Below are 72,089 nucleotides of genomic sequence, written 5' to 3'. Positions count from 1 at the left end.
AGCCTCTTTCTGTGAATCTTTTGCTGCTCATATTGATCTCCCTAAGGAGAAGTGGTTTAAATATCATCCTCCCATAGAAGTAAAAGTAGCTGCACCTAGTAAAGTTGAATAAAAGACTATCACTTATAATGATCCTATTGTTCCTACTTCTTATGTTGAGAAACCACCTTTCCCAGTTAGGATAAAGGATCATGCTAAAGCTTCAACTGTGGTTCGTAAAAGCAATATTAGAACTTATACACCTCCTGAGCAAATCAAAGTTGAACCTAATATTGCTATTGTTAAAGATCTCTTGTCTGATAATATTGATGGGCATGTTATTTATTTCTGTGAGGAAACTGCTAGAATTGCCAAACCTTGTGCTAAAGATAAACATAGACCTGTGATAGGCATTCCTGTTATTTCTGTTAAAATAGGAGATCATTGTTATCATGGCTTATGTGATATGGGTGCTAGTGCTAGTGCAATACCTTTTGACTTATACAAAGAAATTATGCATGATATTGCACCTGCTGAGATAGAAGATATTGATGTCACAATTAAACTTGCCAATAGAGATACTATTTCACCAATGGGAATTGTTAGAGATGTTGAAGTCTTGTGCGGGAAAACTAAATATCCTGCTGATTTCCTTATTCTTGGTTCCCCACAAGATAGCTTTTGTCCCATTATATTTGGTAGACCCTTCTTGAACACCGTTAATGCTAGGATAGACTGCGAAAAGGATGTTGTTACTATTGGTCTAGGTGATATGTCTCATGAGTTTAATTTCTCTAAATTTCGTAGACAACACCGTGAAGAGGAATTACCTAATAAGGATGAAATTATTGGTCTTGCTTCTATTGTCGTGCCTCCTAGTGATCCTTTAGAACAATATTTGCTAGACCATAAAAATGATATGTTTATGAATGAAAGAAGGGAAATAGATGAAGTATTCTTTAAACAGGAACCCATCCTGAAACACAGTTTGCCTGTTGAAATCCTAGGGGATCCTCCTCCACCCAAGGGTGATCCTGTGTTTGAGCTTAAACCGTTGCCTCATACTCTTAAATATGCTTATCTTGATGAAAAGAAGATATATCCTGTTATTATTAGTGCTAACCTTTCAGAGCATGAAGAAGAGAGATTATTGAAAACTCTGAAGAAGCACCGTGCTGCTATTGGATATACTCTTGATGATCTTAAGGGCATTAGTCCCACTCTATGTCAACATAAAATAAATTTGGAAGAAGATGCCAAACCAGTTCGTGATCATCAACGACGGCTGAATCCTAAGATGAAGGAAGTGGTAAGAAAAGAAATACTAAAGCTCCTCGAGGCAGGTATAATTTATCCCGTTGCTGATAGTCAGTGGGTAAGTCCTGTCCATTGTGTCCCTAAGAAGGGAGGTATTACTGTCGTTCCTAATGATAAAGATGAGTTGATTCCGCAAAGAATTATTACAGGTTATAGGATGGTAATTGATTTCCGCAAATTAAATCAGGCTACTAAAAAAGATCATTACCGCTTACCTTTTATCGATCAAATGCTAGAAAGATTATCCAAACATACACAGTTTTGCTTTCTAGATGGTTATTCTGGTTTCTCTCAAATACGTGTGTTAGCCAATGATCAATCAAAGACTACTTTTACTTGCCCTTTTGGTACTTTTGCTTATAGACGTATGCCTTTTGGTTTATGTAATGCACCTGCTACCTTTCAAAGATGCATATTGGCTATATTCTCTGACTTTTGTGAAAAGATTTGTGAGGTTTTCATGGATGATTTCTCCGTTTATGGATCCTCTTTTGATGATTGCTTGAGCAACCTTGATCGAGTTTTGCAGAGATGTGAAGAAACTAATCTTGTCTTGAATTGGGAAAAGTGCCACTTTATGGTTAATGAAGGTATTGTCTTGGGGCATAAAGTTTCTGAAAGAGGTATTGAGGTTGATAAAGCCAAGGTTGATGCTATTGAAAAGATGCCATGTCCCAAGGACATCAAAGGTATAAGAAGTTTTCTTGGTCATGCCGGTTTTTATAGGAGGTTCATTAAGGACTTCTCAAAAATTTCTCGGCCTCTGACTAATTTATTACAAAAGAATATACCATTTGTTTTTGATGATGATGTGTAGAAGCATTTGAAATACTTAAGAAAGCATTGATCTCTGCACCTATTGTTCAGCCACCTGATTGGAATTTACCCTTTGAAATTATGTGTGATGCCAATGATTATGTTGTAGGTGCTGTTTTAGGGCAAAGAGTTGATAAGAAATTAAATGTTATTCAATATGCTAGTAAAACTCTAGACAATGCTCAGAGAAATTATGCTACTATTGAAAAAGAATTCTTAGCAGTTGTAGTTGCTTGTGATAAGCTCAGACCTTATATTGTCGATTCTAAAGTAACTATTCACACGGATCATGCTGCTATTAAATATCTCATGGAAAAGAAAGATGCTAAACCTATACTTATTAGATGGGTTCTCTTGCTACAAGAATTTGATTTGCATATTGTTGATAGAAAAGGAGGTGAGAACCCCGTTGAAGACAACTTGTCTAGGTTGGAAAATGTTCTTGATGACCCACTACCTATTGATGATAGCTTTCCGGATGAACAATTAAGTGTCATAAATGCTTCTCATACTGCTCCATGGTATGCTGATTATGCTAATTACATTGTTGCTAAATTTATACCACCTAGTTTCACATACCAGCAAAAGAAAAAGTTTTTCTATGATTTGAGACATTACTTTTGGGATGACCCACATCTTTATAAAGAAGGAGTAGATGGTGTTATTAGATGTTGTGTACCTGAGCATGAACAGGAACATATCCTACGCAAGTGTCACTCCAAAGCTTATGGAGGACACCACGCTGGAGATAGAACTGCACATAAGGTATTGCAATCCGGTTTTTATTGGCCTACTCTCTTCAAGGATGCCCGTAAGTTTGTCTTATCTTGTGATGAATGTCAAAGAATTGGTAACATTAGTAGACGTCAAGAAATGCTTATGAATTATTCACTTGTTATTGAACCATTTGATGTTTGGGGCTTTGACTATATGGGACCTTTTCCTGCCTCTAATGGATACACACATATTTTAGTTGTTGTTGATTACGTTACTAAGTGGGTAGAAGCTATTCCAACTAGTAGTGTTGATCATAACACCTCTATTAAGATGCTTAAAGAAGTTATTTTTCCGAGGTTTGGAGTCCCTAGATATTTAATGACTGATGGTGGTTCACATTTTATTCATGGTGCTTTTCGTAAAATGCTTGCAAAGTATGATGTTAATCATAGAATTGCATCCCCTTATCACCTGCAGTCTAGTGGTCAAGTAGAATTGAGTAATAGAGAACTCAAATTAATTTTGCAAAAGACTGTTAATAGATCTAGAAAGAATTGGTCCAAGAAACTTGATGATGCGTTATGGGCCTATAGAACTGCATATAAAAAACCTATGGGTATGTCTCCGTATAAAATGGTTTATGGAAAAGCATGTCACTTACCTCTCGAACTAGAACATAAGGCTTAATGGGCTATTAAAGAGCTCAATTATGATTTCAAACTTGCCGGTGAGAAGAGGTTATTTGACATTAGCCCACTTGATGAATGGAGAACCCAAGCCTATGAAAATGCCAAGTTGTTTAAAGAAAAAGTTAAAAGATGGCATGACAAAAGAATACAAAAGTGTGAGTTTAATGTAGGTGATTATGTATTGCTATACAACTCTCGTTTAAGATTTTTTGCAGGAAAACTTCTCTCTAAATGGGAAGGCCCTTACGTTATCGAGGAGGTCTATCGTTCCGGTGCCATAAAATCAACAACTTCGAAGGCACAAATCCTAAGGTGGTGAACGGTCAAAGAATCAAACATTATATCTCAGGTAATCCCATAAATGTTCAAACCAATGTTATTGAAACTGTAACCCCGGAGGAATACATAAGGGACACTTTCTGGAACATTTCAGACTCCGAAAAGGAATAGGTATGTGGTACGGTAAGTAAACCGACTCCAAAACAATTTTTATGGCAATATTTCTCCGTTTTGGAATATTTAGAAAAATAGAAAAATAAGAAGCAGTCCGGGAAGGACACGAGGGCTCCACGAGGGTGGAGGGTGCGCCCCCTACCTCGTGGGCACCTCGTGTGCTCTCCGGACTCCGTTTTCTTGCACGATACGTATTTTGGTCGGTAAAAATTCATTATATAATTTCCCGAAGGTTTTAACCACCGTATCACGCAATTGTCCTCTGTTCTTGTTTCGAGCTGTTTTCTGTCAGGGTTGTCAAGGCCAGGCATCATGTCGTCCCCCTCCTCCAACAATGGTGACAACGATGCTTGGCTAATGAAGATAGAGCTGAAGAGGGAAGAACCCATGGAGATCAACAAGGATGAAGGGATCAAGAAGGCCACGGAGGACCAAGCTCCTGAAGACAACCTTCAACTTGATCACAATCTTCTTACCCCAACTGAGAACGAAGCTTTCAAGATGATTGAGTTAGCTCGTATATAAAGCAAGTATCTCACACGTGAAAATATTTTGTTGAAGGAGCATATCGTTGCACTCAAGGGCATTATCCGCAAGTTGGAGGACCTCTTACGCTCGATGTGCGACTATCCATCGTCACCTCCACCTTCGTCACCAGCAAAGGAGACATAATCACATGTGTATGGGCACTCCCCTTGGCAACTGCCAAGCTTGGGGGAGATGCCCCGGTATCGTATCACCATCACACTCCTATCTTTACCGTTTTTCTTAGTTTGATCCTATTAGTAGTATCTTGATCTAGTAGAATAAAGTTTTGGCATGATCTAGTTTTGAGTTTTGCTTTATGATCCCTCTATGTAATCGAGTCCGTGAGCTATATAATAAAGATTAGTGTTGAGTCAAGGGCTTGATTATTTTGCCATGATCTTGAGTGAATAAAAGAAAAGAGAAAAAGAATAAAAAAAGGAAACAAAGAGATCATATTGATCTTATTGAGAGTAATGACTTCACATAGAAAGATTATGATGATTAAAAATTGTTGAGAGTTGGCAAACATAGCTTTGGTCATCGTTGCAATTAATAGGAAGTAATAAAGAAAGAGAGGTTTCACATATAAATATACTATCTTGGACATCTTTTATGATTGGGAGCACTCATTAAAATATGACATGCTAAAGAGTTGATGTTGGACAAGGAAGACAATGTAATGGGTTGTTTTTCTTATATCTGAGATAAAGTATATTGTCATGGATCATCCAACATGTTGAGCTTGCCTTTCCCCCTCATGCTAGCCAAATTCTTTGCACCAAGTAGAGATACGACTTGTGCTTCCAAATACCCTTAAACCAGTTTTGCCATGAGAGTCCACCATACCTACCTATGGATTGAGTAAGATCCTTCAAGTAAGTTGTCATCGGTGCAAGCAATAAAAATTGCTCTCTAAATATGTATGATTGATTGGTGTGGAGGAAATAAGCTTTATATGATCTTGTGATGTGGAAGAAATAAAAGTGACGGACTGCATAATAAAGGTTCATATCATAAGTGGCAATATAAAGTGACGTTCTTTCGCATTAAGATTTTGTGCATCCAACCCTGAAAGCGCATGACAACCTCTGCTTCCCTCTGCGAAGGGCCTATCTTTTTTTATTATCTTCTACCTTATGCAAGAGTCATGGTGATCCTCACCTTTCCTTTTTATATTTTATCATTTGGCAAGCACAGTGTTTGGAAAGATCCTGATATATATATCTAATTGGACGTAAGTTAGCATGAACTATTATTGTTGACATTACCCTTGAGGTAAAAGGTTGGGAGGCGAAACTATAAGCCCCTATCTTTCTCTGTGTCCGATTAAAACTCCGTAACCACAAGTATTGCGTGAGTGTTAGCAATTATGAAAGACTAAATGATAGTTGAGTATGTGGACTTGCTAGAAAGCTCTGACATAGACTCTTTCTGATGTTATGATAAATTGCAATTGCTTCAATGACTGAGATTATAGTTTGTTAGTTCTCAATAAAGTTTCTGATTCATACTTTGCATTGTGAATAGATTATTACTTGAGCATAAGAAATCATATGACAATATCCATATAAGTTGTTGTTATGAAAATAATCATGATGCCCTCATGTCCGTATTTTATTTTTTCGACACCTTTACCTCTAAACATGTGGACATATTTATCGTTATCGGCTTTCGCTTGAGGACAAGCGAGGTCTAAGCTTGGGGGAGTTGATACGTCCATTTTGCATCATGCTTTTATATCGATATTTATTGCATTATGGGCTGTTATTTCACATTATGTCACAATACTTATGCCTATTCTCTCTTATTTTACAAGGTTTGCATAAGGAGGGAGAATGGAATTCTGGGCTGGAAAAGGAGCAAATATTAGACACCTATTCTGCACAACTCCAAAAGTCCTGAAACTCCACGAAAGTTATTTTTGGAAATAATAAAAAATATTGAGCAGAAGAAATACGTCAGGGGGGCCACCTGTTGGGAATCGTAGCATAATTTAAAATTTTCCTACATTCACCAAGATGCATCTATGGAGTCTACTAGCAATGAGGGGAAAGGAGTGCATCTACATACCCTTGTAGATCGCGAGCAGAAGCGTTCCAATGAACGTGGATGACGGAGTCGTACTCGCCGTGATCCAAATCACCGATGACCGAGTGCCGAACGGACGGCACCTCCGCGTTCAACACACGTACGGTGCAGCGACGTCTCCTCCTTCTTGATCCAGCAAGGGGGAAGGAGAGGTTGATGGAGATCCAGCAGCACAACGGCGTGGTGGTGGATGTAGCAGGTCTCCGGCAGGGCTTCGCCAAGCTTCTGCGAGAGAGAGAGAGAGAGAGAGAGGTGTTGCAGGGGAGGAGGGAGGCGCCCAAGGCTGTGTGTTGCTGCCCTCCCTCCCCCCCACTATTTATAGGACCCCTGGGGGGGCGCCAGCCCTTGGGAGATCAAATCTCCAAGGGGGGCGGCGGCCAAGTGGGGGGAAGAGGGTGCCTTTCCCCCCAAGGCAAGGGGGAAGCTCCCCCCTAGGGTTCCCAACCCTAGGCGCATGGGGGGAGGCCCAAGGGGGGCGCCCCAGCCCACTAAGGGCTGGTTCCCTTCCACTTTCAGCCCACGGGGCCCTTCGGGACAGGTGGCCCCACCCGGTGGACCCCCAGGACCCTTCCGGTGGTCCCGGTACAATACCGGTAACCCCCGAAACTTTCCCGGTGGCCGAAACTTGACTTCCTATATATAATTCTTCACCTCCGGACCATTCCGGAACCTCTCGTGACGTCCGGGATCTCATCCGGGACTCCGAACAACTTTCGGGTTTCCGCATACATATATCTCTACAACCCTAGCGTCACCGGACCTTAAGTGTGTAGACCCTACGGGTTCGGGAGACATGCAGACATGACCGAGACGCCTCTCTGGTCAATAACCAACAGCGGGATCTGGATACCCATGTTGGCTCCCACATGCTCCACGATGATCTCATCGGATGAACCACGGTCTCGAGGATTCAATCAATCCGTATGCAATTCCCTTTGTCAAACGGTATGTTACTTGCCCGAGATTCGATCGTCGATATCCCAATACCTTGTTCAATCTCGTTACCGGCAAGTCTCTTTACTCGTACCGCAATGCATGATCCCGTGACTAACGCCTTAGTCACATTGAGCTCATTATGATGATGCATTACCGAGTGGGCCCAGAGATACCTCTCCGTCACACGGAGTGACAAATCCCAGTCTCGATCCGTGCCAACCCAACAGACACTTTCGGAGATACCCGTAGTGCACCTTTATAGTCACCCAGTTACGTTGTGACGTTTGGCACGCCCAAAGAACTCCTACGGTATCCGGAAGTTGCACGATCTCATGGTCTAAGGAAAAGATACTTGACATTGGAAAAGCTCTAGCAAACGAAACTACACGATCTTTTATGCTATGCTTAGGATTGGGTCTTGTCCATCACATCATTCTCCTAATGATGTGATCCCGTTATCAATGACATCCAATGTCCATAGTCAGGAAACCATGACTATCTATTGATCAACGAGCTAGTCAACTAGAGGCTTACTAGGGACAGGTTGTGGTCTATGTATTCACACATGTATTACGATTTCCGGACAATACAATTATAGCATGAATAATAGACAATTACCATGAACAAAGAAATATAATAATAATCATTTATTATTGCCTCTAGGGCATATTTCCAACAGTCTCCCACTTGCACTAGAGTCAATAATCTAGTTCACATCACCATGTGATTAACACTCACTGGTCACATCACCATGTGACCAACATCTAAAGAGTTTACTAGAGTCAACAATCTAGTTCACATCACTATGTGATTATCACTCAATGTGTTCTGGTTTGGTCATGTTATGCTTGTGAGAGAGGTTATTAGTCAACGGGTCTGAACCTTTCAGAACCGTGTGCTTTACGAATATCTATGTCATCTTTGTGGATGCTACCACGCGCTATTTGGAGCCATTTCAAATAACTGCTCTACTATACGAATCCGGTTTACTACTCAGAGTCATCCGGATTAGTGTCAAAGTTCGCATCGACGTAACCCTTTACGACGAACTCCTTTCCACCTCCATAATCGAGAAAATTCCTTAATCCACTAGGTACTAAGGATAAGTTCGACCGCTGTCATGAGATCCTTTCCCGGATCACCATTGTACCCTCTTGACCAACTCATGGCAAGGCACACTACATGTGCGGTACACAGCATAGCATACTATAGAGCCTATGTCTAAAGCATAGGGGACGACCTTCGTCCTTTCTCTATCTTCTGCTGTGGTCAGGTCTTGAGTCTCACTCAATACTCACACCTTGTAACACAGCCAAGAACTCCTTCTTTGCTGATCTATTTTGAACTCTTTCAAAATCATGTCAAGGTGTGCTATCTTTTGAAAGTATCATCGGGCGTCTTGATCTATCTCTATGGATCTTGATGCCCAATATGTAAGTAGCTTTATCCAGGTCTTCCTTTGAAAAACTCCTTTCAAACAACCCTTTATGCTTTCCAGAAATTTTACATCATTTCGGATCAACAATATGTCATTCACATATACTTATCAGAAATGTTGTAGCGCTCCCACTCACTTTATTGTAAATACAAGTTTCTAACAAACTTTGTATAAACCCAAAAACTTTGATCACCCCATCAAAGCGTATATTCTGACTCCGAGATGCTTGCTCTAATCCATGGAAGGATCGCTGGAGCTAGCATACCTTTTAGCATCCTTAGGATCGACAAAACCTTTCTGATTGTATCACATACAACCTTTCCTCACGAAAAACTGGTAAGGAAACTTGTTTTGACATCCATCTGCCAGATTTCATAAATGTAGCTAATGCTAACATGATTCCGACGGACCTAAGCATCGCTACGGATGAGAAAAAACTCATTGTAGTCAACTCCTTGAACTTGTGAAAATACTCTTTGCCACAAGTCGAGCTTCATAGACGGTAACATTACCGTCCATGTCCGTCTTCTTCTTAAAGATCCATTTATCTCCATGGCTTGCCGATCATCGGGCAAGTTCACCAAAGTCCATGCTTTGTTCTGATACATGGATTCTATCTCGGATTTCATGGCCTTGAGCCATTCGTCGGAATATGGGCCCACCATCGCTTCTCCATAGCTCGTAGGTTCATAGTTGTCTAGCAACATGACTTCTAAGGCAGGATCACGCATTACTCTGAAGTAGTGCGCATCCTCGTCGTCCTACGAGGTTTGGTAGTGACTTGATCCGAAGTTTCATGATCACCATCATAAGCTTCCACTTCAATTGGTGTAGGTGCCACAGGAACAACTTCCTGTGCCCTGCTACATACTAGTTGAAGCGACGGTTCAATAACCTTATCAAGTCTCCACCATCCTCCCACTCAATTCTTTCGAGAGAAACTTTTCCTCGAGAAAGGACTCGTTTCTAGAAGCAATTACTTTTGCTTCCAGATCTGAAATAGGAGGTATACCCAACTGTTTTTGGGTATTCTATGAAGATGCATTTATCCGCTTTGGGTTCGAGCTTATCAGCCTGAAACTTTTTCACATAAGCATCGCAGCCCCAAACTTTTAAGAAACGACAACTTAGGTTTCTATAAACGGTGTCGTCTCAACGGAATTGCGTGGTGCCCCTTTTAAAGTGAATGCGGTTGTCTCTAATGCCTAACCCATAAATGATAGTGGTAATTTGATAAGAAACATCATGGTATGCACCATATCCAATAGGGTGCAGTTATGATGTTCGGACACACCATCACACTATGGTGTTCTAGGCGGTATTAATTGTGAAACACTTTCCACAATGTCTCAATTGTGTGCCAAACTCGTATCTCAGATACTCATCTCTATGATCATATCACAGACATTTTATCCTCTTGTCACGACGATCTTCAACTTCACTCTGAAATTACTTGAACCTTTCAATAATTCAGACTAGTGTTTCATCAAGTAAATACACTCAGCATCTACTCAAATCATCTGTGAAGTAAGAACATAACGATGTCCACTGCATGCCTCAGCACTCATTGGACTGCGTACATCAAAATGTATTACTTCCAATAAGTTGCTCTCTTGTTCCATCTCACTGAAAACGAGGACTTTCAGTCATTTTGCCCATGTGGTATGATTTGCATGTCTCAAGTGATTCATAATCAAGTGAGTCCAAACGATCCATCTGTATGGAGTTTCTTCATGCATATATACCAATAGACATGGTTCGCATGTCTCAATCTTTTCAAAAATGAGTGAGTCCAAAGATCCACCTACATGGAGCTTCTTCATGCGTTCTATACCAATATGACTCAAGTGGCAGTGCCACAAGTATGTGGTACTATCATTACTATCTTATATCTTTTGGCATGAACATGTGTATCACTACGATCGAGATTCATTTTAGGTGCAAGACCATTGAAGCTATTATTCAAATAAACAGAGTAACCATTATTCTCCTTAAATGAATAACCGTTTTGCGGTAAACATAATCCAATCATGTTCAACGCAAACACCAAATCTCGATGGTAGAGGGAGCATGCGATGCTTGATCACATCAACCTTGGAAACACTTCCAACACATATCGTCATCTCACCTTTAGCTAGTCTCCGTTTATCCCGCAGCTTTTATTTCGAGTTACTAACACTTAGCAACCGAACCGGTATCTAATACCCTGGTGCTGCTAGGAGTACTAGTAAAGTACACATTCATATAACGTATATCCAATATACTTCTGTCGACCTTGCCTGCCTTCTCATCTACCAAATATCTAGGGTAGTACTGCTTCAGTGACCGTTCCTCTCATTACAGAAGCACTTAGTCTCGGGTTTGGGTTCAACCTTGGGATTCTTCACTAGAGCAGCAAACGACTTGCTGTTTCATGAAGTATCCCTTTTGCCCTTGCCCTTCTTAAACTAGTGGTTTTACTAACCATCAACAATTGATGCTCCTTCTTGATTTCTACTCTCGCGGTGTCAAACATCGCGAATAGCTCAAGGATCATCATAACTATCCTTGATATGTTATAGTTCATCACGAAGCTCTACTAGCTTGGTGGCAGTGACTATGGAGAACTATCACTATCTCATCTGGGAGATTAACTCCCACTCGATTCAAGCGATTGTGGCACTCAGACAATCTGAGCACACGCTCAACGATTGAGCTTTTCTCCCTTAGTTTGCAGGCTTAAGAAACTTGTCAGAGGTCTCATACCTCTTGACGTGGGCACTAGTCTGAAATCCCAATTTCAGACTTCGGAACATCTTCACATGTTCTGCGACGTTTCAAAAACGTCTTTGGTGCCACAATTCTAAACCGCACTGAACTATCACGTAGTCATCAAAACGTGTATGTCAGATGTTTCGTAACATCTACAGACGACGCTGAGGTTCAGCACACCGAGCGGTGCATTAAGGACATAAGCCTTCTGTGCAGCAATGAGGACAATCCTCAGTTTACGGACCCAGTCCGCATAATTGCTACTACCAACTTTCAACTAAATTTTCTCTAGGAACATATCTTAACTAGTAGAACTAAAGCGCAAGCTATGACATAATTTGCAAATACCTTTTTGACTATGTTCATGATAATGAAGTTCATCTGATTATGAACTCCCACTCAGATAGACATCCCTCTAGTCATCTAAGTGAAACATGATCCGAGTTTAACTAGGCCGTGTCTGATCATCACGTGAGACGGACTAGTCAAGATCGGTGAACATCTCCATGTTGATCGTATCTTCTATACGACTCATGCTCGACCTTTCGGTCCTCCGTGTTCTGAGGCCATGTCTGTACATGCTAGGATCTTCAAGTCAACCTAAGTGTATTGCGTGTGTTCCGAGGCCATGTCTGTACATGCTAGGCTCGTCAACACCCGTTGTATTTGAACATTAGAATCTATCACACACGATCATCACGTGGTGCTTCGAAACAACGAACCTTCGCAACGGTGCACAGTTAGGGTGAACACTTTCTTGAAATTATTATAAGGGATCATCTTACTTACTACCGTCGTTCTAAGCAAATAAGATGCAAAAACATGATAAACATCACATGCAATCAAATAGTGACATGATATGGCCAATATCATCATGCTCCTTTGATCTCCATCTTTGGGGCACCATGATCATCTTCGTCACCGGCATGACACCATGATCTCCATCATCATGATCTCCATCATTGTGTCTTCATGAAGTCGTCACGCCAACGATTACTTCTACTTCTATGGCTAACGCGTTTAGCAACAAAGTAAAGTAATTTACATGGCGTTATTCAATGACACGCAGGTCATGCAAAATAATAAAGACAACTCCTATGGCTCCTGCCGGTTGTCATACTCATCGACATGCAAGTCGTGATTCCTATTACAAGAATATGATCAATCTCATACATCACATATATCATTCATCACATCTTCTGGCCATATCACATCACATAGCACATGCTGCAAAAACAAGTTAGACGTCCTCTAATTGTTGTTGCAAGTTTTTACGTGGTTTGTAGGTTTCTAGCAAGAACGTTTTCTTACCTACGTATGACCACAACGTGATTTGCCAATTTCTATTTACCCTTCATAAGGACCCTTTTCATCGAATCCGTTCCGACTAAAGTAGGAGAGACAGACACCCGCTAGCCACCTTATGCATCTAGTGCATGTCAGTCGGTGGAACCTGTCTCACGTAAGCGTACGTGTAAGGTCGGTCCGGCCCGCTTCATCCTAAAATGCCGCCAAAACAAGAAACGACTAGTAGCGGCAAGAAGAATTGGCAAACTCAACGCCCACAACTGCTTTGTGTTCTACTCGTGCATAGTAACTACGCATAGACCTGGCTCTGATACCACTATTGGGAATCGTAGCATAATTTAAAATTTTCCTACGTTCACCAAGATGCATCTATGGAGTCTACTAGCAACGAGGGGAAAGGAGTGCATCTACATACCCTTGTAGATCGCGAGCAGAAGCGTTCCAATGAACGTGGATGACGGAGTCGTACTCGCCGTGATCCAAATCACCGATGACCGAGTGCCGAACGGACGGCACCTCCGCGTTCAACACACGTACGGTGCAGCGACGTCTCCTCCTTCTTGATCTAGCAAGGGGGAAGGAGAGGTTGATGGAGATCCAGCAGCACGACGGCGTGGTGGTGGATGTAGCAGGTCTCCGGCAGGGCTTCGCCAAGCTTCTGCGAGAGAGAGAGAGGTGTTGCAGGGGAGGAGGGAGGCGCCCAAGGCTGTGTGTTGCTGCCCTCCCTCCCCCCCACTATTTATAGGACCCCTGGGGGGGGTGCCAGCCCTTAGGAGATCAGATCTCCAAGGGGGGCGGCGGCCAAGTGGGGGGAAGGGGGTGCCTTGCCCCCCAAGGCAAGGGGGAAGCTCCCCCTAGGGTTCCCAACCCTAGGCGCATGGGGGGAGGCCCAAGGGGGGCGCCCCAGCCCACTAAGGGCTGGTTCCCTTCCACTTTCAGCCCACGGGGCCCTCCGGGACAGGTGGCCCCACCCGGTGGACCCCCAGGACCCTTCCGGTGGTCCCGGTACAATACCGGTAACCCCCAAAACTTTCCCGGTGGCCAAAACTTGACTTCCTATATATAATTCTTCACCTCCGGACCATTCCGGAACCTCTCGTGACGTCCGGGATCTCATCCGGGACTCCGAACAACTTTCGGGTTTCCGCATACATATATCTCTACAACCCTAGCGTCACCGAACCTTAAGTGTGTAGACCCTACGGGTTCGGGAGACATGCAGACATGACCGAGACGCCTCTCCGGTCAATAACCAACAGCGGGATCTGGATACCCATGTTGGCTCCCACATGCTCCACGATGATCTCATCGGATGAACCACGGTGTCGAGGATTCAATCAATCCGTATGCAATTCCCTTTGTCAAACGGTATGTTATTTGCCCGAGATTCGATCGTCGGTATCCCAATACCTTGTTCAATCTCGTTACCGGCAAGTCTCTTTACTCGTACCGCAATGCACGATCCCGTGACTAACGGCTTAGTCACATTGAGCTCATTATGATGATGCATTACCGAGTGGGCCCAGAGATACCTCTCCGTCACACGGAGTGACAAATCCCAGTCTCGATCCGTGCCAACCCAACAGACACTTTCGGAGATACCCGTAGTGCACCTTTATAGTCACCCAGTTACGTTGTGACGTTTGGCACACCCAAAGCACTCCTACGGTATCCGGAAGTTGCACGATCTCATGGTCTAAGGAAAAGATACTTGACATTGGAAAAGCTCTAGAAAACGAAACTACACGATCTTTTATGCTATGCTTAGGATTGGGTCTTGTCCATCACATCATTCTCCTAATGATGTGATCCCGTTATCAATGACATCCAATGTCCATAGTCAGGAAACCATGACTATCTGTTGATCAACGAGCTAGTCAACTAGAGGCTTACTAGGGACAGGTTGTGGTCTATGTATTCACACATGTATTACGATTTCCGGACAATACAATTATAGCATGAATAATAGACAATTACTATGAACAAAGAAATATAATAATAACCATTTATTATTGCCTCTAGGGCATATTTCCAACACCACCACCTGTCCACGAGGGTGGGGGCGCGCCCTACCCCCCTGGGCGCACCCTCCTGCCTCGTGGGCCCCCTGTTGGCCCTCCGGTGCCCATCTTCTGCTATATGAAGTCTTTCGTCCGAAGAAAAATCATAAGCAAGCTTTCGGGACGAGACTCCGCCGCCACGAGGCGGAACCTTGGCGGAACCAATCTAGGGCTCCAGCAAAGCTGTTCTGCCGGGGACACTTCCTTCCGGGAGGGGGAAATCATCGCCATCGTCATCACCAACGCTCCTCTCATCGGGAGAGGGCAATCTTCATCAACATCTTCACCAGCACCATCTCCTCTCAAACCCTAGTTCATCTCTTGTATCCAATTCTTGTCTCCAAGTCTGGGAATGGTGCCTATGGGTTGCTAGTAGTGTTGATTACTCCTTGTAGTTGATGCTAGTTGGTTTATTTGGTGGAAGATCATATGTTCAGATCCTATATGCATATTAATACCCCTCTGATTATGAACATGAATATGCTTTGTGAGTAGTTACGTTTGTTCTTGAGGACATGGGAGAAGTCTTGCTATTAGTACTCATGTGAATTTGGTATTCGTTCGATATTTTGATGAGATGTATGTTGTCTATCCTCTAGTGGTGTTATGTGAACGTCGACTACATGACACTTCACCATTATTTGGGCCTAGAGGAAGGCATTGGGAAGTAATAAGTAGATGATGGGTTGCTAGAGTGACAGAAGCTTAAACCCTAGTTTATGCGTTGCTTCGTAAGGGGCTGATTTGGATCCATATGTTTCATGCTATGGTTAGGTTTACCTTAATACTTTTGTTGTAGTTGCGGATGCTTGCAATAGAGGTTAATCATAAGTGGGATGCTTGTTCAAGTAAGAACAGCACCCAAGCACCGGTCCACCCACATATCAAATTATCAAAGTACCGAACGCGAATCATATGAACGTGATGAAAACTAGCTTGACGATAATTCCCATGTGTCCTCGGGAGCGCTTTTCTCTATATAAGAGTTTGTCCAGGCTTGTCCTTTGCTACAAAAAGGATTGGGCCACCTTGCTGCACTTCATTTACTTTCGTTACTTGTTGCTCGTTACAAATTATCCTATCACAAAACTATCTGTTACTTACTATTTCAGTGCCTGCAGAGAATACCTTGCTGAAAACCGCTTATCATTTCCTTCTGCTCCTCGTTGGGTTCGACACTCTTACTTATCGAAAGGACTACGATAGATTCCCTATACTTGTGGGTCATCAGCGGCGCACACCGGCGGGGACGGCCGGGACAAGGATAGGCCGAGGCGCAGCTGCTGGCCGGGAATCTTCGACGGGGAAGCACCAGCGAGGAGGAGGTGCTCGGGCGGCGGCTTGGGGTCGAGCTCCTCTCGATATGGATTGAGGAGGGAGCGGGAGGCGTGGCTGCGGGCCGCCAGGGATGGCTGGTTGTGGTGGAGGAGGAAAGCGAGGAGAAGGGAGGGTGCTGGTTGGTTGGGGTCGCGAGGAGACGAGGATGAGCGCTCCTGCTCGGGGCCTTGGGCAGCTTCACGATCCACGGAGATCGAGGAGGAGAAGAGGTAGGCTTCGGGCGCCTGGGCAAGAAGCAGAGGAGGAGCTCGGTATCGAGGCTGCTGCAATTTGGGCAGCGCACAGAACGAGGGAGGTGGTCGGAGATCTGGTTGGTGGAATGGATCGGGAGGGGATCGAGGGGAGGAGGTGGTTGGCCCGATGGATTTTTGGATCGGGAGCGATCCCAAGGAAGAGAGTGGCGGCAGGCGATGGGACAAGGGGGCTAGATTTTAGGGTTAGACTAGATTAGGTTAGGGGCTGCTCTATCCAGAAACAAGAAACCGCAGTAGCACCGGGCTCTCTCAGAGTTTAGCACTTCTCGGCCGTCCGATCGTTTGCTTGATGTTGTTTGGACCGTCAGATCTCGCTCCGGATGGATATCGACCATGGGATCGAGCTCGAGCTCCTGTCGCAATGGATAGTTACTCCCGCGATGAAAGATCTCGTGCCACCGCGTGTAAAATCGGTGCCCTCCCAAGGGCATTTTAGTCATTCACTATTGGGTATAAAATCTCACCATCTCCGGTAGAACCCTAGCCGCCTCCTTGATCGGGTTCTTCTCTCCCCTTCCTAGCCGCTCGCCCCGCTGTCTCGCCCGCCCCACCTTTTCCGCTCGCCGTGGCCGTGGCTGATGACCGCGGCCCCGCCGTCCCGCCCCCCCCCCCCCCCGCCGCGGCGGCCATGGACGAGCTCGAGCTCGATGGGGGAGCAACAGGTCTTTCTCTCCCCTTCCTAGGACCCCCCCCCCCCCCCCCCGCCGCCTCGCTCGCCCCGCCGCCTCGCCCGCCCCGCCCCGCCCGTCCCGCTCGGCGTGGTCGTGGCCGATGACCGCAGCCCCGCCATCCCGCCCCGCCCGCCGCGGTGGCCATGGACGAGCTCGAGCTCGACGGGGGAGCAACGGGGAGAGGAACATGAGGCTATGGGGGAGGAAGAAGATGGCCCCCTCGTTCCCAAGGTTGGTCTTCACGTCAACTGTGATGGATTCACTGTGCAACGCCGGTGTTCCTTGTTCTTGCCGTCGTTGCGCTAGATCTGATGGTGCATTCAGCAATTTGTTGGTAGGCATTTATTTTGCCCCGTTCTTGGTCATTTCCTGCAGCTTAACCGTGATTTTGTCTCTGATTTTGTTGCGGATTGATCCATCGTTTGCAGGTGCTCGTTCTTCTCGTCAGTTCCTTGCTTGATCTGTGCCAGCCTGCTGCGTCTTCATCCAGGGATATACAGGTCGACTGCTTTTCCTCTCCTTCTTTGTGCTTCTCTTCTTTCCAGACCTAGGGTTACATTTGTGAAGTACTGTATATTCCTTGTCTTTTCTATATGAGTACGCTGCTAGATTCGGTCTATTATGTGCAGGCTGGCCAATGAGAGGCAAAGGGTATTATTCCCTCGTTGTATTTATGTGGTGTCCTATCTTCCTTAGTTGTTTTTCCCTGGATTATAGGTGTGTGCTTCTTGTTCCTTGTCTGGATCGTGTTAGGCCCTAGGATTTTTTTGTTCATTTGCACATGATTCTGGGTGCTTTTGTTCTTTTCTTTGTTTTGTTTACTATTTATTTTTGGTTTTATACCAATAGCCTGCTGATTTGTCGGTTGGCCCTGCTCGTCCTCTGTTGTGATATTGAGGCATGTAGGCTTCAATTTAATGTTGCCCATTTGAGTTATGTTGCTTAGTTTAGGTTTGTTTACTATGTTAATTAGATTTCTAATTTAGTGATTATACCTCCTTTGGTTTTTTATGGAATTTGGATATACGTGCCTTTGCTACCTATTCAGTCAACGATCTGCTCAGTTTTAGTTTCTTTTGGCTTGTGCTTTATATAGCTTTCTGGTCTCTCCTTCCGGCCTACCATACTGTTTTATAATTTGTCTCCATTCACAAACCTAGGCTTAGTCAGTGTTATACCGTATTAGGTTATGTGTTCTGCCCAGCAGCGTATTTATTTGTGCTTCTTCGTTTGTCCAGAGAGTCTGATTAGAGAAAGGTCAGTTCACCTCTGTAGCTTTTGTTGTTTAATTAGTCAGCATGTGCAAGTTCATATAGCAGTACACATGTGTGAATAGAAACTCTTCATGCAAGGTGGCAGTAAAAGGCCTTTCGATTTTACCTTCGGCACTACAAGCAGCCAATTGATAGGCCCATTGCTTGCATGATGATAAATTTTGACCACAAGAATGTCCTAACAAATCTTATCTTTGATTGCAGCTAAAAGAGAGCTGACTAGGCCCGCCTGGGAAAGCAGGTAAGCACATTCATGTCTGGTGTGTCAGATCTGCTAAATTGAACTCTTGCACTTCAAGATAGATTTCCATATATTATTACTTTTGACTGACAACAAGTTCATAAATTGTTGCTCTGTAGTGATAATACTCTTAGATTATTTCAGCCTTATTGATTTGAATGCTGAAATATCTTTCTGACCCTATACAAAAAATATTGTTTTGTGTAAATAATGCATCGCATATTTTTTACCGTTGGCAGATAAATTATTTATGTATAGCTACTACCAGATTATCAGAATAATAAATCTATCACTCGCTCCAATTATTTGTAATTCTGGATTAGGCTTTTCTTATCTAAACTACTTGATGTGACAAAATATCTTAAACAAGCTCTGTGATTTGTATGCTCTCTTATATTATCAAAGAAAATAAAATGATTGCACTTATATTATATGTTTGATAGTTCCTTTATACCCCGAAAGAAAAAAGAGCCGGCTAACAAAACTCTGCGAATGTTGAATAATGCAATGTATAATAATTTTGGGGACCTTTTTCTTTCTTTGTTGCTCAGCTAGCTTGTTGTTCTTACCTGCTCTTCTGATTAACCATATGATTATGTCATGTCACTTACATATTGTGCTTTTCTTTCTTTAGATTGAATATGGAGAGAATTATCCAGAAAGATGAGACGAGTCGAGCTAGAGCCGCTCTCAGCAATTTGAGTGATCTAGCCGTCCATTTCGCTTCCTCACTGGTTGGACGGCGTTCAGGCGCAACCTTGGTGCCCACTGAGTACTGTCTCGGCTACAACCTCCCTCTGTGAGCTCCATCTTCCCCTGCTCTGCTTCAACTACTATATGGGACATGGCCAGGGCTATGATGACCAGATATGGCTGATATAGGCATGCTCTCGAGCAATCGAGGCACTTGTGGGTATTAATTTGGATCCTCCCTCGTTTCTTTGAGTTGTTTTGATCACGTTCTTATTTTAGTGGCTCTGTCCTTGGATGGTCATTTCTGATGAGTGATAACCAGGGCAGTTTTGTCGGATGTGGGGTTCCGGCAAAACCCTTAAGGTTCAAACTCTGGGGTGCGCGCGGAGTTCTTTCCCTCCTACCGATCCACGCCCTAGCTCGCTAAGATCTCGCGGACGAACTCGGCGAACTCGCAACACAGAAAGACACGAGATTTATACTGGTTCGGGCCACCGTTGTGGTGTAATACCCTACTCCAGTGTGTGGTAGTGGATTGCCTCTTGGGCTGATGAAGAACAGTACAAGGGGAAGAACAGCCTCCTGAGGTTGAGGTGTTCTTGTGCTCTGCGGACTTGTGTGGGTGAGATGCTTCTGAATGAGTTCAACCTGCCTCTACTGTGGTTCAACCTGCCTCTACTTATATAGGCCCTGGTCCTCTCCCCAAATATTGAGCGGGAAGGGAGCCAACAACGGCGGGCAAATTTGAAAGGGGACAGCTAGTACAAGCTATCCTGACAAAAGTGGTCTTCGCCTGCAAAAGGCTCTCGTGATGACGCCGTCTTGGGCTCCATGGTGACCTCCGTCTTGCCGTCCTGCCAGCCTTGGTCTCGTTGCACTGATATGGTAATCTTTGCCTGATGCCTCGGTACTTCGCCCCTGCGCTTGCCCCCTTGGCACCAAAGAGGAAACAAGGACGCTGCGCGCGCTGGCGCCCGCCTGGTGTCGATCGTCATGGCTCATGTCACGAGAGCCTCGCGAGGTTCGCCCCGCCTTGATATCTCCGCTCCTCGTCAGGCAGCCTGGTGAGGCCGCTCCTGAGGAGGTCCTGCATTGATGAAGGTGGGCCGTACAGGCCTGCTAGCAAAGCCATGCCGTGGGCCGCAGGCAGGCAAGTCTGGGGACCCCCGTTCCCAGAACGCGGACAGTAGCCCCCGGGCCCAAGGTGCGCTCAGGCTTGGCTTCGAGGCGAAGCCAAAGGTCAAGTATGGAGCGCCGCGGGCCCCAAAAGCCTGCGGCCTTGGTTGACACATGGCGGTTGATTAGACGTGGGCGTCTCCACTTCCCCATGCTGCCTCGGCAACTGCCCGACTTGACAAGTGCCTGCGACATGCAAGGAAAACCATCATTACCTGTGATCGTGGGAGGCGCCGGTTGGCCTTCTTTCGCTATAAATGGGAAGGGGGCGGAGGCCCCGTCGCCCATCTCTCCCTTGCTCGCTTGCTTCTTCCTCCTTGCTCCTCTGCTTGCAACAATGGCGCCCATCCGAAGGTTCTCCGCTGAAGAGAAAGGAAAGGCCCCCCGCGATGATCCGGGGCCGCTCCCACCGAAGAAGAGGTCGGTCCATCGTCGCGACGAAGCGGCGATGCAGGTGGTGACGAGGCCTTGGTGCGAGCGGCCTCCTCCAGGGTACCCGCTTCCCTTGTACGCCCGAGCCGAGGGCTCAGGAGGGCGGAGCGACGAGCGGCGCCGCCCGCGCCACGCCCGTGGCCGCCGCGCAACGGCGATGCGTGCCGTTGCTCCTGGAATCCACGCCGCGGACTCCTCGCGCGAGTTGGTGCTATGGGCGCCGATGCCCCCAAGCTCCTGGATACGCTTCCCGCGATTCTTCTCCGACGCGATGCCGCCGAGGGGGCCTCTCAAGCTCTGGTTGCAGCATGCCGACTACAACGCTCCGGCGACCGGAGCGGAGATCAAAGCGGTCCCCACCGGCAAGATCTTCATGACCCGCGGCTGGGGCGAGGTTGCGCGGGTCTGCCGTGCGGAAGGCGCCCTCGCGATCCACTTTGAGTACGACGGCGCCTCCACGCTCTTCTTCAAGGTCTTCGACGCGGAGGGCCGCCGCCTGGAGTGTTGCCCTGGAGGGGAGCGACAGGCTGACGCGCGCTCCGCTCGTGGCTACTCCAGTAGCAGCAGCCCCTCGGAGTCTAGCGATTCTCCTGAGCTTTACGAGACTCCGGAGACGAGCGACGACATCTACGTGCCCCCGAGCTCTCGCCGGGCTCGGAGCAGAGCTGCGGTGCCCAGCCGCCGCCGCTGATCTGGATGGGGTCGGCGCCGGCCTCCCGTGGCCCACTATTGATGATGGCGTCCGCCACGGGAGGGTGTAGATAGGATTCCTCTTAGTTCTTGCTTTTGTTCCCTGCGAAGAATCAGGAAGTACCCCGTGGGGGTGTAAAGGGTCTGTAATGTCTTTTGCGTATGTATTCCCCGTTATGAAAATTTGCGAACGCATGTCCTGTTCAGGCTCGGTCTCCCCTTTCCAACCTCGCAATAACTTGTTGCTCTACGCTGACAGGTCCCGGTCCCCAGGCAGGCTGCAGCCGTCGCTGGTATGCCAGGTCGCGTGCCGTGGTCAAGGCCAGGAGGTGAGCGGCCTGAGGTCCAGTAAGAGCCCCTGAGGCGCGATGCTCAGGAGGTCCCCTTTAGCGCTCAAGCGGCCATGGTAAGGCAAGAAAGGGAGGCGACGTGGCCGCAACAGGGATGCGGCGAGCGCAACCACCTAGGCTCCAATGACTAGCCAATCTGAACATGAGACTTATCTTGCCGATTCTGAGTCGATTCCTTGTGGTGCGCTGGGCCTGTGCGCAACTGTCTGCAGCGTAGCTAGGTTAGGCCCGTACGGGTCCTCCCCCTTCCAATGCTTTCCTTTGTGCTCTACGTCCTCAGGTCCCGGCCCTCGAGCGAGCTTAGCCGCCGCTGGTATGCCAGGTCGCGATGCCGTGGTCAAGGCCAGGGGTGAGGGCTGGAGAGCCAGTAAGAGCTCCTGAGTCGCGATGCTCAGGAGCCCCCCTTTTAACGTGCAAGCGGATTACTTGGAAGAGGTGGGAGCTCGCGGTGCCGTCTAGTGCTATCCTCGTGATATTCCTGCAAGCCAGCACAAGGAGACACACGGTTTTGCCGTTATGGTTGCCAGCCTGCCGCTGGTTGCTCCGTGAGGAGGTGAAGGCACTGCGGGCCTGATGAGGTGACGTGCGTGGGGCGTGGGGATGATGCAGCTCGTGGGGCGCCCCCAATAAGGTAAGCTAAAGACATAAGCAACAGGGATACATGCCACAGGGACGGGCCCACGCGGCCTGGGAATAATGCAGCCCGAGGGGCGCTCCCAGCTAAACGAACTTGGAAAATGTCACCTGGTTCTGTTGACGAAGGAGAGTTGGGGCAGCTGAAGGTACGCGGCGAAGGAATGGCTCCTCACGAGCCACCGGGGCCCTGAGCCTCAGGAGGCTCTGGGGGCTCAGGTGGTTCCCTGAAGACCGTCTCCATCTCTGCCAGGACGGCGTGGTACCTGGCCTCCTGAGCCGCCAGGACACGCCGCATGTTGCGCTGATAGGCTGACGCCACGCTCGGCAAGCCGAAGGGCATGCGAACGTAGCTGTGTGGTGGACCCTCGCAACGGCCCACACGCGAAGGCCAGAAAAGCTCCTGAGATGCGGCCCTGTTGAGTCCTGGAACATCGATGCAGACGCGCAGCCCGACATCCTCACCTGGATGGGGAGCCGCGCCTGGTGAGTGGCGGTCTCCGCGCATGGCCCTTGCATCTTGCAGTTCCTGAGTGGTCTTGGTGATGAACTCCTGAGTGGTGGGCACTCCTTGCCCTGTGTTCTCCTGAGGGAAACGTGCCACGAAGCACGCCTCCAAGTGGTGCCCAAGCGCCTCCCTCGTGATGTTGGCAAGGTCTGAGGCCCTCCAGAAGAGAGCCCCCGAGCCCTGCCCGAGGAGGGCGCCGGGCGCGCCTTCCTATGCGATGGAGGGAGGCGCCCCTCGAGCGGGCGCTGATCCTGACGAGGCTCCAGCTGCGTCGCCACCCTCCTGAGGTCTGGCACGGCGCAACTGCTTCTTCTTCTTGGGGAGGGCCTCAGGAGGGCCCTTGCTTTTGCTGTCGGGGTCGTCGATTGCTGTAGCTTGGAAGGCGCGCTCGAGGGAGCACACCGCATCTCTCTCTTCACATGGGGCCGTGATGATTCCGCCGCTTCCCGGCATCTTGAGGACGTTGTAGCCGTGGTGGGTCACCGCCATGAACTTGGCCAGGGCCGGATACCCGAGGATGCCGTTGTATGGCAGGCGGATGTGCGCGACGTCGAAGTCGATGAGCTCGGTGCGGTAGTTCTTGCGTTCCCCGAAGGTGACAGGGAGGCGGACCTGCCCTATCGGTGTGGTGGAACCATCGGTCACTTCTGAGAAGGGCTTGGTAGGCTGAAGCTGCTCATACGGCACTTGGAGGTTGTCAAACGTGTCAACGGACAGGACGTTGAGCCCTGCGCCGCCGTCGATGAGGGTCTTGGTAACTTGTACATTGCTGATGACTAGTGAACAAAGCATCGGGAGGGCACCAGCGGTGGCTGCGCACTTAAGCTGATCTGCCGAGTTGAAGGTGATGGTGCACTGGGACCACCTGAGCGGGTGCGTGGCCTCAAGCTTGGGGAGGACAGCATTCACTTCACGAGCGAACTGTTTGAAGATACGCTGCGAGGCTGGGGCCTGAGCGCCGCCCAAGATGCAGGCGATTGCGCGCGGCTCCTGGAAGCCCCCAGTCCCCTCGTCTTGATGGTGGTCGTCGTTCCTTCTTGGTGGTGGCGGCAGCGGGGGAAGACCGACGTTGCCCTTAGGACAATCCTCACGAGGCTGGTCCCTCCAGGCGCCCTCGCAAGGATGATCTTGCCAACGGTCCTCACGAGGCCTGTCGCGCCATTCATGGCGCAGGCCACGGTCGTCCCAGTGTCCGCCTCCACGTCCTCCTCCTAGGGCGTAGCCCCGGTCGCTGCGCTCGGGGCGTCGACCAAAGTTTCCTTCGCGAATGGCTCTCAGCTCTTGACAGTCGCTGGTGTTGTGGGTGTTCAGGTTGTGGAAGACGCAGAACGGTCGGCTGCCCTTGGATGACTCGGGCTGGTCCCTGCCTCGCTTTGTATCCGGCTCCGCGGCGAGCACGGCCGCCTCCTTGCGCTTCACGTCCTTGGCCTTGGCCTTCTTCTCCTCTACACCCGCAGCTGGCAGCTCGAGGAGGGAGAGGCGCCCCTCCTCAGCTCTTGAGCACTTGGTCGCCAGGTTGAAGAGCTCCTGAGATGTGCACAGCTCCTCGTGGATAGCGAGCTCCTCCTTCATCTTGATGTCGCGGACGCCGTCAGAGAACGCGGAGATGATGGCCTCGTCCGTGACCCTGGGGATTTTGAGGCGAGTGTTGTTGAAGTGCTGGATGTACTTCTGGAGGGTCTCTCCTGGTTGTTGCTTGATGCGCGCAGGTCACCCGCGGCCGGCGGGCGGTCGCGAGTGCCCTGGAAGTTGGCGACGAAGCGGTCGCGCATCTCGTCCCAGGAGGAGATCGAGCCCTGAGGCAGGTTCAGGAGCCATGAACGGGCGCCGTCTTGAGTGCCATTGGGAACCAGTTCGCCATGATTTTCTAGTCGCCGTTGGCCGCCTCGATGCTCAGCTCGTAGAGCTGCAAGAACTCCGCGGGGTCGGTGGTGCCGTCGTAGCGAGGAGGCAGATTTGGCTTGAACTTGCCCGGCCAGGCGACGCTACGCAGCTCGGGGGTGAAGGCGCGGCAGCCGGGCGTGGTCGCCGGGGCCCGTCTCTGGGGTGGAGCTTGGTCTTGATGAGGTCCGCGCACTGCCACTGCAGGTATCGCGCGGTCTTGGCGAGGCAGCGCGTGGAGCGCAGGTGCAGCTTCTCGCGGCCGAGGAATTTCTTGGCAGCTTCTTTCTTCGCGCGCGGGCGCCGGGCGTGGTGGATCGCGCCGCGGGGCCGCACGCCTTGGCGCCAAGGCACAGTATTGGGGCAGAGGTGATGGAGGCACCCCATGAGCCACGTCGCCCGTGGCTGGCGGAGGGCGAGGCAGAGAGTGGGACGGTGCCGGGGAGCCCCCTGCGGCGCGGACGAGCTCGGCGGCGCGGTCGAGCCAGTCCTCGTAGAGGTCGTCGACCGGGCGATAGCGCAGGAGCTTGTTCGCCATGAGGAGCACGGCCTGCGCGTCCATGGGAGCGCGACGTGCGTGGGACGAGGAACCGGCCGGGGTCAGCGATGGAGTGGCGGTGCGACCGTCCTGCCGCACCGATGGCTGCAGCAAGGATGCTTGCTGCTCGTTCCCCGTCGGGCCGGTGGCGGCAGGAGACGGGGAACGACGAGGTGGGCCGCCGACGGGAGCCGTCTGAGCAACGCGGGCGGTGAGGGCAGCCCGGCGCTCAGCTCGAGCGCGGCGAGCGTCCGCCATCGAGACGACGGAGCGACGGAGCGACGGATCAACGGAAGGGAAGCTACGGCGCACCCCTACCTGGCGCGCCAAATGTTGGATGTGGGGTTCCGGCAAAACCCTTAAGGTTCGAACTCTGGGGTGCGCGCGAAGTTCTTTCCCTCCTACCGATCCACGCCCTAGCTCGCTAAGATCTCGCGGACGAACTCGACGAACTCACAACACAGAAAGACACGAGATTTATACTGGTTCGGGCCACCGTTGTGGTGTAATACCCTACTCCAGTGTGGTGGTGGATTGCCTCTTGGGCTGATGAAGAACAGTACAAGGGGAAGAACAGCCTTCTGAGGTTGAGGTGTTCTTGTGCTTTGTGGACTTGTGTGGGTGAGATGGCTCTGAATGAGTTCAACCTGCCTCTACTGTGGTTCAACCTGCCTCTACTTATATAGGCCCTGGTCCTCTCCCCAAATATTGAGCGGGAAGGGAGCCAACAACGGCGGGCAAATTTGAAAGGGGACAGCTAGTACAAGCTATCCTGACAAAAGTGGTCTTCGCCTGCAAAAGGCTCTGGTGATGACGCCGTCTTGGGCTCCATGGTGACCTCCGTCTTCCCGTCCTGCCAGCCTTGGTCTCGTTGCACCGATATGGTAATCTTTGCCTGATGCCTCGGTACTCCGCCCCTGCACTTGCCCCCTTGGCACCAAAGAGGAAACAAGGACGCTGCGCGCGCTGGCGCCCGCCTGGTGTCGATCGTCATGGCTCACGTCACGAGAGCCTCGCGAGGTTCACCCCGCCTTGATATCTCCGCTCCTGGTGAGGCCGCTCCTGAGGAGGTCCTGCGTCGTCCGCCTCGCAAGGCTTGGCCCCTCGCGAGGGTCTTGAATGCCTTGTTGATGAAGGTGGGCCGTACAGGCCTGCTAGCAAAGCCACGCCGTGGACCGCAGGCAGGCAAGTCTGGGGACCCCCGTTCCCAGAACGCCGACAAGTTTCACCCTCGTAAGAACATATTGATCTGGTGATCCATCCAGAAATAAGACCCGTGGCAAGTTCCCTGGCTCCTCAGATCTCAGGCACCTTCGGCCATCGGATCGATTTCCTGATGCGATTTTGGCCGTCGGATCTTGCTCTGGATTGATCTCGGCTGTTGGATCGAGCCCGAACCCCTGAAGTAATTAATAGTTACTCCCACGGTGAGATATCTCGTTCCATCACGTTTGAATCACGTGCCCCATCGTCAGAAGCCATTCTTGCTAGGGCGATGATGATTAGCCATGGCTGAAATAACTGTGCCTTTGAGCAACCGAGGCACCTGTGGGTATCAAGTTAGTCCTCCCTCTTGTCTCTAGAATCCTTTTTGATCCTGTGATACTTATTGTTCTGTCCTTGGATGGTCATTCTTATTGAGTGATAACCAGGGCAGCTCAACTGTATAAACAGATTGATCTGGTGATAAGAGGTGATGGGGGTAGATTATATGATCGAGGAAAGGCAAAATCTGAGCCCACTATGCATTGAACCCTGATCCCTTTTTATTTTGTATTTAAAGGTGTTGCTTATTTATGCTCCAGTGTTTATAGCCGTCTTATGTAAAGATTTCTTCTCTCTCATGCCTTTATTGCAAATAAGTTGTTCTTGATCTTTTATTGTTTGTTGTTGGTCCTTGGTCTAATCTGGTTAAGAGTAAGTTGCACTTTGTTATTCTGGGATAAGCGATGGTTCGACAATGCTATTGGTTCTTCATGAGGAGTTCAGAGGAGGATTTCTGATATTATTTTATTGTTAACGAGTCATGCTAGTAAGCTCTCTTGCAAGTACCCACACTTCTCTCTTCCTCCTGATTAGCCTAATCTCTTTTCTATACGTGTCTACAAGCTGTGAATTACTTATGTAAGTGTTATGTTGGATCATTAGATTGTTGCAGAGATATTATGTACAGGATGCCAGGGTGTTGATTGTTCTTGCTTGCTTGCCGCTTATCTGCAAAGTGATGCGTTGCTTTTAGTTTTTCTGATTGCTTAGTTGGCTAATAAGAACATCAATGTACATGGTTGCTGTACTGCATGATATCCTATAGTACTGCTGTTCAGTGATATTAAACACAATTTGCAAGAACAAAGATAATTGTGGTACTCCGTATTTTGATAATAATAGGGACTCACTAATTACTAGGAAAAAAACAGGATCAAGTGCAGGCTTAATTTCCTCTCATGTGACAGGCCAGTTTCGGGCATTCATTTCATGCCCCAAGTCTTGTGAATTATACCCATGTCGAGATTTGCTATGGTTTATTATGTGTTTGTTTCATGTTTATTTCAGGTTTGCTTTGTGGCCTCAAATCCAATGTATCCTTTATTCTGTATTTACTGAATAAATGTCTGCATTCTGCGCTCAGTTCTGTAACATAGAAGTTTGGCGTGCTGCTTTCCATCTCCAGCTAACTGGTCCACTATTTCTCTGGTTTTGTAAAAAGGAAAATATTGTTCTTTTTGTAGCTCAGTGGTACTTATTGCCTTACAGGAGGCTGATTCTTAAATTGCCTAATTAACAAGCAACGCTTAAATGTAGATGGTTATCCTTTGCCACTCTTTAGTAATATATCTGATTTAATTTTCCATATCCTGTTAATGACAAATATGTGTATGTGTGTGGGCGTGTGTGTGTGTGTGCGCGCGATTGGATTAGGATTTAAAGATTGGGTCTCCTCTGATTTAGTTACATGCATATCTTCCACTATGTGGTCTTCCCCCATCCTACGGAACATATAGAATGTGTGCTCGCCCTCTATGAAAGATCAAACATTTACTTCCTCCTATTCTAATGCCGACGCTTTGCTTTTGTTATTGCAGATCGACTCGCAATGTTGAGCAGATCACCATGTTAAAAGACGGGCATTTAGAGAAGTGTGTGCTCGCCAAGGACCCAATGGGTTTGTGAAGAGTTGGCTGCACATCGTTGGTGTCCGATGCACTAACAGGTATACATGAGGTCTGCCCCTGGTTTTACCTTGGTCTTGTAGTTAGCAAATCAAAACTTTTTGGAATGTTCGATTTTAGTTACAATTAGTTAGTCTTTCATCCATACATATCTTTGAGATTTGAGGCCAGGGTGCACGTCACAAATATGTCAACCATGATGTCAGGAGCCGCTTAATTTCCACTTCCTTTTGGGTGTGAGCATCGTTGATTGCTAATAGCAAAGAAATTTGAAAAATATGAAGAATATAAAAGTAACTTTTTTTTGACATGGCTTGATTTAATTTTTTGTGTACATGTTCTGTGATGAGATAGTCATGTCTACCAGGTCCAGTATTAGATTTTTTTTAACTCAGCACCAACAGCCCCAATTTAAATGAAATATAGATACACACAAGCTACGTTATTTAGACAACGGGATAATTATAGGTGGTCATAGATATCTTGGTCAAACCAAATAGATAAAGAACACACATGAATCCATGCTTGTGCTCTGTTTTCTATTTATCATGTATGACCAGAGTCTGTGTATATGTTGTAAGCTAGAACAGATTGTACCCACCAAAACCTATTTGTGTGTACGACCAGAGTCTGTGTGTATGTGTTGTAAGCTAGAACGGTTTTTACCCACCAAAACCTATATGTGTGTACGATGGCAGTGGGGCACGGAGGCAGGCGCGGGTTAGGGTTTTGGAGGGAGAGAGAGGTGAGGCAGGAGGAAGAGGAGAGGGGGCGGTGGGTGTCTGGGAGGAGTTGGCGGCTAAGTAGACAGATGATGTGTTTATTCATGTGTGTACTGTGTGACCTTCAATTCTATTTTTTCAAGAGTAAAAAGTCAGTTGGAGTGATAAGTGACAGGATCAGATTTCTTAGACTAACTACAGGATCAGATTTCGTGTAAATTAATTTGCAATGTTTGTTCGGCTTCGGCCATGACTTAGCATGATTAAGGTAACAGGCACAAAAAGAATCAAGTGTTTTCCCTACCAAGTGATACTGTCATTTTCCTTTACATGTCAGCTTAAATTGTGGCAACAATTTTTCCCGGTGTTTACCCTACAAGTGCTTGTCATTTTGTCTGTACTTGGGAGATTCCATGTTGGTCCATAGAGTCTGATCCATGTTGTCAAAATCATGTCGAGGTCATGACTGATTGTGCAACAAAATCTTTGGCATGATTCATAGAAATTTGTGTTTATATCATGCTTGATGCTCAGGTCTTTCACCTGAAAGTGAAGCATTTTTATTTGTATTGTCCTGCATTCTTCCTCCTTTTTGCTCTTCTATGAGCTTAATTTTTTTTCACTACATAGAACAATCATGTGCTACTTCCGTGAGCTTATTCACAAAGCTTCTAGATCACAAGAGGCTCTTTTGATGAATACAGAGTAGAATTATTTGAATTTGCATCCAGTTAAGCTGTTTCGTTCCTGTTCCTGATTCGTATTTGCATCCGCCTATTATTTGTTCCTAATAATCTACAAGTTAATACTAATGAGACTTTAGTTGTCAAGGTTTGAATAAGGTTGCAGCCAGCAGCGCTGGAAGCTCGAGACTCTGGTTCCCCTTCCAGCAGCGTGGGGCCGCCATCCCGAAGTAGCATCGGCTGAGCTCCCAACCCTGACGCTAAGCCGCGTTCCTGCCGGCCTTCCGCAGATTTGTTGAGGCCCAGTCTGACCACGAGTTCTGCTACCACAAGGTGATCGGCCAACAACTCATCTCCCTGCTGCTCTACATCCAGGTCGTGCCACCATCAACTCCCCGTCCATACCACAACTTTCTCAAGGTAATTATCTCTGAAGTACACACATACTTTTAGTTGATCCTCTTTCTAAATATGCTTGAGAATGCATGTCATTCTCTGGTTCGCTAGACATGAGGTTGTCGCCATCGCTGCTGCCACCCACACCCTTTTTATTGATATGGACGGATTGTTTCTTCCACTCCATTTTTTGTTAATTTGTGTGTTCTTAGAACCTTGCTAGATTTGATTCCTCTAAATATTTTTCCAATAACATACTGAACCATGAACTATAACTCATGTCCACATAAGGAATTAGGGGATGAACAGTTTATCATGGAGATATAAGTAAATTTAGAAGTGGCCATTGTTTCTCAATCGATATGCAATCACCTATGTAAGAAGAGCAGTTTGAGACAATAGATTTTTAAGCGTTAATTTTTTTGGTTCTTCTAGCTCAGAATTCCATTTTTTGTCTATGCAACTAAGATCAAATTTCCGATTCATTTATTGTGAAATCTTATTCTACAAGAGGCAAAAAGTCAATTCTGATAATTATTCTGATAATTTTTAATGTCAATATGTATTCGTGCCTCTGATACCCTCACAAATTTAATGGTTTCTCTTGTTAATTTTTTTTTGTAGTTGTATTTTGAGCATTGGCATCTCTAGCCGATCTGGGAAAGTAGGAAGCTGAGCAGGAGCAGCTCGAGGATGAAGCCAAGGTCTAAAATGTTGAATATCTCAATAAATTGGCACTGTATATCTCAGGTTCACTCGGCATCTTATACCTCAACCAGAATTCGGCTACTAAACACATCCAGTTAGTCCGAAAATAATTCTAAACCTCTGTTATTTCTCTCTCTGTCGTGTGAATTGATAGATTAACTAATCAGCAAAACGAGGGCAAGAGCCTGATGCCGTCGTAGCTATCGCCCCCTTCAGCATCCAGGAACTAGGCAAAACACCACTTTCAATGTGAGCGGTAACGAGCGGATGGGCGGCGACATCATGCACCATGGCATGATGATCAGATCAGCAACGTGATCGTTGTGCTGGAGAATGCCAAGGATCAGTTTTTTGTCGATTGTTGTGTGGGATTCTATGTCAATCTTTTTCTGGAAAATTCTATTTTGTTGATTCAAATTATTTAAGTACTTGTGAAATTTGGTATCTTTTGTAAGTAAATGTCAATGTCAAAGTGCCTTATGTATATTTCAAGTAATTCTTATAAGGTTGCCAGCAAACTTATTATTATGGTGTTGTTCTAAAGATTGAAACTTTTGGTGCCTTATGCTGCATATCATATGAAATGCATCAATAGAACTTCCTACTAACCTAAACCATGTTTACTACTAACTGATCATTACCTGTTTGACCACATAGTTGGGACCGGCACCCTCACGCCAAGGCGTGATCCCGATATAGTATATAAGGAAAGGAGGGAGTTTGGATCATCCGATAGAAATCGGACGATCAAGATAAAATGCTATGGCAGTCCAAGTAAGAAACCGAAGATGTTATAGGGATGTTTGGGGATGATCCGAACCCATCGGTAACGATAGAGCGGTTCGAGTTCGGGGAGGTATTCAGACGTGTGCCAGGGGTGTATGCACTACGCAAAGATGGGTTAGGCGGTCACAGTCAAGAGGGAAGCGAAAACCCGATTGGTCTGGAACGGTCAACAAAGGCAAAGCGGTCCGAGGGAAGGTGATGAAGGCAAAGGGGGAAACGGCAACGACGAACGAATGCAGGTTTTGTAAAATGACGACAAAGAAGTGCCGATGCAATGCAAATGATGACATGATGAATGCAACAAACAAATGAAACACGCGGCAACAATGAAAAACAAGGAAGGCGTCTGGAGCGTCGGTCACGGGTCGTCACACACATTGTCTCCACCTCTCTTCCTAATTGACGAGTATGATTCTAGGAGAGCATTCTGTAGGATGCCCCTTAAAGTTAGGTTGGACGAATAGTAATATCAGAGATAAGGGGTTACCTTAGTCCGAGGACCTAGGGTTACAAATCCTAGCAGGCTTTGTCAATGGACACAGAGTCCTTCACGAATCTGCTATCTTTGTCTTGTATGACTAGTCCTCCATGGGTCTCCCTAAATGCGTCACGGGCCGACCAATGTGGCGTAGGACGGAACCGAACCAAGGGCCTCACGCGGTGACACACCCTCTGCCCCCAGGTCTCGTTATCTTCTCACACCCACACATACCAACACAAACACCACACAAAATATTTTCTCCTCGTGCCTCTATCCCCTCCCCCTTGCATATACACACTCAAGGGCATCTCTCACCGTGACATCCTATTCGTCTCTCTCTCTCTCTCTCTCTAGACCTCTCTCATTTCTCGTGCTATCTATCACACGCCTCCCCACCGGCCCATCTATCCATGCCTCTCTCGAATACGTAATACATACACATACCTCTCTAGGCCCTGCCAAATACATCAACTACACATTCACATATGTTACATCACGTAGCCCATTAATCTAAAAATCCCTCTCTTCACATTTATTTCGCATACAACATTCCTTTTGAATAAAATCACACAAAGTGTGGCCAAAAAATTATTTTACAATTTCTACATATATACGACATTGCAAAGTTATATGGAGGAGTATGAACGTTAATTTGCATTGCATGGTGCCCTCAATGATATTTATTCCGCACTGTGAATTTTTATATTTTTATAATATATAAAGTTAGTCATAATAGAGAGAAACGAAGAGCATCTCTCTCTCCATCGCATACACCCCCTCTACGCCCCTTTCACGTACGCACACAAACTATCTCCAGGTCCTCTATAAGTACGCCCCAGCACATTCACATATGTTTCATCTTTCTCTCGTGATATATACAGTGACGATCGTTGTATTTGAAGCGAAAGCACAATACGTGCATTGGACTTCAGAATCCACTCATTACGGTCACCATTTACGTTTTGTGGTTATTATATAGTCACGGGCTCACCGTACAACTCTGTATTTACTCAAGACACGACTAGTTGACCAGTTAAACGCTCCATGTGGCACCTCTAGTGTTGCATCACATTATCTCACTATCATTGGGCCCACCTGTCGGCGTGTATAAGAATGAAAACAAACGATAAAAAATATTGGACGGTGGTTCGAAGTCATGATCGCGGGCAGAGCGGACAAGGTGACCTTGTATTGGTATGCTAAACCGTCTGTTTTAACACACAGGAGCTGGTGTGGTGATTATTATACACATATGCACGCATGCACACGAACTGCATGCACGCAACACTCACACATACACACAGCCACACACGCACACAACACTCACACGCACACACGCATGCATGCATGCACACACCACACGACCAACACACACGCTCACGCTCACGCTCAAGTGCTCAACCTACACGTACATGCGCACACATCAGGCCCTGACAGACACATACACAACCAGGTGGTTCCCGTACACGGGTTGGAGTCTTATCGCGCTTGCGTAAATTTGTGTTTATCTTACCTTTTTCCTATGCGAACTGACAGGTGGGACCCACAAGGAACGTGGTCAATTTAACCAATCAACATAGTGCCATGCAGACTATTTGACTGGTCAACAGAGTGCAATCCAATGCTCAACAGTGAGCAAGTGACCGTATAATCACCGCAAAACGTATATAGTGACCGTAACGAGCATATTCTGAAGTCCGGTGACCGTATTACGCTTTTCGCTTGAAATACACTGACCGCCAGTATATTTATCTCTTCTCTCGCTCTCTCTATGGAGCTGAGTAGGCCAACATGCCAATGCCTAAATTGGCGCACGCCACCCCATTATTGGTGTACTGGTTTCTTAAGGGCGAACCAGCATTCACGTCTATTGTACAAACTGTAGGTATTAGTTACAAATGCTATGAAGACGAATACAAATATTTGAATCCACTTTATTGCCCAATTTCTCTCCGTAGGCCCTCCAAAAGTACATCTCTACATGTTCTCGCATGTTACATCTGACAACTATGCAATACTGCACTACTACAGTCTAACACAATAAATCATATGTGTTTTTAGTTTTATTAGATCTCATATTGTTACTTAATTATTCAACTTACATACATTAAAATTGCCTTTGAAATGTATGGCTAGTATTCTCTACCGGCGGGAAAAATACCGCCCTTGCCTGTTTAATCGGGTTTGTGTCGATGGATCGTGCGAAACAACAAAACTATAGTAGTACTACAGTCTGTACTCCTAATGGAGCAGTTGGTAGTCTCCGTCGGTCAATTTTCGTCCCACCTATCATGGTTTTTTTTCGTCCCACCTTCGTTGTTTTTTTTCGTAGATTTTTTTTCGTCCCCTACCCCCACTTCATCGGTTTATATCTCTACTCCTAATGAACGAGTTGGTTGAATAGTCTCACCACTTTCGTCTGGTTTTCTTTGTCCCACCACCAATCACCTTACCATACTGGTTTCTTATTTATCGGTTTATTTGTTTCTTTACTCTTTTATTGCAAATCAGCACTTTCCTAACATACAAAAGATCACGGATCTAATTTTTCTAATTTATCTAAATCAACCGATCCTTTCATTAATGCAATTTGTTTTAGGAAACAAATAACAGATTTTCAGGAAACAAATAATCTCTACTTCTAAAGGAGTCTGCGGTTGTGATGGTCGGTCGGTAGTCGTTTCGTTTCGTACGTTCGCCTCGCTCGATCAGTCTCACCTCTATTCGCGCACAGTAAAAGGAAAGAGAGCGTGCATGATAAAAGGAAAGAGAAGGAAACTTCCCTCGCTTGCCGTTTGCAATTTTCTTTCTACCAAATTAACGATGCAGAGAGTTTCAAAAAAATATATTTAACGATGCAGCCACGCTAAAGAAAACCGATGCAGACTCCTCAAAGGAAAAAAAAACGGCCCACCAACTCCCGAGTCCCGAGCGAGGGTCCCCTGCTCGTGCGCACGCCGCCGCCGTCCTTCCGTTCGAAAGCCCCACGGATGTCTCACCCCACGCCCGACCCCCACTCCGGTTTTTCTCGTACCCAGCCGCCGCGACCGGAGTCGCTTCCCTCCTCCATCCGGTGGATCGGCTCCACCCTCCCCAGAATCCCCATTCCCTTCGCTGCCTCCTGCTCCAACACCTATGGCCTGACGCCGCCGTCTCCTGGTAGGCCTACACGCCCACATGCCCAGCAACTACCGAGGTCGATGATGGAGCAGCCCCGAGACCCTCCTTGTGTTGCAGTGGGAGCGGAAGAGGCAACGCACGCCCAGGGAATCTGCTGAGAAGACGCCGTCGCCGCCGACCTTGAGGTACAGGTCTGTCTCCATGAGCTCGAGGAAGCCATGGCCGATGCATCCAACCACGGATGCCGCACCTTCGTGGCTGCCACCCTCCCTCACCGCCCTACACAACCTACTCCTCGGTCACCTCATTGCCACCGGCGGCTTCAGTATGTCGTGATCGACCATGAATCTTCTTATTGTTCGATTTTGAGATTCAATCAGTTAGGATTTCATTTGGTTCCTTATCCCCTTTTGCAGGTTTTGTGAACTCCATTTGCAGAGGGAGCTTAAGTGCAATTTCATTTCAGGGAGAGTTGGCACATATGTCTCCTTTTAGTCTGATACTTCAGACTTCAGTACACATCAATATTTCTCTGTTTTTAAGCTATGCTACAAATGCTTAAGTACAGCTTCAGGTTTCAGTTACAGTTTATGCACATTGCCATGTTCTAAACTTCTGATCCATGGAGACATAGTATGTTTTCTACAAAAATAAATCATCGTAACCTAATCTCATGCAACTTGATGTACTATGCTTTGTTGTACTGAGAAGCTGCAAAGCCTAAGCCTCATGTAAAATATAGGAGGGCATCTCTGAAGCGATGGGGTGAATGATCTACATAATTTTTGGGATGCCGTAAATCTAAATCTTACCTCTCCCTCAGCCATTCGCGATCTGGCACCCCCCTGCATATATAGATAAGTACATGGTGTTTACCATAATTTACTTTTGCCTTTATAGTAGTCTTCTTAAATGTTTACTGTTGAGTGTCTCATTTCCAGCATATCAGTAGAGGAGCCTGCAAGTTTGGATAGTTATGTTTGTTGATGGGATTCATTGTGCTGGTTAAAGTCATAATATATCAGCAGGTATGGCATGGGATTCATTGTTCTGGTTAGATGAGTAAATCATGGGACACATTTCACCGTATTGGATTATTTTGTTTAGAATTCTTTAGTCAGGTACCTTCTTTCTCTTAACACATCTCCCTCTACATGTTTTATATATTTACAACTTCCAATTTAATAGCAGATCTCAATACTTGCTTGCATGGTGTAAGAATGAAGAAGTATGTTTTATTTTGGCTCCTAGCTGTAGTCTACAACTGGGTGTTCCAAGAATTTGTTTTGGCATGGTCTTCTTTGCTACCTCTTCATGGGCGATCCTCCTTATTTGTTGGTTGATTCTCTATGCAAGAATCTTGCCTAATGGTCGAAAATATATGGTCACATATTTGCTCCAGGGATTTAATTTTAGTCAGAGCCGATCGACAAATGATCAGCCAATTAGTATAATTTTCTAGCTTAATACATGTCACGTAAGTATGTTTTCCTTAATGTGATAGGCAATGTAAATTTTGTGGGTCTCTCAGTTGCTATGAGCCTAATATAGTTAATCGGAAAGCATGATTCTGATGGAAATGCAAAAGAAGCAGAACCTGAAATAATAGTTAATTGGATTGCATGATTCCAATGGAAATGCAAAAGAAACAAACCTGGAATAATAGTTAATTGGATAGCATGATTCCGATGGAAATGCAAAAGAAACATATTTTTACTACTATTGTACAACATATTTTTATTTTATTATTTTACTGCTTAAAAAGAAAGTAAATCAAGACCTTGAGGAATGCTAAAAATATATATGTAAATGAGGAAAGGAGAGCCGAAGTTCAAGGCATGTTCAGCTCCAATGACTTGCTCTCAATGAAGTGTTAGTCCTCTGAATATTTTTATTCCTCTGATCTCAAACATCGTCTACGCAAGAGTCTAAGCTTCGTCTGCCACCGCTCTTCAGTTCACGCCGTTGATGTTGTGAGGACTGGCAGCTCTTCAGTTCATGCCGCCAATGTTGTGAGGACTGGCAGGACTTCAATGGGCATGGAGGATGCAACCTAGGGCGAGGGCATCAGTGCGTTAAGTTGGCGGGGCTGCGTCGGTGGGGGGCGGCAATGGCGGCAGCACCGCCGATGTCCACCAGGATCTCTAGCCGCAACAGATCGAAGAACAACTTGGGGATGTCGTGCAGCTCCTGCGTGTAGTAGATAAATCACCGCCCAGATAAATCACCGGGACACTATACCAAGTGTGTTGTTCATTGGGCCAGGATAAAAAATCTCGAGGGTGCCTCAAGTGCGACTCTAGCTATTGAAAGTCAACGAACCTGACTACTTCCGGAGTTTGATAAGGATTTACAGTGAGTTCTCATAGTGGTCTATGTGCATGATGGGATGCTGGTACTGCTGTTCTACTTTACTGCAGTTGTTATTAAGCAGATTTTGTCAAAGCAATTGCTATGTGTATGCCATTTTCTTGTTCTAGACGCGGCTGTTTTCCATGTTGTAGACATGGATATGATGATTGGTCGATGAATCAATTGATTTCTAATACTAACAATTGTGTTTCTGGCTATTCTAATACTGACAGTTTTGTTTCATTGTACAGCGTTGAAACTATTCATATGGTGATGGATGCAGCATAACCATCAGTTGAAGTAGATAATCTTCAAGGCTGTTTACCATTATCCAGGTTTATTCGAATTTAGGTTTGTAGTAATTTATTCAACATCCAGGTTTGTAGTGTTAACACTGATTTATTTAATTTCAAATTAGTACATTTCATATGTATAAAGGCATAAACATCTCTCATTTCTGAATAAGTTGTAGATGATTTCCTAGCTTTAAGTATATAGGAAACACACATTATATTCAATTCACTTGTTATCTGCACGTGTGGCAATTAATTTGGATAGGACCAGTTAAAGTACATCTCATTCAACGGCGTTTTTTGTCATGTGTTTTAAGTTTTTATTATTAGTAGCATGGGTTTCTATAGCTAGCCCAATGATGACCCCCACTTTAACCGACATGTTGTCAAGCTCAAGGCTACCAGTGAACATCCATATATAGCTCATCGGTTCATTTTCAGATCACTAGCCCTATTGTCATCGCGTCATTTTCATGATTGTCAAATGCCTAATCGATGCTCTAATTAATTCATTGCCTTCAGTTCGTGTAGCATGCTGGTAACATAATTTGGTCCATTTCATGAATGATGTGAACTAACAGAGTAGCCATAGTACCAAACCATGTGTAGCAGGGTGTAGGGAGTCTGTCGATTTTATATATGCTAATCACTGATTGCTACAGTTAGGAAGAATTTTCATCAACCACCAAAGATTGACACGTGATAACCATTGTTTTTTTCTTTGAGATTCACGCGGGGGGGGGGGGGGGGGGGGGTTCCCGATCGAAAACCTTAACAAATTGACCCCGTTTATAAGGGAAACCGGGCCGAAAACTGTACAAGGCACGGCCTAGCTGGCAGACATAAGACCATCATCATGAGAGACACAAGTAGATGTGGGGTGTCGTCGAGAGATCACAATACCAGGACTTTGCAAACAGCCGAACGCATCGGCGGGCATACCGGCCCCATGGCACAACTCAGGAGCATCCACAATCAACGAGTGTCATCCCAGACACGAACCTTGACTGGGGCTCCGCCACAGAAAAACGGAACGAATAGCAGTTTGAGAGGCATCTTGCGCCATCCTTGAGCAAAGATGAGCCGAGACAACACCAAGAGCACCAAGCTCGCCGCAACACAACGGTAACCATGAGAGGGTCTTGAGCAACCATTACCAACCTGAGCCGCACGAGAACACCACCACCGTAGACGAAGAGCTCCAATCAACCGAGACCATCCATGATGCCTCAAGGCTATTGGTGCAGCCGAAAGGCAACGAGCGACCGAGTCCACACCCGGACGAAGAGTCACACGCAGCCGAGTCTACATCACAACAGCGGCACCGCCGGCGAAGCCGAAGGGCATCAAGGAGCCGAGTCTACACCCGGATCGCTTCTCCGAGCACACCAGCACAAGCCGGCCGCGCCACCACCACCGTCCAACCCGCAGTGAGCAGCCACCACACAATCCACCAAGCTGATGCCTTCAGGAAGGAATGCGACGCGAAAAGCGCCGCCATCGGCCGTTCCGGACGGACCAGGAACATGGGTTTCCCCAGGAGCCTCGAAGGGGAAGTCACCATGACAGCGATGCCTCCAAGGAGGTAAGCGGCACCCGCGGGCGTCACCATCGCCGACTCCGGCAGGAGCAGTGGCTTTCGCCCAAGTGAGCAGACCACCTTCAAGGAGCACCGGTAGACTGCGAATCGCTGCTCCCTGCACCACCACAGAGCAAGAGTCATTGCAGCCCGCTGCCGCACGTGACCAAATTCGGTCCACCGCAGTCAACCGCACCTCGCGGAGACCACCGGCAGCCAACCACCAGAACGAGGCGACAGATCCATCAATGGCCTTCCGGACGCACAGCCACCGGACGCAGCGCAAGCCACTGTGCTCTGCCAAGCACCATGCCGACAGGAACGGAGGAGTGCTGCCCGAAGCCAAGAACCACCGTGGTTCTGAGCCGCGGCCAAGCAACAGAAACACCAACGCGCCCCATGCACGCCAGCACAGCCGCCGGAGACCGGATCTGCATCACTCGCAGCTGGGGCGCTCTTCGGCCGCGCCCCTCGACGCCCTTGGCCGCAAGCCACCACCACCAACAGCAGCAGCACCGCTGCACCTCCACGCGCCGGAACCGGCCGCCGGCACATCGGCCGAGCTCCACGCCGCCCCTGCACGCACACGCTGCAGGCCCTGCACGGCCCAGATCGGGCCTGCAGCACCGCCGCGTGCGCCCCGCACCGTGCCCTGCACTGCTGCCACCCCACGCTGCACCAGAGAACCACGAAGCAGGAGCCACCTCGCCACAGCCCGCCGGAGCGCCGCCCGAGACCAGCCGCCACCGCGCCACGCAGATCCAGAGCAAGTTAACCAGCGGGAGGAGCGCTCCTCCCCGCCGCGAGTGCACGAGGACCAGGTCCCACCGCCGCCGGCCACCAGCGAGCTTTGCCCGGTGGCGTGCGCCGGCGGCGGTGAGGGGATGAGGAGGGTGGAAGGGGACCGGCGGCGGTGGATGGGGTTTCCGCCCGAGCCGCCCCTAGGAGGCGACGCGGGGGACTTTTTGGTGATAACCATTGTGCTTTCTTTCTAGAGCTGGTTTTGGGTGTACTATTGTACTATACCCTACAGATATGTCTCATAAACAGAACAGTTCTGTCATGATGAGCTGTATATTTGATTGACTTGGAGCTGTCTAAATTGGACTTGAAATTACAGTGTAAAATTTCCATATTGTATATTTTCTTTTGAGCAAGCAAGTTTGCTTCCTTGTTGTCTTTCTGTTCGAGGCACTAGAATAGTGCAAGGTTGCTTGTGTGAAATTAATGAAGGCCGTAATCCTATATGGAGGTGCCACTTAAACATCGTGTTGTAAACGAAATCGCACCAATTTTTACAAGATACAAAACCGAGCAGTAGTGCAGACTTGTAAGCTAGAAAATCCATATAACTTGAGAATCTCCAAAGTTTTTCTAGGTCGCCTGTGGTCTAACAGTTTATTGAATATGATGACTATGCATGTTCATTTATATCCTGCGAGACTACATTTTTGGTTGTTGGCTGGAGCTATCACTATGGGTGTTTTACTTTTCATTCAAATAAATTTGTATGGCCACGTAAAACCAATGACAGGTCAACACTTATCAATACTAGCTTAGTTTAATTATCTCTCTTGACAAAAATTTCAGCGGAAAGCACGTGACAGTTTGCACCCCCTTATTTGCTTTTTACTTAACCTATTGCAACTATACTCTGACACTTGCTAGGTATTGCTTCAGGTTACAAGACATGTAATAACCTATTGCAACTATAGAGTGTGCCTAAGCCAATGATCAGACATCGGCTGTTTGGATCCACCCTTACATCGAGGCACAAGTCCATTGCGGTTGTTTATTGTTTGGGGATTCAGTTTCATGGTGAGTTATGATTTTCTGGATCTGGTTATCGCTGGATTGTGATTTGTTGGTTTGGCAACTAAAGTTCGTTGCTTGTAGCAAGGGGAATCATATTGGTTGAAACCTTGAAGTTGAACATGAAGGGCACAATGTTGATTTCCATTGGGTGTTTCCCTTGTTGAGCACATTAGTAGATGGTCTCTTATTGAATTATGGCAGTGATAGTGTGGTATTGTTGTGTATTTTGTTTTCTTCTTTTAGTAGACCAATTATTTCAGAGCAATTAATTTGGGATGCTACAATACCGATAGACATGTGGCTATCCCTTCATTTTATCAAGGATGATTATTGTTGATGAAAGGACATTTACATATTTACAGGTTGCAACTAGACCAATGACCGTTTAATCTAACACCCATTGGGACAATCATACAAACTAAAGAACCATGAGATAATATGCCTTTTATGATGGTTTACAACAATGCCACCACCTCCTCATTTGGTATGTCATACATAATCTATATGTATGATAACTTTTGTGCATCTTCATACTAGGAATGACTCGTAAACTGAGGCACGTGGTACGACTGTATTAGTAGAATAATTTTCCAACTTTAGATAATGTAGGAAATTGAATTTCATTAGAGATGGCTTTATAATAAATTGCATGAGCGAGCGGTTCATATATATTTTTTCATCAAGTCATATAATTTTTTGGTTACGATAGAAGGGTAAATGCATTGGTTGGTTGTTTCAAGAGTTAATGACGAACACGATGGTGTACCAGTCGCATGCCCAACAACAAACATCATATTATTGTTTCGTTGTAATGCACATCATTCAACTATATGTTACAACGTGACAATGGCTCAAGAGACATCAGATCTGCCTTCTTGGCTTAGGGGGTGTCATGGGCAGCGCACGCCTCATCCACCTTGATGGTCGTGGTGGATCGACATGAATACCGGGGGAGGGGATCAGGGCGGCTCTGGGGAAGTCCGGTGTGAAGGAGAGAGGGCGAGATGACGAAGGAGAAGTGGGCGTCATCCGGTTTAAAATAGAGGACAAAATAGGAAGGGTGCATCATGGGGATGGGGCCGTGTATTGGAGATAACATGTTGGATAGTCCAGACAACCACATTTCTCCTCACATATGTGCTGGATTTGGGGGAGCCCTGACTGTTCAGATGATTGGATTTTCAAGAGCATGATGGGTGCCGGTTTGATGCCTGAATACGCCCAGGCGTACGAGGGAGAAATGAGTGTTGACCTTGGAGGCGATGTTAATCATTTGTTTGATTCATGTATATGTATTGTAGCCCGTAGCAATGCACGGGCATTCTACTAGTACAAGTAATAGTTCACTGGGTCGCCGTGTCGTGTATTCCTCCGTCATAAGAGTGGAGCGCTCGCTTTCACAAATGTTCTAGTCCCTTTCGCCGACATGTGGGACATCAAGCAACCGGGTCCACGTGCCATACCGAAATAACAGTGCAGAGCAGCAGGGGTAGGGCACCCCAGTCATGGCGCCGGCGTAGTAATGAGCAATGAGGTGTCAAATCACAAAGCTCCACCTTTCCCGCGGTTAAGTTGGAGGGACGAAGTAATAATGCTAAAAATGAAGTTGGAGGGACGAAGCAACCATCATTTCACTTGTTGTTGAATCCGCTTCTCCCTCATCTTCTTCAAGTTAACCACGTGTTGCTTCTGCCGTTGTTCTTCCTCATGTGGGACGCGGATCGCCTTGGTAAAGCACTGACACATGGGAACGCATGTTAGCAAACCGCCAGGCCAACATCCTCTAAAAATAAGAAACCTCCCCCACCATCCGCGCGACAAAATCACCTTCTTTTTACTAATCTTGATAATATAATTTTTTAGATCAATATAATTGAGATTTGTATAGATAGCACGCGGGAGGAAAACCAAGTGGTACGATTAAGGGTATCCACAATGTGCAACCAAATGTGAAAATAGCTTTTGGCGTCCATGGGAACCATTGTGGACGGTGCTGCCAAAGCCAAAAAGATGGAACCAAAGCTCCCTAATTGATTGATTGAAGGAATAGAAAAATGCAACCTCTCTCCTCTTTCTCCCGTGCTTGGACGCATGTACAGTATAGAGCACAGAGTCTACTCCCCAGTCCCTTCTATCACAAATCACAAAGCAGTGAGGTGTCAAATCAAAGCACGGACGAAGCAACCATCATTTCACTCTTCGCTGACTCCGCTTCTCCATCGTCTTGTTCAAGAAACCACCTTACCGCACTAAGCTGGATGGACGACGCTATTGTGTAGTACTAGTACATTTACACGTCCTTTGGTTCAACGGACTTCCTGGATGCAAATAAGGCGATTGTCTCGGCTTGTAGGCGGCACTTGCGAATGACTTACCGTGGTCTCCCACAATGGTGTTCTCCGTCGAACGCACTTCGCCAAACCACAATGTTCGAGATATCGTCAACGTCACCGCAATAGGGAAGGAAGTCAAATAGTTACTACATCCATTTTTTTGTACACAAGGCCACTAACACTAATCGAGGCAAAATTGATGGTGTTTGCCTCGTACTAGCAACCAAGGACATTAATATACCCTTGCATGCATGCGGAAGTGAGAAGGTTGGTTTGCGTGGCGCTGCATTAATCAAGCGATGAGTGATATGGTTAGCTCTTTGGTGTTGGAGAAAAATACGCATTAATTAACACGTCAAACGAGGATTTGTATCGATCAATCCCGCGAAGGAAAACCCCGCCTTTCTTTTTTAACACAAGTAGTACTCCTACGTACGTACTTGTATCCTGTTTGGGTCTAGGCCTTGCATTGCCATACTTCGCCACACATATTTGCCAATCCTGCCTAAAGTTTTCAAATGAAAAGGTGGTACACTTGTGCACGGCTGTCGTGGTCGCACCACACCCTCACACGGTCGCTCCTACACGCCGCAAACCCAACCAAGGGAACACACTCTCACTGACACGTGCTACCGCATGTGATCAAACCAAGCTCAGCCATCCTACCACTGACACATAATTTTCGTTCATACAGTATGTTTATCTAACCGCATGTTGGGGAAGATCCGTACGGCCCGTGCGGTGGTCTGTTGGGGAAGAAGAAGAGGTGAGGAAGAAGAAGGGTTAGGAGACATAGGATATTCATCCAACCGCCTGAAATGGTCGACTGACCAAATGATGAAACTCAGGCGACTTGCATAAATATATGTTTTTACACAGCAAAAGATCCCTAAAAATAACAACATAAAGAAAAACTATCACTGCTCACGGAACGAGACAACCTCGTCGTCTTTGGCTGCCGGCGCGAACCAGCCATAGCTGCCGACGTGTGTCTCCGCACCGTGGTTGTCCTCGGCCTCCAGCTACTCATTCATGCGGAGCGTGCGGGCGCTCTGCACGGACGCGAGCACCGCCCGGTTCAAGTACAGGATGTCCGGTTCTGCCAGCAGGAAGGCCTCGATGGCAGTGGCATCTGCGTGCTCCGTGTCGAGTTGAGCCTCCGCCGCCCGGTTGAAGTCCAAGACGTCCGGTTCCGCCTGCACGAGGGCCTCGATGGCAGCGGCATCCGCACGCTCTGCATCAAGTTGAGCCTCCGCCGCCCAGTTCACATCCACGATATCTAGTTCCGCATGCAGGAGGGCCTCGATGGCAGGGGAATCTTCACGCTCCGCGTCGAGTTGAGCCTCCGCCTCTCGGTCCTCCTTTAGGATCGCCAGGTTGAACTGCCGGTCCGCCTGCACCATGGGGTACCCGGACGCCGGCGCAAACTCGACATCCATCGTCTCATACGCATCGGTTGGCTTCTGCACCACGACCTTCGCCATGAACATTGGATCGGCTTCCTCCTCCTCAGAGCTTGGCTCCAGAGAACTCGGGGATTGGCCCGCTGCAAAGTGAGCTTGGGAACGGAGGTCTGCGGCACTGACCGCCTGTAGGATCGAAAGTATGTCTAGAGGGGGGGGGGTGATTAGACTACTTGACCAAATAAAAATCTAGCCTTTTCCCAATTTTAAGTTTTGTCAGATTTTAGCAACTTAGCACAAGTCAAGCAATCAACCTACACATGCAAGTCTAAGAGTATAGCAGCGAAATGTAAAACATTGCACATGAAGGTAAAGGGAGGAGTTTGGAGGGAGCAAATGCAATGTTGAAAGGATCGAGAAGAGGTGTCTAGAGGGGGGGGGGGTGAATAGACTCTAAGAAGAAAAGTAGCAGTTTTTAATTTCCTTAAGTTGATGTGGAGTTTTGGCACAAGTTTAACCATTCACAATACATATCAAGCAAGCATGACAAGAGTATATGAGCAGCGGAAAGTAAAGCATGCAAGTTGCAAGAATGTAAAGGGATGGGATTGGAGTGTGCAAATGCAATTTGGAGACACGGAGATTTTTTATCCGTGGTTCCGATAGGTGGTGCTATCGTACATCCACGTTGATGGAGACTTCAACCCACGAAGGGTAACGGTTGCGCGAGTCCACTGAGGGCTCCACCCACGAAGGGTCCACGAAGAAGCAACCTTGTCTATCCCACCATGGTCGTCGCCCACGAAGGACTTGCCTCACTCGGGTAGATCTTCACGAAGTAGGCGATCTCCTTGCCCTTACAAACTCCTTGGTTCAACTCCACAATCTTGACGGAGGCTCCCAAGTGACACCTAGCCAATCTAGGAGACACCACTCTCCAAGAGGTAACAATTGGTGTGTTGATGATGAACTCCTTGCTCTTGTGCTTCAAATGATAGTCTCCCCAACACTCAACTCTCTCTCATAGGATTGGATTTGGTGGAAAGATGATTTGAGTGGAAAGCAACTTGGGGAAGGCTAGAGATCAAGATTTATGTGGTTGGAATGGAATATCTTGACCTCAACACAAGTGTAGGTGGTTCCCTCTCAGAAAATGTATGTTGGAAGTGTAGGCATGTTCTGATGGCTCTCTCCACGAATGAAGAGTGGGTGGAGGGGTATATATAGCCCCCACACAAAATCTAACCGTTACACACAATTTACCAAACTCGGTGGGACCGAATCGTGAAACTCGGTCAGACCGATTTAGTTCATAATGTGACCGTTAGACATTTCGGTGGGACCGATATGATCAACTCGGTTGGACCGATGTGCTAGGGTTAGGGTAAAGCCTGAACTCGGTTTGACCGATTACACAAACTCGGTGGGACTTATTTCGGTAATAAGCGAAATAGAGAGTTGGCCAAGCAAACTCGGCGGGATCGATTGCATATCTCGGTGGGACCGAAATTATTGCAATAGGCAACAGAGAGTTTGCAAGCCCATCTCGATGAGACCGAGATCCCATCGGTGAGACCGAACCGATTAGGGTTTCTGACAGTGGCTATGTCAACTGAACTCGGTGGCGCCGGATAGAAAGTTTCGATGGAGCCGAGTTTGACTTTTGGTTTGGGACATATGTGGATGTGAGAAACTGGTTGAAGGGCTTTGGATCATATCACTAAGCACTTTGAGCAAGCAAGCCATTAAGCAACACCTCATCCCCGCTTAATAGTATTGGCTTTCCTATGGACTCAATGTGATCTTGGACCACTAAAATAGAAAATGTAGAGTCCTGAGCTTTGAGCTTGAGCCAATCCTTTGTCCTCAGCATCTTGAAGGGGTTCCACATCCTCTAGTCCATGCCACTCCATTGTTGAACTTATCTGAAACATACTAGGTAGAAGCATTAGTCCAACAAGAGATATGTTGACATTAATTACCAAAATCACCCAGGGAGCACTTGTGCTTTCAATCTCCCCCTTTTTGGTAATTGATGACAACATACGTCAAAGCTTTAGATAAAGATATATAGAATAACAAGTAAAGCTTTGAAAAGACATGTAACATGCATAGGCTCCCCCTACATGTACGCAAACATGTAAATATGGAATATAGGAGCATGTGAATGCATAAGCATGACAGAGTAAGCAATGTGTTACATGTATCTTGGCTATATGCATCAGAGCAAATGATGTGAATATGGGAAATGTACCTTCATGCTCATGAGTCCTTCTTGCAAACAGTATGTACAACAGCAAGAAATCCTCATACACATGACTGTGATGCATATACTTACCTTGTGGTCTTGAGTTGGCTTAGGAAGGAATGAACCTGAGTAAACAAGGTTAGATAACACAGATGCACCTACTAGCTAGAGCAAACAAAAGAAACCGCAAGAGTACCAAGACTGGGATGACATGTAGAGAGTGAGTACCGAGCACTCTATTGGATATAGACATGTCCCCAAAGGTAAAGATATGCAATGAATTCAAGAATTTCCTTCCCTTAGATGTCTTGCTCCCCCTGAATCTAGCATGGGATACTGGGAGAAGATAGGGAACAGAAAATCAGAGCAAAGACAAGAAACAGAGCTAATGCAAACAATCAAATATGAACATGTCTTTCCCCTCTTAAAGACATGTGACTTCTCTCCTCTTGAACACCAAGCATCTGGGGTTTCTACACTCTCCCCCTGAGCATTCTCTCCCTTTATAAAAATGATTGAGCTTTGATGTGATCTCTCTCTCCCCCTTTGACATCAATTTCCAAGAAGGGTTCTTCTGGATTTTTGTTTCAAATGGGTTTGGTCCTTGAGTCACAAAGCAAAGCAGCAAGTCGAATATGATGCTGGTAGAGGACAAGAATCATTGAGTGAAGCTGGAGTAAAAAGAATGCAGGAACACATGGCAAGCTGTCTTTTCTGCAGTGAAATCGGTAGCACCGAGTTGTGTGCTTCGGCGGCACCGAAAGAATTCGGTTGGACAAAAGAAAACAAACCGGTGTGACCGAGTTCATCACAGTGAAAACACTTGTCACCTCAGCTTACTAGGCAATTAAGTGTTGGGGATCGTAGCAGAAATTTAAAATTTTCTACGCATCACCAAGATCCATCTATGGAGTTTACTAGCAACAAGAAGGAAGGAGTGCATCTACATACCCTTGTAGATCGCGAGCGGAAGCGTTCAAGTGAACGGGGTTGATGGAGTCATACTCGTCGTGATCCAAATCACCGATGACCGAGCGCCGAACGGACGGCACCTCCGCGTTCAACACACGTACGGAGCAGCGACGTCTCCTCCTTCTTGATCCAGCAAGGGGGAAGGAGAGGTTGATGGAGATCCAGCAGCACGACGACGTGGTGGTGGAAGTAGCGGGGATCCCGGCAGGGCTTCGCCAAGCGCAAGCGTGAGGGAGAGGTGTCACGGGAGGAAGAGGGAGGCGCCAGGGGCTAGGGTACTGCAGCCCTCCCTCCCCCCCACTATATATAGGGGTCCTGGGGGGGGGGCGCCGGCCCCCTGGAGATCCCATCTGAGGGGGGGCGGCGGCCAAGGGGGTGGCTTGCCCCCCAAGCCAAGTGGGGCGCCCCCCACCCCCAGGGTTTCCAACCCTAGGCGCAGGAGAGGCCCAAGGGGGGCGCACCAGCCCACCAGTGGCTGGTTCCCCTCCCCACTTCAGCACATGGGGCCCTCCGGGACAGGTGGCCCCACCCAGTGGACCCCCGGGACCCTTCCGGTGGTCCCGGTACAATACCGATAACCCCCGAAACTTTCCCGGTGGCCGAAACTGGACTTCCTATATATAATTCTTCACCTCCGGACCATTCCGGAACTCCTCGTGACGTCTGGGATCTCATCCGGGACTCTGAACAACTTTCGGGTTTCCGCATACTAATATCTCTACAACCCTAGCGTCACCGAACCTTAAGTGTGTAGACCCTACGGGTTCGGGAGACATGCAGACATGACCGAGACGACTCTCCGGTCAATAACCAACAGCGGGATCTGGATACCCATGTTGGCTCCCACATGTTCCACGATGATCTCATCGGATGAACCACGATGTCGAGGATTCAATCAATCCCGTATACAATTCCCTTTGTCAATCGGTACGTTTCTTGCCCGAGATTCGATCGTCGGTATCCCCATACCTCGTTCAATCTCGTGACCGGCAAGTCACTTTACTCGTACCGTAATGCATGATCCCGTTACCAACCACTTGGTCACTTTGAGCTCATTATGATGATGCATTACCGAGTGGGCCCAGAGATACCTCTCCGTCATACGGAGTGACAAATCCCAGTCTCGATCTGTGCCAACCCAACAAACACTTTCGGAGATACCCGTAGTGCACCTTTATAGTCACCCAGTTACGTTGTGACGTTTGGTACACCCAAAGCACTCCTACGGCATCCGGGAGTTGCACGATCTCATGGTCTAAGGAAATGATACTTGACATTGGAAAAGCTCTAGCAAATGAACTACACGATCTTTTGTGCTATTCTTAGGATTGGGTCCTGTCCATCACATCATTCTCCTAATGATGTGATCCCGTTATCAATGACATCCAATGTCCATAGTCAGGAAACCATGACTATCTGTTGATCAACGAGCTAGTCAACTAGAGGCTCACTAGGAACATGTTGTGGTCTATGTATTCACACATGTATTACGATTTCCGGATAACACAATTATAGCATGAAAAATAGACAATTATCATGAACAAGGAAATATAATAATAACCATTTTATTATTGCCTCTAGGGCATATTTCCAACAGTCTCCCACTTGCACTAGAGTCAATAATCTAGTTACATTGTGATGAATCGAACACCCATAGAGTTCTGGTGTTGATCATGTTTTGCTCTAGGGAGAGGTTTAGTCAACGGATCTGCTACATTCAGGTCCGTATGTACTTTACAAATATCTATGTCTCCATTTTGAACACTTTCACGAATGGAGTTGAAGCGACGCTTGATATGCCTGGTCTTCCTGTGAAACCTGGGCTCCTTCGCAAGGGCAATAGCTCCAGTGTTGTCACAGAAGAGAGTCATCGGGCCCGACGCATTGGGAATCACCCCTAGGTCGGTAATGAACTCCTTCATCCAGATTGCTTCTTGTGCTGCCTCTGAGGCCGCCATGTACTCCGCTTCACATGTAGATCCCGCCACGACGCTTTGCTTGCACCTGCACCAGCTTACTGCCCCTCCATTCAAAATATACACGTATCCGGTTTGTGACTTAGAGTCATCCAGATCTGTGTCGAAGCTAGCATCGACGTAACCCTTTACGACGAGCTCTTCGTTACCTCCATAAACGAGAAACATATCCTTAGTCCTCTTCAGGTACTTCAGGATATTCTTGACCGCTGTCCAGTGTTCCATGCCGGGATTACTTTGGTACCTTCCTACCAAACTTACGGCAAGGTTTACATCAGGTCTGGTACACAACATGGCATACATAATAGACCCTATGGCCGAGGCATAGGGGACGGCACTCATCTTTTCTCTATCTTCTGCCGTGGTCGGGCATTGAGCCGTGCTCAATTGCACACCTTGCAATACAGGCAAGAACCCCTTCTTGGACTGATCCATATTGAACTTCTTCAATATCTTGTCAAGGTACATACTTTGTGAAAGACCAATGAGGCGTCTTGATCTATCTCTATAGATCTTGATGCCTAATATATAAGCAGCTTCTCCAAGGTCCTTCATTGAAAAACACTTGTTCAAGTAGGCCTTTATGCTTCCCAAGAATTCTATATCATTTCCCATCAACAGTATGTCATCCACATATAATATGAGAAATGCTACAGAGCTCCCACTCACTTTCTTGTAAACACATGCTTCTCCATAAGTCTGTGTAAACCCAAACGCTTTGATCATCTCATCAAATTGAATGTTCCAACTTCAAGATGCTTGCACCAGCCCATAGATGGAGCGCTGGAGCTTGCATACCTTGTTAGCATTCTTAGGATCGACAAAACCTTCCGGCTGCATCATATACAATTCTTTCTTATGAAAGCCGTTAAGGAATGCCGTTTTGACGTCCATTTGCCATATCTCATAAGCATAGTATGCGGCAATTGCTAACATGATTCGGACGGACTTCAGCTTCGCTACGGGTGAGAAAGTCTCATCGTAGTCAACCCCTTGAACTTGTCGATAACCCTTAGCGACAAGTCGAGCTTTATAGATGGTAACATTACCATCCGCGTCTGTCTTCTTCTTAAAGATCCATTTGTTTTCTATCGCTCGCCGATCATCGGGCAAGTCTGTCAAAGTCCACACTTTGTTTTCATACATGGATCCTATCTCGGATTGCATGGCTTCAAGCCATTTGTCGGAATCTGGGCCCGCCATTGCTTCTTCATAGTTCGAAGGTTCACCGTTGTCTAACAACATGATTTCCAAGACAGGGTTGCCGTACCACTCTGGCGCGGAACGTGTCCTTGTGGACCTATGAAGTTCAGTAGGAACTTGATCTGAAGCTTCATGATCATCATCATTAACTTCCTCCCCAGTCGGTGCAGGCACCACAGGAACATCTTCCCGCGCTGCGCTACTTTCCGGTTCGGAAGGGGTGACCATCACCTCATCAAGTTCCACTTTCCTCCCACTCACTTCTTTCGAGAGAAACTCTTTCTCCAGAAAGGACCCGTTCTTGGCAACAAAGATCTTGCCTTCGGATCTGAGGTAGAAGGTATACCCAATGGTTTCCTTAGGGTATCCCATGAAGATGCATTTTTCCGACTTGGGTTCGAGCTTTTCAGGTTGAAGTTTCTTGACATAAGCATCGCATCCCCAAACTTATAGAAATGACAGCTTAGGTTTCTTCCCAAACCATAATTCATACGGTGTCGTCTCAACGGATTTCGACGGAGCCCTTTTTAAAGTGAATGCGGCAGTCTCTAAAGCATAGCCCCAAAATGAGAGCGGTAGATCGGTAAGAGACATCATAGATCGCACCATATCCAATAGAGTGCGATTACGACGTTCGGACACACCATTTCGCTGAGGTGTTCCAGGCGGCGTGAGTTGTGAAACTATTCCACATTTCCTTAAGTGTGTGCCAAATTCGTGACTTAAATATTCCCCTCCATGATCTGATCGTAGGAACTTTATTTCCCTGTCACGTTGATTCTCAACCTCACTCTGAAATTCCTTGAACTTTTCAAAGGTCTCAGACTTGTGTTTCATTAGGTAGACATACCCATATCTACTCAAATCATCAGTGAGAGTGAGAACATAACGATAGCCTCCGCGAGCCTCAACACTCATTGGACCGCACACATCAGTATGTATGATTTCCAATAAGTTGGTTGCTCGCTCCATTGTTCCGGAGAACGGAGTCTTGGTCATCTTACCCATGAGGCATGGTTCGCACGTGTCAAATGATTCGTAATCAAGAGACTCCAAAAGTCCATCTGCATGGAGCTTCTTCATGCGTTTGACACCAATGTGACCAAGGCGGCAGTGCCACAAGTATGTGGGACTATCGTTATCAACTTTACATCTTTTGGTATTCACACTATGAATATGTGTAACATCACATTCGAGATTCATTAAGAATAAACCATTGACCAGCGGGGCATGACCATAAAACATATCTCTCATGTAAATAGAACAACCATTATTCTCGGATTTAAATGAGTAGCCATCTCGAATTAAACGAGATCCTGATACAATGTTCATGCTCAAAGCTGGCACTAAATAACAATTATTGAGGTTTAAAACTAATCCCGTAGGTAAATGTAGAGGCAGCGTGCCGACGGCGATCACATCGACCTTGGAACCATTCCCGACGCGCATCGTCACCTCGTCCTTCGCCAGTCTCCGCTTATTCCGCAGCTCCTGTTTTGAGTTACAAATATGAGCAACCGCACCGGTATCAAATACCCAGGAGCTACTACGAGTACTGGTAAGGTACACATCAATTACATGTATATCACATATACCTTTGGTGCTGCCGGCCTTCTTGTCCGCTAAGTATTTGGGGCAGTTCCGCTTCCAGTGACCACTTCCCTTGCAATAAAAGCACTCAGTCTCAGGCTTGGGTCCATTCTTTGGTTTCTTCCCGGCAACTGGCTTACCGGGCGCGACAACTCCCTTGCTGTCCTTCTTGAAGTTCTTCTTACCCTTGCCTTTCTTGAACTTAGTGGTTTTATTCACCATCAACACTTGATGTTCCTTTTTGATCTCCACCTCCGCTGATTTCAGCATTGATTATACCTCAGGAATGGTCTTTTCCATCCCCTGCATATTGAAGTTCATCACAAAGCTCTTGTAGCTTGGTGGAAGCGACTGAAGGATTCTGTCAATGACCGCGTCATCCGGGAGATTAACTCCCAGCTGAGACAAGCGGTTGTGTAACCCAGACATTTTGAGTATGTGCTCACTGACAGAACTATTTTCCTCCATTTTACAACTGAAGAACTTGTCGGAGAATTCATATCTCTTGACCCGGGCATGAGCTTGGAAAACCATTTTCAGCTCTTCGAACATCTCATATGCTCCATGTTTCTCAAAACGCTTTTGGAGCCCCGGTTCTAAGCTGTAAAGCATGCCGCACTGAACGAGGGAGTAATCATCAGCACGTGATTGCCAAGCGTTCATAACGTCTTGGTTCTCTGGGATGGGTGCTTCACCTAGCGGTGCTTCTAGGACATAATCTTTCTTGGCAGCTATGAGGATGATCCTCAGGTTCCGGACCCAGTCCGTATAGTTGCTGCCATCATCTTTCAGCTTGGTTTTCTCTAGGAACGCGTTGAAGTTGAGGGCAACGTGGGCCATTTGATCTACAAGACATATTGTAAAGATTTTAGACTAAGTTCATGATAATTAAGTTCATCTAATCAAATTATTCAATGAACTCCCACTCAGATAGACATCCCTCTAGTCATCTAAGTGAAACATGATCCGAGTCAACTAGGTCGTGTCCGATCATCACGTGAGACGGACTAGTCAAGATCGGTGAACATCTTCATGTTGATCGTATCTTCTATGCGACTCATGCTCGACCTTTCGGTCTTCCGTGTTCCGAGGCCATGTCTGTACATGCTAGGCTCGTCAAGTCAACCTAAGTGTATTGCGTGTGTTCCGAGGCCATGTCTGTACATGCTAGGCTCGTCAACACCCGTTGTATGCGAACGTTAGAATCTATCACACCCGATCATCACGTGGTGCTTCGAAACAACGAACCTTCGCAACGGTGCACAGTTAGGGGGAACACTTTCTTGAAATTATTATAAGGGATCATCTTACTTACTACCGTCGTACTAAGCAAATAAGATGTAAAACATGATAAATATCACATGCAATCAAATAGTGACATGATATGGCCAATATCATGTTGCTCCTTTGATCTCCATCTTCGGGGCGCCATGATCATCTTCGTCACCGGCATGACACCATGATCTCCATCATCGTGTCTTCATGAAGTTGTCACGCCAACGATTACTTCTACTTCTATGGCTAACGTGTTTAGCAATAAAGTAAAGTAATTTACATGGCGTTATTCAATGACACGCAGGTCATACAAAAATAAAGACAACTCCTATGGCTCCTGCCGGTTGTCATACTCATCGACATGCAAGTCGTGATTCCTATTACAAGAACATGATCAATCTCATACATCACATATATCTCATTCATCACATCCTTTTGGCCATGTCACATCACAAGGCATATGCTGCAAAAACAAGTTAGACGTCCTCTAATTGTTGTTGCATGTTTTTACGTGGCTTCTGTAGGTTTCTAGCAAGAACGTTTCTTACCTACGTAAAACCACAACGTGATATGCCAATTTCTATTTACCCTTCATAAGGACCCTTTTCATCAAATCCGTTCCGACTAAAGTGGGAGAGACAGACACCCGCTAGCCACCTTATGCAACTAGTGCATGTCAATCGGTGGAACCTGTCTCACGTAAGCGTACGTGTAAGGTCGGTCCGGGCCGCTTCATCCCACAATACCGCCGAAACAAGATAAGACTAGTAGTGGCAAGAAAAATTGACAACATCTACGCCCACAACTGCTTTGTGTTCTACTCGTGCATAGAAACTACGCATAGGCCTGGCTCTGATACCACTGTTGGGGATCGTAGCAGAAATTTAAAATTTTCTACGCATCACCAAGATCCATCTATGGAGTTTACTAGCAACAAGAAGGAAGGAGTGCATCTACATACCCTTGTAGACCGCGAGCGGAAGCGTTCAAGTGAACGGGGTTGATGGAGTCGTACTCGTCGTGATCCAAATCACCGATGACCGAGCGCCGAACGGACGGCACCTCCGCATTCAACACACGTACGGAGCAGCGACGTCTCCTCCTTCTTGATCTAGCAAGGGGGAAGGAGAGGTTGATGGAGATCCAGCAGCACGACGGCGTGGTGGTGGAAGTAGCGGGGATCCCGGCAGGGCTTCGCCAAGCGCAAGCGGGAGGGAGAGGTGTCACAGGAGGGAGAGGGAGGCGCCAGGGGCTAGGGTACTGCAACCCTCCCTCCCGCCCACTATATATAGGGGTCCTGGGGGGGGGGGGGGCGCCGGCCCCCTGGAGATACCGTCTGAGGGGGGGGGGGGCGGCGGCCAAGGGGGTGGCTTGCCCCCCAAGCCAAGTGGGGCGCCCCCCACCCCCAGGGTTTCCAACCCTAGGCGCAGGAGAGGCCCAAGGGGGGTGCACCAGCCCACCAGTGGCTGGTTCCCCTCCCCACTTCAGCCCATGGGGCCCTCCGGGACAGGTGGCCCCACCCGGTGGACCCCCGGGACCCTTCCGGTGGTCCCGGTACAATACCGATAACCCCCGAAACTTTCCCGGTGGCCGAAACTGGACTTCCTATATATAATTCTTCACCTCCGGACCATTCCGGAACTCCTCGTGACGTCCGGGATCTCATCCGGGACTCCAAAAAACTTTCGGGTTTCCGCATACTAATATCTCTACAACCGTAGCATCACCGAACCTTAAGTGTGTAGACCCTACGGGTTCGGGAGACATGCAGACATGACCGAGACGACTCTCCGGTCAATAACCAACAGCGGGATCTGGATACCCATGTTGGCTCCCACATGTTCCACGATGATCTCATCGGATGAACCACGATGATGAGGATTCAATCAATCCCGTATACAATTCCCTTTGTCAATCGGTACATTACTTGCCCGAGATTCGATCGTCGGTATCCCAATACCTCGTTCAATCTCGTTACCGGCAAGTCACTTTACTCATACCGTAATGCATGATCCCGTTACCAACCACTTGGTCACTTTGAGCTCATTATGATGATGCATTACCGAGTGGGCCCAGAGATACCTCTCCGTCATACGGAGTGACAAATCCCAGTCTCGATCCGTGCCAACCCAACAGACACTTTTGGAGATACCCGTAGTGCACCTTTATAGTCACCCAGTTACGTTGTGACGTTTGGCACACCCAAAGCACTCCTACGGCATCCGGGAGTTGCACGATCTCATGGTCTAAGGAAATGATACTTGACATTGGAAAAGCTCTAGCAAACGAAACTACACGATCTTTTGTGCTATGCTTAGGATTGGGTCCTGTCCATCACATCATTCTCCTAATGATGTGATCCCGTTATCAATGACATCCAATGTCCATAGTCAGGAAACCATGACTATCTGTTGATCAACGAGCTAGTCAAGTAGAGGCTCACTAGGGACATGTTGTGGTCTATGTATTCACACATGTATTACGATTTCCGGATAACACAATTATAGCATGAACAATAGACAATTATCATGAACAAGGAAATATAATAATAACCATTTTATTATTGCCTCTAGGGCATATTTCCAACATTAAGATCTCACAAGGATTTGCAAGGAATTAACTAAAAGATTTGCAATGAATTGGATGCAGGGAATGCAGAACAAAAAAGAAAAGAAATGAAAAGATCTAGATGAAGTTTTTTTTTGAAAGGGGAAAGAAATATGCATGAGACAAATGCAAGAGCATGGAGAACCACAAGAGAACTTCATCTAGAATTGGTCGGTGACAAAGTCACCTATGTTAGAGTATATTGACTTAGGAGTCAAGTGAGGTCACTTGATCATAGGTCATACTCATCGTTTAAGCTCAAAATGGGGTTACCATTTTTCGTTTAAGCATCTTGATGTATTCACATCTTGTTGAGTTGCTTTGACCCATGACTTGGAGTAAAGCTTCTCTATGATGGAATAACATACCTTGGGTGGTGGTGTTGATCTTGATCATGTAGTTGAACTTGTGTGGGTTGCTCAAGGTTGATGTAGCTTATCAAGAATTGGGAGCACCACTTGGAATTTGAGTTCGTCTTCCTACATGGGTTAGTCTTGCAAGGAAGAGTACTTGTGTATCCAAAATGACAATCATAAAATTTAATAATTTGTCAAAGGATATGTTTGAAGGGTTTCGTGCTTCCTTGTCTTCAACCACCATTGTGTAGAGACTTGGTGATGTAGAAATTGCTCAAGATGTGAGTGAGTTGCAATCTCATAGATTTAGATTCATCCAAGTACCTACAAGGGTTAGATCGCATGCAAGGGTGCAAATATATCCAATACATATAAATAGCATCATGAAAGAAATATCAAGGATTAGTCAAAGGCTCATGCCTTGCATGTATCCAAATGGAGTTCCTACTCCAAGTTTGAAGCATCAATGATGTTCAATTCTCCTCTCAAACGGCAAAAGACTTTCTCATCAAGCGGTTTGGTGAATATATCCGCCAATAGCTTATTAGTGCGAACATGCTTAAGATCAATGTCCCCTTTGGCAACGTGATCTCGAATGAAATGATGACGAACTTCAATATGCTTAGTTCGAGAATGTTGCATGGGATTGTGAGCAATCTTGATAGCACTTTCATTGTCACAAAGCAATGGAACATGTTTCACATATATCCCATAATCTTTAAGAGTTTGGGTCATCCAAAGTAATTGAGCACAACATGAACGAGCGGCAATGTATTCCGCTTCGACGGTGGATAAGGATACCGAGTTTTGTTTCTTGGAGGACCAAGACACAAGAGATCTACCAAGAAATTGACAAGTACCCGAAGTGGACTTTCTATCAACCTTGTCTCCGGCATAGTCTGAATCGGAGTAACCAACAAGATCGAAAGAAGACCTCTTAGGTTACCAAATGCCAAAATTTGGTGTGTGTATTAAGTATCTCACTATCCTTTTCACAGCCTTAAGATGACATTCTTTAGGGGCCGCTTGATATCGTGCACACATGCACACACTTAGCATAATATCGGGACGAGAGGCACATAGATATAACAATGAACCAATCATGGAGCGGTAAACCTTTTGATCGACCGGTTCACCATCTTTGGTCAAATCAAGATGACCACTAGTAGGCATGGGTGTAGTCATACCTTTGCATTCTTGCATATTGAACTTCCTGAATAAGTCCTTGGTGTACTTTGTTTGAGAGACAAAGGTACCTTCCTTAGTTTGCTTGATTTGCAAACCGAGAAAGAATTCGAGTTCACACATCATAGACATCTCAAACTTCTCCGACATTAGCTTTCCAAACTTCTCAATAAAGTGAGGGTTAGTCGAACCAAATATAATACCATCAACATAGATTTGGCACACAAATAGTTCTCCATTAACCCTTTTAATAAAAAGAATAGAATATATTTTTCCAATTTCAAAGCCTTTTTCAATAAGGAACTTGGTCAAGCATTTAGACCACGCTCTAGGAGCTTGTTTAAGACCATAAAGAGCTTTGTGAAGTTTGTAAACATGATTAGGTTTCTTAGGATTGACAAAGCCAGGAGGTTGCTTAACATAAACTTCCTCCTCAATTTCACCATTTAGGAAAGCACTTTTAATGTCCATTTGGTACAAGGTGATATCATGGTGATTAGCATAAGTAAGTAAGATGCGAATGGACTCAAGTCTAGCAACGGGGGCATATTGTTGGTAATCGTAGCATAATTTTAAAATTTTCCTACGCTCACCAAGATGCATCTATGGAGTATACTAGCAACGAGGGGAAAGGAGTGCATCTACATACCCTTGTAGATCGTGAGCGGAAGCGTTCCAATGAACGTGGATGACGGAGTCGTACTCGCCGTGATTCAAATCACCGATGACCGAGTGCCGAACGGACGGCACCTCCGCGTTCAACACACGTACGGTGCAGTGACGTCTCCTCCTTCTTGATCCAGCAAGGGGGGAGGAGAGGTTGATGGAGATCCAGCATCACGACGGCGTGGTGGTGGATGTAGCGGGATCTCGGCAGGGCTTCACCGAGCGTCTGCGAGAGGGAGAGGTGTAGCAGGGGAGGAGGGAGGCGCCCAAGGCTGTAATCTTGCTGCCCTCCCTCCCCCCTCTTTATATATAGGCCCCTGGGAGGGGGGCCGCCGGCCAAGATCCATCTGGAGGGGGAGCGGCGGCCAAGGGGGGTGGCTTGCCCCCCAAGGCAAGTGGGGCGCCCCCCCACCCTAGGGTTTCCAACCCTAGGCGCAGGGGGGAGGCCCATGGGGGGGCGCCCAGCCCACTAGGGGCTGGTTCCCTTCCCACTTCAGCTCACGGGGCCCTCCGGGATAGGTGGCCCCACCCGGTGGACCCCCGGGACCCTTCCGGTGGTCCCGGTACAATACCGGTAACCCCCGAAACTTTCCCGGTGGCCGAAACTTGACTTCCTATATATAATTCTTCACCTCCGGACCATTCCGGAACTCCTCGTGACGTCCGGGATCTCATCCGGGACTCCGAACAACTTTCGGGTTTCCGCATACACATATCTCTACAACCCTAGCGTCACCGAACCTTAAGTGTGTAGACCCTACGGGTTCGGGAGACATGCAGACATGACCGAGACGCCTCTCCGGTCAATAACCAACAGCGGGATCTGGATACCCATGTTGGCTCCCACATGTTCCACGATGATCTCATCGGATGAACCACGATGTCGAGGATTCAATCAATCCTGTATGCAATTCCCTTTGTCAATCGGTATGTTACTTGCCCGAGATTCGATCGTCGGTATCCCAATACCTTGTTCAATCTCGTTACCGGCAAGTCTCTTTACTCATACAGCAATGCATGATCCCGTGACTAATGCCTTAGTCACATAGAGCTCCTTATGATGATGCATTACCGAGTGGGCCCAGAGATACCTCTCCGTCACACGGAGTGACAAATCCCAGTCTCGATCCGTGCCAACCCAACAGACACTTTCGGAGATACCCGTAGTGCACCTTTATAGTCACCCAGTTACGTTGTGACGTTTGGCACACCCAAAGCACTCCTACGGTATCCGGGAGTTGCACGATCTCATGGTATAAGGAAAAGATACTTGACATTGGAAAAGCTCTAGCAAACGAAACTACACGATCTTTTATGCTATGCTTAGGATTGGGTCTTGTCCATCACATCATTCTCCTAATGATGTGATCCCGTTATCAATGACATCCAATGTCCATAGTCAGGAAACCATGACTATCTGTTGATCAATGAGCTAGTCAACTAGAGGCTTACTAGGGACACGTTGTGGTCTATGTATTCACACATGTATTACGATTTCCGGACAATACAATTATAGCATGAACAATAGACAATTACCATGAACAAAGAAATATAATAATAACCATTTATTATTGCCTCTAGGGCATATTTCCAACAGTCTCCCACTTGCACTAGAGTCAATAATCTAGTTACATTGTGATTAATCGAACACCCATTGCGTCCTGGTGTTGATCATGTTTTGCTCTAGGGAGAGGTTTAGTCAATGGATCTGCTACATTCAGGTCCGTATGTACTTTACAAATATCTATGTCTCCATTTTGAACACTTTCACGAATGGAGTTGAAGCGACGCTTGATATGCCTGGTCTTCCTGTGAAACCTGGGCTCCTTCGCAAGGGCAATAGCTCCAGTGTTGTCACAGAAGAGAGTCATCGGGCCCGACGCATTGGGAATCACCCCTAGGTCGGTAATGAACTCCTTCATCCAGACTGCTTCCTGCGCTGCCTCCGAGGCTGCCATGTACTCCGCTTCACATGTAGATCCCGCCACGACGCTTTGCTTGCAACTGCACCAGCTTACTGCTCCTCCATTCAAAATATACACGTATCCGTTTTGTGACTTCGAGTCATCCAGATCTGTGTCGAAGCTAGCGTCGACGTAACCCTTTACGACGAGCTCTTCGTCACCTCCATAAACGAGAAACATATCCTTAGTCCTCTTCAGGTACTTCAGGATATTCTTGACCGCTGTCCAGTGTTCCATGCCGGGATTACTTTGGTACCTTCCTACCAAACTCACGGCAAGGTTTACATCAGGTCTGGTACACAGCATGGCATACATAATAGACCCTATGGCCGAGGCATAGGGAATGACACTCATCTTTTCTCTATCTTCTGCCGTGGTCGGGCATTGAGCCATGCTCAACTGCACACCTTGCAATACAGGCAAGAACCCCTTCTTGGACTGATCCATATTGAACTTCTTCAATATCTTGTCAAGGTATGTACTCTGTGAAAGACCAATGAGGCGTCTTGATCTATCTCTATAGATCTTGATGCCTAATATATAAGTAGCTTCTCCAAGGTCCTTCATTGAAAAACACTTATTCAAATAGGCCTTTATACTTTCCAAGAATTCTATATCATTTCCCATCAATAGTATGTCATCCACATATAATATGAGAAATGCTACAGAGCTCCCACTCACTTTCTTGTAAACACAGGCTTCTCCATAAGTCTGTGTAAACCCAAACGCTTTGATCATCTCATCAAAGCGAATGTTCCAACTCCGAGATGCTTGCACCAGCCCATAGATTGAGCGCTGGAGCTTGCATACTTTGTTAGCATTCTTAGGATCGACAAAACCTTCCGGCTGCATCATATACAACTCTTCCTTAAGGAAGCCGTTAAGGAATGCCGTTTTGACGTCCATCTGCCATATCTCATAATCATAGTATGCGGCAATTGATAACTTGATTCGGACGGACTTCAGCTTTGCTACGGGTGAGAAAGTCTCATCGTAGTCAACCCCTTGAACTTGTCGATAACCCTTAGCGACAAGTCGAGCCTTATAGATGGTCACATTACCATCCGCGTCTGTCTTCTTCTTAAAGATCCATTTGTTTTCTATGGCTCGCCGATCATCGGGCAAGTCAGTCAAAGTCCATACTTCGTTTTCATACATGGATCCTATCTCGGATTTCATGGCTTCTAGCCATTTGTCGGAATCCGGGCCCGCCATCGCTTCTTCATAGTTTGAAGGTTCACTGTTGTCTAACAACATGATTTCTAGGACAGGGTTGCCGTACCACTCTGGTGCGGAACGTGTCCTTGTGGACCTACGAAGTTCAGTAGTAACTTGATCCGAAGCTTCATGATCGTCATCATTAACTTCCTCCCCAGTCGGTGTAGGCACCACAGGAACATCTTCCCGCGCTGCGCTACTTTCCGGTTCGGAAGGGGTGACTATCACCTCATCAAGTTCCACTTTCCTCCCACTCAATTCTTTCGAGAGAAACTCCTTCTCCAGAAAGGACCCGTTCTTGGCAACGAAGATCTTGCCTTCAGATCTGAGGTAGAAGGTATACCCAATAGTTTCCTTAGGGTATCCTATGAAGACGCATTTCTCCGACTTGGGTTCGAGCTTTTCAGGTTGAAGTTTCTTGACATAAGCATCGCATCCCCAAACTTTTAGAAACGACAGCTTAGGTTTCTTCCCAAACCATAATTCATACGGTGTCGTCTCAACGGATTTCGACGGAGCCCTATTTAAAGTGAATGCGGCAGTCTCTAAAGCATAGCCCCAAAATGAGAGCGGTAAATCGGTAAGAGACATCATAGATCGCACCATATCCAATAGAGTACGATTACGACGTTCGGACACGCCATTTCTCTGAGGTGTTCCAGGCGGCGTGAGTTGTGAAACTATTCCACATTTCCTCAAGTGTGTACCAAATTCGTGACTTCAATATTCTCCACCATGATCTGATCGTAAGAATTTTATTTTCCTGTCACGTTGATTCTCAACTTCACTCTGAAATTCCTTGAACTTTTCAAAGGTTTCAGACTTGTGTTTCAGTAGGTAGACATACCCATATATACTTAAGTCATCAGTGAGAGTGAGAACATAACGATATCCTCCGCGAGCCTCAACACTCATTGGACCGCACACATCGGTATGTATTATTTCCAATAAGTTGGTTGCTCGCTCCATTGTTCCGGAGAACGGAGTCTTGGTCATCTTACCCATGAGGCATGGTTCGCACGTGTCAAATGATTCGTAATCAAGAGACTCCAAAAGTCCATCTGCATGGAGCTTCTTCATGCGCTTGACAACAATGTGACCAAGGCGGCAGTGCCACAAGTATGTGGGACTATCGTTATCAACTTTACATCTTTTGGGATTCACACTATGAATATGTGTAACATCACGTTCGAGATTCATCAAGAATAAACCATTGACCAGCGGGGCATGACCATAAAACATATCTCTCAAATAAATAGAACAACCATTATTCTCGGATTTAAATGAGTAGCCATCTCGAATTAAACGAGATCCAGATACAATGTTCATGCTCAAAGCTGGCACTAAATAACAATTATTGAGGTTTAAAACTAATCCCGTAGGTAGATGCAGAGGTAGCGTGCCGACGGCGATCACTCGACCTTGGAACCATTCCCGACGCGCATCGTCACCTCGTCCTTCGCCAGTCTCCGTTTATTCCGTAGTTCCTGTTTTGAGGTACAAATATGAGCAACCGCACCGGTATCAAATACCCACGAGCTACTACGAGTACTGGTAAGGTACACATCAATTACATGTATATCACATATACCTTTGGTGTTGCCGGTCTTCTTGTCCGCTAAGTATTTGGGGCAGTTTCGCTTCCAGTGACCACTTCCCTTGCAATAAAAACACTCTGTCTCAGGCTTGCGTCCATTCCTTGGCTTCTTCCCGGCAACTGGCTTACCGGGCGCGGCAACTCCCTTGCCGTCATTCTTGAAGTTCTTCTTACCCTTGCCCTTCTTGAACTTAGTGGTTTTATTCACCATCAACACTTGATGTTCTTTTCTGATCTCCACCTCCGCTGATTTCAGCATTGAATATACCTCAGGAATGGTCTTTTCCATCCCCTGCATATTGAAGTTCATCACGAAGCTCTTGTAGCTTGGTGGAAGCGACTGGAGGATTCTGTCAATGACCACGTCATCCGGGAGATTAACTCCCAGCTGAGTCAAGTGGTTGTGCAACCCAGACATTCTGAGTATGTGCTCACTAACAGAACTATTCTCCTCCATTTTACAGCTGAAGAACTTGTCGGAGACATCATATCTCTCGACCCGGGCATGAGCTTGGAAAACCATTTTCAGCTCCTCGAACATCTCATATGCTCCATGTTTCTCGAAACGCTTTTGGAGACCCGGTTCTAAGCTGTAAAGCATGCCGCACTGAACGAGGGAGTAATCATCAGCACGTGATTGCCAAGCGTTCATAACGTCTTGGTTCTCTGGGATTGGTGCTTCACCTAGCGGTGCTTCTAAGACATAATATTTCTTGGCTACTATGAGCATGATCCTCAGGTTCCGGACCCAGTCCGTATAGTTGCTGCCATCATCTTTCAGCTTGGTTTTCTCTAGGAACGCGTTGAAATTGAGGACAACGTTGGCCATTTGATCTACAAGACATAGTGTAAAGATTTTAGACTAAGTTCATGATAATTAAGTTCATCTAATCAAATTACTCAATGAACTCCCACTCAGATAGACATCCCTCTAGTCATCTAAGTGAAACATGATCCGAGTTAACTAGGCCGTGTCCGATCATCACGTGAGACGGACTAGTCAAGATCGGTGAACATCTCCATGTTGATCGTATCTTCTATACGACTCATGCTCGACCTTTCGGTCCTCCGTGTTCCGAGGCCATGTCTGTACATGCTAGGCTTGTCAAGTCAACCTAAGTGTATTGCGTGTGTTCCGAGGCCATGTCTGTACATGCTAGGCTCGTCAACACCCGTTGTATGCGAACGTTAGAATCTATCACACCCGATCATCACGTGGTGCTTCGAAACAACGAACCTTCGCAACGGTGCACAGTTAGGGTGAACACTTTCTTGAAATTATTATAAGGGATCATCTTACTTACTACCGTCGTTCTAAGCAAATAAGATGCAAAAACATGATAAACATCACATGCAATCAAATAGTGACATGATATGGCCAATATCATTATGTTCCTTTGATCTCCATCTTCGGGGCACCATGATCATCTTCGTCACCGGCATGACACCATGATCTCCATCATCATGATCTCCATCATTGTGTCTTCATGAAGTCGTCACGCCAACGATTACTTCTACTTCTATGGCTAACGCGTTTAGCAACAAAGTAAAGTAATTTACATGGCGTTATTCAATGACACGCAGGTCATACAAAATAATAAAGACAACTCCTATGGCTCCTGCCGGTTGTCATACTCATCGACATGCAAGTCGTGATTCCTATTACAAGAATATGATCAATCTCATACATCACATATATCATTCATCACATCTTCTGGCCATATCACATCACATAGCACATGCTGCAAAAACAAGTTAGACGTCCTCTAATTGTTGTTGCAAGTTTTTACGTGGCTTGTAGGTTTCTAGCAAGAACGTTTCTTACCTACGTATGACCACAACGTGATTTGCCAATTTCTGTTTACCCTTCATAAGGACCCTTTTCATCGAATCCGTTCCGACTAAAGTAGGAGAGACAGACACCCGCTAGCCACCTTATGCAACTAGTGCATGTCAGTCGGTGGAACCTGCCTCACGTAAGCGTACGTGTAAGGTCGGTCCGGGCCGCTTCATCCTACAATACCGCCGAAACAAGATATGACTAGTAGCGGCAAGAAGAATTGGCAACATCAACGCCCACAACTGCTTTGTGTTCTACTCGTGCATAGTAACTACGCATAGGCCTGGCTCTGATACCACTGTTGGTAATCGTAGCATAATTTTAAAATTTTCCTACGCTCACCAAGATGCATCTATGGAGTATACTAGCAACGAGGGGAAAGGAGTGCATCTACATACCCTTGTAGATCGCGAGCGGAAGCGTTCCAATGAACGTGGATGACGGAGTCGTACTCGCCGTGATTCAAATCACCGATGACCGAGTGCCGAACGGACGGCACCTCCGCGTTCAACACACGTACGGTGCAGCAACGTCTCCTCCTTCTTGATCCAGCAAGGGGGGAGGAGAGGTTGATGGAGATCCAGCATCACGACGGCGTGGTGGTGGATGTAGCGGGATCTCGGCAGGGCTTCACCGAGCGTCTGCGAGAGGGAGAGGTGTAGCAGGGGAGGAGGGAGGCGCCCAAGGCTGTAATCTTGCTGCCCTCCCTCCCCCCTCTTTATATATAGGCCCCTGGGAGGGGGGGCTGCCGGCCAAGATCCATCTGGAGGGGGGGCGGCGGCCAAGGGGGGTGGCTTGCCCCCCAAGGCAAGTGGGGCGCCCCCACCCTAGGGTTTCCAACCCTAGGCGCAGGGGGAGGCCCATGGGGGGGCGCCCAGCCCACTAGGGGCTGGTTCCCTTCCCACTTCAGCTCACGGGGCCCTCCGGGATAGGTGGCCCCACCCGGTGGACCCCCGGGACCCTTCCGGTGGTCCCGGTACAATACCGGTAACCCCCGAAACTTTCCCGGTGGCCGAAACTGGACTTCCTATATATAATTCTTCACCTCCGGACCATTCCGGAACTCCTCGTGACGTCCGGGATCTCATCCGGGACTCCGAAAAACTTTCGGGTTTGCGCATACACATATCTCTACAACCCTAGCGTCACCGAACCTTAAGTGTGTAGACCCTACGGGTTCGGGAGACATGCAGACATGACCGAGACGCCTCTCCGGTCAATAACCAACAGCGGGATCTGGATACCCATGTTGGCTCCCACATGTTCCACGATGATCTCATCGGATGAACCACGATGTCGAGGATTCAATCAATCCTGTATGCAATTCCCTTTGTCAATCGGTATGTTACTTGCCCGAGATTCGATCGTCGGTATCCCAATACCTTGTTCAATCTCGTTACCGGCAAGTCTCTTTACTCGTACCGCAATGCATGATCCCGTGACTAACGCCTTAGTCACATAGAGCTCATTATGATGATGCATTACCGAGTGGGCCCAGAGATACCTCTCCGTCACACGGAGTGACAAATCCCAGTCTCGATCCGTGCCAACCCAACAGACACTTTCGGAGATACCCGTAGTGCACCTTTATAGTCACCCAGTTACGTTGTGACGTTTGGCACACCCAAAGCACTCCTACGGTATCCGGGAGTTGCACGATCTCATGGTCTAAGGAAAAGATACTTGACATTGGAAAAGCTCTAGCAAACGAAACTACATGATCTTTTATGCTATGCTTAGGATTGGGTCTTGTCCATCACATCATTCTCCTAATGATGTGATCCCGTTATCAATGACATCCAATGTCCATAGTCAGGAAACCATGACTATCTGTTGATCAACGAGCTAGTCAACTAGAGGCTTACTAGGGACACGTTGTGGTCTATGTATTCACACATGTATTACGATTTCCGGACAATACAATTATAGCATGAACAATAGACAATTACCATGAAAAAAGAAATATAATAATAACCATTTATTATTGCCTCTAGGGCATATTTCCAACACATATGTCTCACCATAGTCCATACCTTCGACTTGAGTGTAGCCTTGGGCGACGAGACGTGCTTTGTTGCGAACTACTTATCCATCTTCATCTTGCTTGTTGCGAAATACCCATTTGGTACCGATGATGTTGTGGTTGTTGTCGGGCTTCTCAACCAATGTCCACACTTGATTTCTCTCAAAGTTGTGTAGCTCTTCATGCATAGCATTTATCCAATCCGGATCTTCCAATGCTTCTTCAACCTTCATAGGTTCAATGCTAGAGATGAATGAATAATGTTCACAAAAGTTAGCCAAACGAGTTTTAGAGCGAGTGATTCTCCCGGTTTGGATATCTTTGTAGATTTGCTCGACGGGATGGTCTTTGGCGACTCTTGCTCGAACTCGTGGGAGCTTTTGCTTGGCTCGAGGTGGAACATCTTTGTGATGCCCGGATAATCAAGCTACAGTAACCCTCTGCTAATGATGCCACGTCACTACGATTACTGTTCTTAAACCCACGTTGGTTCGAAACCAGTTCAAATTCAAATCTAAAACAAAATTGAAAATAAAAGTTTTCAGATGTCAAATATAAAATGTTCACAATATTCTTTAAATTCACCCGATCATTGTCATGTTGGAACCAATCTCGTTTGGATTCACACAGTGTCCCTAAAAATGTATTCAGTGGACCAACAACCAATTATTTGAGCTTTTCAATTTCTAAAAATAGTTAAACAATCCCAAATGGGTTGAAACCTTTTGTGCAGCCCCAGGGTGTTTCCCTGTATTTGTGTGACACATTTCATATTAAACAAAAATCAATTGCTATCTAAATTAAATAGGAAACAGTAACAGTTTTTGTTACAGAAATGTAAAATAGAAAAATGGCACTATGCACTTAAGGCCAAGCAATGCACAGACCTTGGCCCAGCCCAACAACCCCCCTCTGTATCTCCTTCCTACTGCTCACAGGAGCACGTTGGACGCCTGTGCGCCGTCCATGGCGCGGCTAGCGCACGCGTCCATCATCCGGCGACCCTCCTCGCGGGTTAAGAGAATCCCCAACCCCCCCGGACAAACCCTAACCCACTTGCCCCTCTCCCCCTTGGTTCCTCCCCTTCCCCACAGCCCGCAACCGAGCTACCGTGGCCATGGTCGTCGTCGTCGTCACGGCCACCGACTTCCCCGGTGCCTGAAAAGATGTCCGGAGCTGCGCCATGGACGTCTCCTTCGACTAGTGTTACCGGTTCGAGCGGGGACGAACTACATCGCCGGGATCGACGCGTCTTCCTCGCCTATGACCGCCACTGCCCCGCGCCCGATCTACCTCACCGGAGCTCCTCCGCCACGCCGGCCGCGTCCTCCGCTCCCCCCGTGAGCTCCTCTCCCCATTCCCCTATTTGCCCCTCGATTTGGTCGCCGTAGGTCGCCGTTCCACCGTCGTGGCCGCTTGCTCCCGTTGAGGCCGCCATGGCCTGAGCTCCGCGCTCACCCACACGCGTATGACTGCCCGTGTCCAGTCCCGCGCGCCCCGTGCCTGCCCTCGTGTGCCCAGCCACGCCCCCAGGCCGCGCCCGGCGCACCCCTGCCCGTCCGCCCGTTGCCGCTCACGCGCGCCCGTGCTGACTGCTGCTCGTGCTGCTCTGTTGCTGCTCCTTCTACTGCTCCCGCTCGCTGCTCTTGATGCATTCTGCTGCTGCCGCTACTTGGCCGCAGCTGCGTCTGCTCCCTGCTCCTTGTAACGCTGTTGCTTGCTGTTGCTTAATGCCTACTGCTGTTGATGCTATATGTACTGCTCATGCCGCTGCTGTTGCTGGTTGGCATGGCCGTGAGTGTGTGTTCCTGTGTGTGCACGGCTGTGCCACGGCCGGCCCTTATTTAATTAGTCTAGGCTTAGTTAGAAGTACTACTAGTTTAGTGCTAAGTTAATCTAGTAGTAGATGACATGTGGCCCCTTCTAGATTAGTTTAGTTACTTTTATTAGTACATATGACATGTGGGCCCCGTTTGACTCTGTTGACCAGTCAACAGTTGACTGGTCAAGTGTTGACTGGGCTGTTGACTTGACCCCCCTGGCCCCACTTGTCATACACAGTGGCTAGTTGCTGCTGTGTACAAAAAGTAATTGCACTGTTTATTTTCGGATTAAATAATTATAGTAATTATAGGAAATGATTAAAACTTTGAAAATTAATAGAAAATAAACCGTAAGTCAGATGAAAATACTTTGTACATGAAAGTTGCTCAGAACGACGAGACGAATCCGGATACACAGCCCGTTCATCCGCCACACATCCCTAACCTATCGAACTCGCAACTTTCCCCCTCCGGTTCATCTGTCCGAAAACGCGAAACACCGGGAATACTTTCCCGGATGTTCCCCCCTTCACTGGTACAACCTCCCACCGCGTTAGGGCACACCTAGCACCGCGCTTTGTCATGTCATGCATCGTCATGCATTTGTTTGCATTGTATTTATTGTTTCTTCCCCCTCTTCTCTCGCTAGACACCGAGACCGACGCCGCTGCTACCCAGTACGACTACGGAGTTGATGACCCCTCCTTCTTGCCAGAGCAATCAGGCAAGCCCCCCTCTTGATCACCAGATATCGCCTATTCCTCCTCTATACTGCTTGCATTAGAGTAGTGTAGCATGTTACTACTTTCGGTTAATCCTATTCTGCTGCATAGCCTGTTTATTGTAACCTGCTGTTGATACCTTTACTTGCCATCTTAATGCTTAGAATAGGATGCTAGTGTTCGATCAGTGGCCCTACACTCTTGTCCGTCTGCCATGCTATACTACTGGGCCGTGATCACTTCGGGAGGTGATCACGGGCATATGCTATATACTTTATACAGTTACATTACTTATGATACTGTTCGGAGATGGGGGCTGAAGGGACAGGTGGCTCCATCCCGGTAGAGGTGGGCCTGGGTTCCCGACGGCCCCCGATTGTTACTTTGTGGCGGAGCGACAGGGCAGGTTGAGACCACCTAGGAGAGAGGTGGGCTTGGCCCTGGTCGGCGTTCGCGGTTACTTCATAATAACACGCTTAACGAGATCTTGGTATTTGATCTGAGTTGGGTTGTTGACCTTATACGCACTAACCGCCACGTGGGACAAGATATGGGCAACCGGCGTCGTGGTATCAGCCGAAGCTCTTTTTGACGTCAGCGACTGAGCGCCGCGCGCCGCATTGGACCGTAAGCTCGCGCTTGTATTAAGGGGGCTAGGTCTGCTTCCGGCCGCGTACGCAACGTGCAGGTGTGCAATGGGCGATGGGCCCAGACCCCTGCGCGCATAGGATTTAGACCGGCGTGCTGACCTCTCTGTTGAGCCTAGGTAGGGCTGCGACGTGTTGATCTTCCGAGGCCGGGCATGACCCAGGAAAGTGTGTCCGGCCAAATGGGATCGAGCGTGTCGGGTAATGTGGTGCACCCCTGCAGGGAAGTTTATCCATTCGAATAGCCGTGATCTTCGGTAACAGGACGACTTGGAGTTGTACCTTGACCTTATGACAACTAGAACCAGATACTTAATAAAACACACCCTTCCAAGTGCCAGATACAACTCGGTGGTCACTCTCTAACAGGGCAACGAGGAGAGGATCGCCGGGTAGGATTATGCTATGCGATGCTACTCGGAGGACTTCAATCTACTCTCTTCTACATGCTGCAAGACGGAGGCTGCCAGAAGCGTAGTCTTCGACAGGATTAGCTATCCCCCTCTTATTCCGGCATTCTGCAGTTCAGTCCACCGATATGGCCCTTTTATACATATACCCATGCATATGTAGTGTA

The 72,089-nt window shown here is 47.1% G+C and overlaps 1 non-coding gene across 5 annotated transcripts; it reads left to right on the top strand.

Moving 5' to 3' along the window:
- The first annotated feature begins 35,377 nt into the window (after positions 1–35,377).
- Positions 35,378–42,206, top strand: LOC109768264 (uncharacterized). 5 transcript variants are annotated; one of them, XR_006670609.2, is made up of 5 exons: positions 35,378–36,150; positions 36,242–38,220; positions 38,429–38,555; positions 41,730–41,867; positions 41,946–42,206. It is a non-coding gene; the product is annotated as an uncharacterized protein (transcript). The 5 variants fall into 5 exon arrangements; XR_005769640.3 differs by having other exon boundaries at positions 35,379–36,150; positions 38,429–38,528; XR_002234067.4 differs by having other exon boundaries at positions 35,379–36,150; positions 36,242–38,512.
- The last annotated feature ends 29,883 nt before the right edge of the window (positions 42,207–72,089 follow it).

The sequence above is a fragment of the Aegilops tauschii genome, chromosome 1 (assembly GCF_002575655.3).
Source record: "Aegilops tauschii subsp. strangulata cultivar AL8/78 chromosome 1, Aet v6.0, whole genome shotgun sequence".
Lineage (NCBI taxonomy): Eukaryota > Viridiplantae > Streptophyta > Magnoliopsida > Poales > Poaceae > Aegilops > Aegilops tauschii.
Note: the sequence above shows the minus strand (reverse complement) of the source record. Positions and strands in the feature narration are given on the sequence as shown.